The following is a 72089-nucleotide window of genomic DNA, read 5'->3' on the forward strand; positions in this document are numbered from 1 at the left end:
TTATGGAAAATCATGATATGCCGTCAAAGATGAGAGAGTGCGGAGGGATAAATAAATAAATATTCATTTACCACAACAGAAAGTTAATTGCTATGTCTACAATTGATACTAAGAAATATAAAGGTAAATTTTTACAGAAATAACTAAAACAATACAAAGTGGCTATAGCTAAAATGCATATCTTAGTGAGCACAAACCTAGCAATTTTAGAATGCACTTTTTAGTATTATTTTTCAAATTGATTTTTGAATAAAAATTAAAAAGTAAAAACAAAATAAAAGGAGCAACAGAGAGGGAGACTAGCCTGCATCATTTGGTAACGTGCAGGTGAGAGAGAATGGCAGCATGGAACTGTGTAAAGGTAGTCAGTGTACATGGGGAGGTTCAGGCACATTTCAGATATGTTTTAGACACAGTTGACAGATCTTGTGAAAGTTTGGACATAATAGCAGAGAGAGATGGAGAATCGCTCCTGATTCATTCTTTGCCCAACTAATTAGAGGCTGCTAACATCAAGACAGAGAAGACCAGGAAAAACCATGTTTTTGGGAAAATTCTAAGGTGCTTTTTGATCATGTTAAATTTAATATGTCTTTGAGACATTCACATAATTATGTCCTGCTTGGCTGTTGGATATATGAGTCTGGAGATCTCGAAAATGCATCAGAACTAGCAATACACATTCTTAGTCATCTTTATATTGATGATATTAAAAGCTATAAAAAGTATAAGTATGTCACATAAAAAGAAAGAATGGAAAGTATAAAATAAAGAATCTTATATCTGAAATTTATAGAATCCTAACATTCAGACTATGGTTAGAGGCAGAAGAATCTTTTCCAATCATAAAAGTCATTACTGCAGAGTTTAATTACTCCTTTAAATGTCTCTCTTCCCTACTAGAATATAAGTGTAGATATTGGAACTGTCTGGGTTTTTTGTGTTGAGCAGACTAGAGAGATGAGAAATAGACCTCTCTGAATATGCAAGTGCCTGTGCCTGTATGACTGAATGAACAAAAAGGAGTCAGAAGAAATCAGTGAGTGAGGGAAAAGAGTAAATGCGGTTGGAGTACTGATCAGCCATAAAAAATCATACTTTAATTCTCACTTTAAAACATTCTGAAATGAATCCCAGTTGAGTAAGAGTGCTCTGTATAAAAATTTAAGGGAAAATTTAAGGGAAAAGTTTATGGGAAAAGAAAGATAAAAATATGTTTATAAAATATCTCTGAATGATGGAGAACATACATTTTAATGCAAATAGAAGAAATAAACTGCTAACCAATTTATCTAGGGTCATTCACTTATTAATCCTCTCTTTTCTCATTGATTTGTGAAACTCTTCTTATTTTATATGGGAGTAATAAAATGTAGATAATCGAATTTTTCAGATTGATCAATGTATTGATTCTTGATTTAAAATCAAATTATTTTAATTATTGGAACTTCATTATATACTTTAATCTATAAATATCAAGTCTATTTGTTTTATTGGTTACTATTTTTCTAGAAAAATTTTAGAATTATTTTGCCAGGTTCTCAAAGAAATCCTTTGTGGATATTTATTTGTGTTAAATTAATCTGTGAGTGATTTTTGGAGAAACAAATCAAATAATGTTACATCTTCAACTCATGCTATATACTAATAAATTCCAGGAAGAATCAGGAACAAAGCACAAACATTTAAACTATCAAAAAAAGAAAAAAATAATAAAGAAGAAGGAGGAAAATGAGGAGAAGGAGGAGATAAAAGAAAAAGAGAGAAAGAAATAGTGACAGTAATATTGAAATATTAATGGTATATCTTAGATTAAGAAATTATTTTCAAAAAGCATCAAAGATTATACAATACAAAAATCAACATATATGAGCAAATCAAATTTAAATTTTTATCAAGTTATAAATAACAAATATTAAAATACTATTAACATGCAGAAATCATTTGCCAGAAATAATTTCAATACTTTAATATATTTTCTCTGTAAACAGTGTTACAAATAAATTAGGAAATAACAGGAAGACTTAAAGAAAAATTAATGGATAATTCATAGAAGTAAAAATGGCCCATAAGCAATATTAATTAATTTCACTATTATTTAAAAAATATAAGATAATAAAACAGTGACTTCATTAATGGTTTAAATGCTTATTGAGTGTTTACCATGGAAGTTGCTGTTCTACATTCCATACTACATAACATGATGATGCTTTTAAAAAGGGGAAGGACCTCAATCATACTTCAGGTTAAAGCAGATCTTAATCTATTGTAGCCAGCTTGTTATAATCCTTTATAAATTATTCAACAAAATGTATATTTGACTCTGTGTGTGTGTATTTCTTCTCATTCCATTTTCCTCCCCTCCTCTAGATAACATTCATGAATGTTATCTAGATTAAACTTCATTACTTTAAAAATAGATTACTGCAATTAGTTTGCTTCTAGTCTCTCTCCCTACAAACTAATCTATCTATGTCTGCCAGGTCAATTTTCTGAATGAAAATGAACAGATTTATACCAAGAATTTGTAAATATTTCAAACACTCTCCATCAGATTAGATATAATGTCTTCCATTAACTAGACAAAGTTAATGAAGGCAGACTCTTATGCACATTTAAACATTTAATTTTGATGCTGTGTTAATTTATTGAGGTTTGGAACAATAGTCTGACACAATTCCACGAGAATGAGAGTTAGTAAGAAAAGTTACCATTGAGTTTTCTCCTGCTTTACTTAGTAATGGTGGAGTTGGCATTAAGATTTGCCAGACAATTTTGAAATTCCATTCATATATCTTCCTTAAAACACAAGCTGATGACTTAGAGATTATTATTTTACATGAAAACTTTTTTTTATTTTTCTATGTCTCTTATCTATGACACCATTTTAAAAAATTAAAATGTTTCCATTGAAGATAAAGTTCATTTAAGAATATGGTTCCGTATAATTTTTTTCAGAACATTTATCACTTCCTTATTTCTCAGACTATAAATAAAAGGGTTTAGTAAAGGAATTACTATTGTATAAAAAATAGCCACTGGTATATCTTTACTCCCTTCTTCAAGTGGTCGAATATACATGAGTAGACAAATGTAGAATATTGAGACAGACAGAAAGTGGGATGAACAGGTAGAAAATGCTTTACCTCTCCCTTCTTTGGATTTCATTTTGAAAACAGTAAAAAGAATGCAAATATAAGAAATCAGGACAGTGGCAATGGTGAAGATTTGAATTGGCATTGAAAAAATATATATCATTAGTTCATTGATGTAAGGGTCAGTGCAGGAGAGTCTATAGAGTGGAAGGATATCACAAAAAATATGGTCAATTTTATTAGATCTGCAGAAAGTTAACCTTAACAGAAGCCCCGCATGGATCATGGAATGCAGGTTGCTGGCTATGAAGGTCCCTACAGTCATTTGGATGCAGAGTTCCTTTGACATCATGGTGTGGTACTGCAATGGGCTACATATGGCTACATAGCGATCATAAGCCATTGCTGCCAGGAGAAAGCAGTCTGCAGTTTCAGCAAGGCAGAGAAAATAAAATTGTACTATGCATTCATTGAGGGAAATCACTCTGTCCTCAGAAAAGAAGTTTCCTAACATCTTGGGAGTAATGGCACAAGAACAACAGGAATCCATCAGAGCCAGGTTGCCTAGATAGATGTACATTGGTGTGTGAAGTTGGCGCTCCATAAATATCAATGCCACCAGGCCGAGATTACCCATCATGGTGATCAGATAGATGGCAAAGAACACCAAAAACAGAAGGATCTTCAGCTGTGGATAATCTGTAAATCCTATGAGGATAAACTCAGTTGTCAAGGAGTGATTTTCCTTAGCCATTCCTGGCTTCTTGGCTGAGATAGAAATCATAGAGAAATGAAATTCTAAGGTAGAATGATGTAGTTCTGCCTCCCTAATATTTCCATATACCAAATGAAAAAACTTTCTTTAATCATCCTATGCTGTCTCCTGAAAACTAGCACACACACAGTAGGTCAAGTCTGTGAGAAGAAAAGTATCACAGATGGTGTACACAGGATTGCCTAGAAATGCTTGTGTAAATCCCCAAGAGAGAATAGCTTTTTCCCTGAATGAATTATCCAATGCTGATGTGAAAAGTCCTAGTCAGTGTATATAATTTAGCATCTCCAAAATTAAAAATACATTTTCTTATGGTGTCTTTTCCTCCAGAAAAAGAAACAAACAAGTTTAAAATACTTTCTTATGGAACTGATGTGGCATTTGAAAATACATTGCTCTTTAGACATTTTAAGTGTCTAATATTAAGAACTCCACAGAATCACAGTGGATTTTTAAAATGGTTCCTCTGGCTTAGTATTCCTTCATAGCTAAGTTTATCATTGGATACTTGAGAGAAAGATGTGCTCACCTTTAAGACAGTGTAAGAATATAAGTTAATTTTGATAGTTTTATATTTATTGCAAAACATTCTGAATCTTACTCCTATGTTAATAGAACACATCCCCCAAGAAATTATTATTCTTAATGGTCTATTTATCTTAATATTTTCTGCCTCTAGTTTTAAGTGTCCTACATGCATGTCTAATATTATGAGATTTGGCGACTAAGTCTCATTCACAGTGTTCATATTCCTTGTGATAAATACCTATCTTGCACTCTGTGAAACTGCTAATATAGAAATTAATGTCTTAATTTTGGTGAATCCCATGAAGGTTCTACATTTATTATATGATTATTTATACTTACAAATACATTTACTTCTAATTCCCTATATATTTATTGGAATTCAATGATCACCCAAGTATATTATGTATTTATTATAGTTTAGCAACCATAATATTACAAGAAACATAGGTTTTTAAGAATGTCAAAACCATCTTTCTTTTCTTCCAGAAATTGCTAAAAATATTTGGCCTCAGCATTTTTCAGATAGACAATTTTGAAGAAGAATCTACAATGGTTAATCAATGTACATTGTTTTAAAAACTTATTTTGGTTAGTATTTTTTTTCTGTTTATCATTGTCTACACTGAATTTAATAGACTATTTTTCATATAGTATGGTAAGGTTTTCTGGAGTCTTATCACTAGAAGGTTACAATCAAATGAATAAAATATTTTTGCCCTTTGTATTTTAGATTCATAACACTTCAAAAATACCTTTTAGAATTATAGTATTTTGGAAAAAACATAGTGAAAGTATGCAAAGACAGCTTTTTATTATTATTTTAGCAAAACATAATGGTAAATCCATGGAAAATGCTTATATGAACTCTGGTTTAGTTTTCAATAATCACTGTTTTATGTAAAATGTAGTGTATCAGAATAATAAGTGAAAACTCATTCATTCTTCCCCAATGTGAAATACAAATTATTCAACTGACTTAGAAATCAATATTACTTTACATCCTATAATTATTTTACAGAGTTATTTGCAGCCTTACCTGTACGTTTATGGAGACGACAATGGTATTTTTGAACTCAGAATAGGTCAGAATGATCCACTGTAGTGTGTTTCTTCATGGCTGTCTAGGTGTCTTCAATTTAGAGACAGACCACAAAAATACTTAAGTAAATAAAATGCAAAACCATTAGAAGTGCTGAAGTATTTTAGGGAAGTGTATATTTTTGCATTTTAATGCTTTCATGTAAATATATTAGAAATCAGTCCTCATATAAAATGACAAACATTTTATAGTAGCTGATTGGCCGTCTGATATTTGTTATTAGATAAATTAAGAAAATCTGGGTGTTTAAAACATTGGGGAATAAATTATGTAACTCTAGGATATTCTCATACTAGTAGGTCAGTGACAATAATTGGGTTAGCCTCAGGCAAAGTTAAAGTTTTCCGTTGATTCTAGAGGGATTACCTGGTGCTGGCATCATGGCATTTCAGCAGAAATGCCTAACCTGATAGATATCATTTCTAAAACACAAGTAAATCAAAGAGCATCAGTGAAGGAGAAATATCCTTTGAGATTTGGGGATTAAATTAAATGACCATCACTAAAGTCAGCTAAGGATCATGCTGGTTTTTTTTTTTTTCATTGTTATACAATTACAGTTGTCTCCATTTTCCCCCATTACTCTCCCCCACCCTACCCACCCCCACCTCCCACATTCAATCCCCCCACCCCCCACACCATTTTCTTTGTCCCTGGGTTCTTTATACATGTTTCCTGATGACCCTTCTTTCCCTCCTTACCCCCCTTTCCCCTCCCCTCTGGTTACTGTCAGGTTGTTCTTTATTTCCATGTCTCTGGTTATATTTTGCTTGTTTGTTCTGTTGATTAGGTTCCACTTATAGGTGACATCATATGGTATTTGTCTTTCACCGCCTGACTTATTTCACTTAGCATAATACTCTCCAGTTCCATCCATGCTGTCAAGAAGGGCAGGAGTTCCTTTTCTTTTTTTTTTAAGATGTTATTTATTTATTTTTAGAGAGGGAAGGGAGAGAGAGAGAGAGACAGAGAGAGAGAGAGAGAGAGAGAGAGGGAGAGAAACATCAATATGTGGTTGCTGGGGGTTATGGCCTGCAACCCAGGCCTGTACCCTGGCTGGGAATCGAACCTGCAACACTTTGGTTTGCAGCCCGCACTCAATCCACTGAGCTACACCAGCCAGGGCTCCTTTTCTTTTTTGCTTCATAGTATTCAACTGTGTAAATGTAGCACAGTTTTTTGATCCATGTACTGATGGGCACTTAAGCTGTTTCCGGCACCTGGCTATTGTAAATAACGCTGCTATGAACATAGGGGTGCATAGGTTCCTTTGAATTGGTGTTTCAGGGTTCTTAGGGTGTAAACCCAGCAGTGGAATTGCTGGGTCAAAAGGCAGTTCCATTTTTAGTTTTCTGAGGAAATTCCATACTGTTTTCCATAGTGGCTGCACCTGTCTGCATTCCTACCAATAGTGTGGATTCCCTTTTCTCCACAACCTCTCCAACACTTGTTTGATTGTTAGTGATGGCCACTCTGACCAGTGTGAAGTGGTATCTCATTGTGGTTTTAATTTGCATTTTTTCTGCTGGCTAGTGATACTGAGCATCCTTTCACATGTCTCTGGGCCCTCTGTAAACAATCCAATTAAAAAATGGTCAAAGGACCTGAACAGACACTTCTCCAAAAGGAGTATATTGATTTTTTACACAGTTGAGATATCTCTCCCTCCCTCTCCCTCCCCCCTTTCTGTTCTTTGTTCCACACCCACCCCATACCCTGTTTATTTGAAAACTATAGTGGAGAGAAGAAAGTCATGTTGATCACTTAATGGAGAAAGTGGAATTTAAGCCAAAATGTGCATAGAGATTTGGATTTGTGGAAAAAAGACAAAAATGTGGTTGCATTCTTATTTTATTCCCTTTGGTGAATCTGCCCATGCTATAGATATTGGTTGATTAGCCACTTCTGATGGGAGAATGGATCATTGAATTTAGAATTACCATCTTTTATTAGAAGAAAAGTATATATATATAACTCATCCTAAATTCAGCAGCTCTTTTAAATATTGACGTATTCTCAGTGAACCTCTGTAGAGTACATGGTCTCTTCTCTCAATTTAAGATGTCATAAAGATTATAGTATTTTAGAATCATTTTAATTAAAAGAAAACCATATCAATGGCATCTTGTTTCTTTACGTGTACTCCTGGCTTCAGTCTTTGTCACAGTAGCTTGCCTATGAATGACAAAAATAATTATTTGCTTTTTTAAAAAGATTTTATTTCTTTGTTTTCAATTTTTTATAGATTTTATTTATTTATTTTTAGAGAGAGGGAAGGGGAGAGAGAAAGGGAGAGAGAGAGAAACATCATTGTGTGGTTGTCTCTCATACTCTCCCTGCTGGGGACCTGGCCCACAACCCAGGCATGTGCCCTGACTGGGAATTGAACCACCAAGCTTTTACTTCATGGTCCAGCACTCAATCTACTGAGCCACCCCAGCCAGGGCCAAAAATAATTATCTTCAAATGAAGTGGTATCTCTACTTGTTCTATTCATTTATTTATTGTGTGGCAGTTGTTAATGACAAAGGAACACATTTTACTTTGTTGCTATATTGTTTTTCTGCATTATTTCTGCCAATTTTTAAATGAGTACAGGTATTTTTACTCAGTAAAAATAAGCATTTCCCCACTCGTATATGGCTTTTTATCTCTAACTTTTAATTACATAACCTCGATAGGAGCTTCTTAACTTTCATCATTTAGTTAAATTTATAAAGTAATGGAATAAGTATTGCATAATGATAGTTGGCAGTTAGTGAGCAGCTGCTTTGCTCTGGGCACTCTTCTCATTTAATATACTAACTCATTTAAACTGCACAGCAGTCCTGTAAGGTAGGTTATATTATGATTCCAATTCTATAGATGAGGAAATTAAAACACATCACACAGAGGTAAAGTAACCACTGCCAGGTCCCGTACCTTACAGTGCCCAGTGACTTTACCCAGTGACTTTGTCCCAGTGACCACACTCTGTGCTTTTAGTCACCATAATATATCATTTTATGTTAAATGACATTAAACATGGGTTTCTTTTAAAATTCAAAAGTCCTTCATGCCCTGGGTGCATAGTTTTAAAAAGTTTAGGCAAAAGCTGGGGTTGGGATGGGGGGGAGTGGTGAGGGGAAAATGGAGACAGCTGTACTTAAAAAATAAAAATAAATAAAATGTTTAGGCAGTGGTAGTAGAGTAACAGGTCTGTTTTCAATAGCTGGTGTCACAAAACACATTTCAGGATGAGTTTCACTATTATTGATAGTAGATAAAAACTCAAATCTCTCATACAGTTTTCGATACTTTTGGCTAGCCTTTTTCGGATAATATTAGAGTCATCAATTTTATCTCTAAAACTGATTAAGTGGTTACAGTGAGTGTAAGAGAAATGTCAGTTTGGCCATTTTCTTCTTCCTTCTTTGCCCTTTCTTAATAGCTTATACTTGAATAACAGTATTAATTTCAAACATTAATTTTCAGAAATATATTTAGGTCACATAAATTTTCACATAGAAAAATGAGAAAATTAGAAAATATCTGTAAAGTCATGTAACTGAGCACAGGTAAACGGCAATGTATTGTACCATGATAGACTGAAAACAAATCAATGGAAATCATTACCAATACTTCCAAGTACAACAGTTCTTATTGTTTCTCAACATATGTCACATAGCACACTGATAGATGACTATTTGACCCAATGCCCTTTCAAAGAATAGCAACTGAAATTTGTTCATATAAGGGAAATCAATTATTTATGAATTGTCACTGATCAAAGGCAAGGCAAACTTTACAAAAGAAAAAGTTTTGTAAACTGTGAGATTGATTTTTTTCCCTTCAGCATGATAATTGTTTAGACACTATCAGGAAATGCAGTATGCCCTAGGATGGATTAACACAATTAGTTCCTGAGAAATCTTGTGGTTTTAGTAAGAAGCATATAGGGCATGAACATCTATGGTTAACAACTCCTAATGTCTTTGTGTTGCCTTCTTCCCACTTAGATAACTGAAGACTATAATTTCCTTCATTATAATTCCCTCCCTTTGGCCACTCTGAGCTACCAGAGCAATAAAGTCAACCTGAAGAGCTTCAGTCACACCTTGAAGCAGTATCATGTAAATGGCTGTGAAATAACATTTTAAGCACATGGACATTAGACAGTACTGAAAAGAAGTATGAAGACTCAGAGACTGAATATACAAAAGACAATGCCCAGACCACATTGAGAAATAAAATTCTGCCTCACAACCTGCAGCAACCAGCCTAAGAAATCAATCCCTTGTATACAATTTAAGAAGCCAGCTTGCTACATGTGTCAGAATTGTAGGAAGTGAGACTACTATTGTTAGTAACATTTTAAGAAGTTAAATAATATGTCATGTAACAGTCAGCCCAAAATGACTAGGACTTGACTGGTAACTGACAGCTTTCTAATTTTTGTCCCTGTCTCCAACTTTGGACCAAATAGAGAATACCACCTGTGCATCCATAACCAATCACACAGGAAGTCTCAGTTCTTGTTAGCCTGCCTAGAGCGTCCTCATGTCGATGGCCTCCAGTGAAGGCAGACCTTAGCCTTCATTTTTTTCCTACTACAAAGTTTTCTCACTCCTTTCCTGTCTTTGAGTCTATGCAAAAATGCAAGTGATGGTGGCTGACTCTCTTGTTAGAGCAAACTCTGAATAAATAGTCTTTCCTTTCTCATTTGGTTGTTCTTTGTTTATTTCCACAGGTTATTCACCAATATTATGAGATATTTTGACTCCACTTTGTATCTAGCCTAGGCCTAACCTAGAGAATTAATCCTGTTGATGAGTATGGTATACTGGAAGTAATTTATCTGCCCTTTATCTTAATTGAGTAATTGACAGTTATGCTTTTTTGAAAGTGTGCACCTAAGTATTAGTTATTGTATTAGTTTTGTCAGGTCTGTCCAATAAATAGTTGAAATCTTTCTGCTATCTAAAGCTATTACAGTTAATAAAGCTATGCTTGTTTGTAGGTATCTTAGGTATGTTTTGGTAAATGACTGCATTAGGTCCTCATTAACAGATGAATAACCAGGAGATTTCCTTTTCATACATAGAAAGGCCAAATAATAATATCAGAATACATACTTCTTGGTGGAAGGCATTGGTGGACCATCTGGTTAATGAAGGATACTCCCAGTAGTGTATTCTCAGATAAAAAAAGTAACCTTTTGGTACCATGCTATCTGAATTTGATTTGTCTGTGTCTTATTTCTAAATGTCTGTGAATTTATCGTATATGGCCTTAATTATGTTGCTGTATACTCAATTTGTTCAAAGTTTTTACTATGAAAGGATGATGATTTTTGTTAAATGCTTTTCCACATCTATTGAATGATCATATGATCTTTATCTTTCATTCTATTAATGTGTTGTATTGCACTTATTGATTTGCAAATATTAAATCATCCTCATGTTCTAGGATAAATCCCACTTGATCATGGGGTATTGGCCTTTTAATGTGCTGTTGAATTCAGTTCACTAGAATTTTCTGAGAATTTTTACATATATATTCATCACAAACATTGACCTGTGGTTTTGTTTACTTGTAGTCTACTTACCTGTTTTAGTGTCAGGGTAATGCTGATCTCATAAATGAGTTTGAAAGTGTTCCCTGCTCTTCAGTGTTTTGAAGGAGTTAAAAATTTTGCATTAATTCTTCTTTAAATGTTTGTAGAATTTACCTGAAACCATTGGGTCCTAAGCTGTTGCTTGTTGGTAGGGTTTTGATTACTGATTTATTCTTCTTACTTGTTATTGGTCTGTTCAGATTTTCTGTCTTTATGATTCAGTCTTTGTAGGTTGTGTGTTTCCAGGAATTTATCCACTGGGGTCTAGGTTATCTAATTTGTTGATTTACAGTTGTTTATAGTTGCCTCGTATAATGCATTTCTATGGTGACAGTTATAATGTCTTCTCTTTTATTTATAATTTTGTTTATTTCAGTTTTCTGTCTTCTTTTTGTTAGTTTAGTTAACAATTTTTGAATTGTATTTATCTTTCCAATCATCTCTTAGTTTTTTAATCATTTTTTGTCTTTCTAGTCTCTATTTTATTTCTTTTTGTTCTAATATTTATTATTTTTTTCTCTTTGCTAACTTTAGGCTTAGATTTCTCTAATTGTTTTAGATTTAAAGTTAGGTTGTTTGTTTGAGATATATTTTTTCAAAGCATATATTTACTACTATAAACTTACCCCTTGGAATTGCTTTCCTGCTTTTCATTAGTTTTGGTAAATTGTGTTTTCATTTTTTTCCCCAGGTACCTTGTGACTTCTCTTATGATTATTCTTTGACCTATTTGTTGTTCAGTAGTGTTTTGTTTAATTTCCATGTATTTGAATTCTTCAGTTTTATTCATGTTATTGATTTCTAGTTTCATACCATTGTAGTTGGAAAATATTACTGGATATTATTTCAATTTTTAAAAAATTTGATAAGGCTTGTTTTATGGCCCGACATATGATCTACCCTAAAGACTGTTTTGTATGCACTTGAGAAGTAGGTGTATTTTGGTGCTTTTGGAAGAAATGTTCTATACATACAGGGTCCAGCAGAAGTAACACCATTGAGTGTGGTTGGTAGGGTATGTGAATGTCTCACATGAGATGGATAGCAATTTGAACATTTCACCTAAAACGTCATACGGTGTGCTTGAGTGTGATATTGTTATGTTACAGGATTACATGCTATGATTTTATAATGAAAGATTTTTCTGTAATATAAAGGGGCATTATTTGTGCTGGAACCTGTATATATCTTAAGTTAATGTGGCCTACAGCCTTCTTTAGGTCTTATTTCATTAGTCCCCAACTATTATAGTATCGCTGTCTATTCTCTCTTTAGTTCTATTAATATTTGTTTTAAATATTATGCTTTAATGTTTGGTGCATATGTATTTATAATTGTTATATCCACTTGATGAATTGATTCCTTTACCACTATATGGTGAATTTCTTTGTCTCATGTGAATGAGTTGATTGTAAATCTATCTTTCTGATTCTTACAGCCAGTTTGCTCTCTTTTGTTTATTATTTGCATGTTACTATGTATGTTTTTAAAGCTAAAGGGAGTCTCAGGTAGGCAGCATTTCATTGAATCTAAATTATTTTTTTGTCAATTCAGCCAGTATGAGTATTTTAATTGGAAAATTTAGTCATTTATATTTAAAGTAATTATTGATAGGTAAGGACTTACTACTACCATATTTTAATTACTTTCTGTACCTTTTAAAAATTTTTTTCCCTAACTTCTCTTACTGTCATCCTTTGTGATGTTTTTTCTTTGTACTAGCATGCTTTAATTTCTCTTTTGTGTATCTACCATAGGTTCTTTGTTGTTACAAACAGACTTAGATAAAACATTTTATAAATCTAACAGCCTATTTTAAGCTGATAACAATTTTCTTTAACAAGAATAGAAAGAGGCTACACTTTTACTTCTCTTGCTGGCACATTTTATGCTATTGTTGACATACTATATCTTTTCATGTAGTGCACAAGTAACATTATTGTAGGTATAGTTATTTTTAATGCTACTTTTTAAACCTTTATACTAGAAACCAAAGTGATTTACCCATCACCATTACAGCATTAGAGTATTCGAAATTTGACTATATATTTATCTTTACTAGTGAGTTTTGTACTTCTGTATGTTTTCATGTGGTTACATCATTTCATTTCCTTCTGAAAACTTCCTTTAACATTTCTTGTAGGACAGGTCTAGTGGGGATGAATTCACTTAGTTCTTGTTTGTCTGGGAATGCCTTTATTTATCCTATGATTTTAAAGGGCAGTTTTGCTGATTATAATATTAATTGGAAATTTTGTTCTTTCAGTACTTTGAATAGATTATTTTACTCCTCCTAGCATGTATGGTTCCTTCAGAAAAATCTGTTTATAACTTTATAAGGGTCCCTTTTATGTCATTTTCTTCTTGCTACCTTCAAAATTCTCTCTGTCTTTTACTTTAACATTCTGATTATAGTCAGAGTAATCTTTGGGTTGACCTTGCTTAGCTTTCTGTGTCTGAATGTTGACATATCTAGCATGATTTGGGAAGTTTTCAGCTATTATTTCCTTAAATAAGCTTTTAGAACCTGTCATTCTCTTTTTTCTGGAACTCTAATGAAGTGAATTTTTTATTACTTCATAGTATCCCATAATTAACATAGGTTATCTTGATATTTTTCTTTTCGTTTACTAACTGGCTAATTTTATTTTTTAAATATATTTTATTGATTATGCTATTACAGTTGTCCCATTTTTCCCCTTCACTCCCCTCCACCCTGCACACCCCCTCCCACGCACCTTTTCCCGCTTTAGTTCATGTCCATGTGTCATACTTATAAGTTCTTTGGTTTCTACATTTCTCATACTAGTCTTACTCTCCCGCTATCTATTTTCTACCTACCATCTATGCTTCTTATTCTCTGCACCTTTTCACCCTTTCTCCCCCTCCTACTCCCCTGTTGCTAACCCTCCATGTGATCTCCATTTCTGTGGTTCTGTTTTTGTTCTAGTTGTTTGCTTAGTTTGTTTTTGTTTTAGGTGTGGTTGTTAATAATTGTGAGCTTGTTGTCATTTTACTGTACATATTTTTATCTTCTTTTTTCTTAGATAAGTCCCTTTAACATTTCATATGATAAGGGCTTGGTAATGATGAATTCCTTTAATTTGACCTTATCTGAGAAGCACTTTATCTGCCCTTCCATTCTAAATGAAAGCTTTGCTGGATAGAGTAATCATGGATGTAGGTCCTTGCCTTTCATGACTTCAAATACTTCTTTCCAGCCCCTTCTTCCCTGCAAGGTCTGTTTTGAGAAATCAGCTGACAGTCTTATGGGAACTCCTTTGTAGATAACTCCTTTTTGTGTTGCTGCTTTTAAGATTCTCTCCTTATCTTTCATCTTGGGTGATGTAATTATGATGTGTCTTGTGTGTTCCTCTTTAGGTCCAACTTCTTTGGGACTCTCTGGACTTCCTGGAAGTCTATTTCCTTTGCTAGATTGGGAAAGTTCTCCTTTATTATTTGTTCAAATAACTTTTCCACTTGTTGCTCTTCCTCTTCTCCTTCTGGTACTCCTACAATTCAGATATTGGAACATTTAAAGATGTCCTGGAGGTTCCTAAGCCTCTCTTCATTGTTTTGAATTCTTGGTCCCTCATTCTTTTCTGATTGGCTGTTTCTTCCTTCCTTCTGGTCCACTCCATTGATTTGAGTCCCCGTTTTGTTCCCATCACTATTGGTTCCCTGTACACTTTCCTTTATTTCACTCAGTGTAGCCTTCATTTTTTTCATCTAGTTTGCGACCAAATTCAACCATTTCTGTGAGCATACTGATTACCAGTGTTTTTAACTGTGCATCTGATAGGTTGACTACCTCTTCATCACATAGTTGTATTTTTTCTGGCTCTTCGATCTGTTCTTTTGTTTGGACCATTTTTTTTTGTCTTGACATGCCTGTTACATAGTGAGGGGCAGAGCCTTAGGTGTTCACCAGGGTGGGGTAACCAGCATCACTGTGCTATGACACTGTATGTGGGGAAAGGATCTGAGAGGGAACAGTGGTACTTGCTCTGCTCTCTGCCAGTCTTGGGGTTACTTTCCAGTTTACCCCAAGCAAATTAGGCCCTTCTGGTGCTGATTCCCATGTAGGTGGGTTTGTGTACATCCAGGACCATGTGGGTCTCCCCACAGGTGTTTTCAATCAGTGGTTTGAGGCTTTATTTCCTGGCGCTGGGACCCTGGGTTGTGTGGTCCATCCCACTACCCCTTTGTTTCACCTGGTTTATCTGAGTGTGAATGTGGGACCACCCGGTTCACCACCCGTTGCCTTGCCTGTCAGCTACAACCTTGTGTGCCCTGTTCCACAATCTGCCACCTCGCTGGGTCTGCCAGCTACCACCTTGCTGCGAGTCCTCTCCACCCCAGCTGCCCATTTCTGCCCCTCCTACTAGTCTACATGAGTGTGTCTTCTTTAACTCCTTGGTTGTGGGACTTCCATACACTTAGATTTTTTATCAGTTCTGGTTGTTTTTTGTTTTTAAATTGTTGTTGTCCTTCTTTTGGTTGTGCAAGGAGGCACAGTGTGTCTACCTATGCTTCCATCCTGGCTGGAAGTTAGATTTCTAACTCGCTAATTTTAAATGATATGTTTTTAAATTTTCTCATTCTTGCTTAAGAATGATAAACTGTGTTCTGGAGCTCTTTATTGATTTTTTAGTTCTATCATTTTAGTCTTCAGCTCTGGGATTTCTGTTTTGTTCTTTTTGTGGTTTCTCTTCTGTGAAACTTCTCATTTTCATCATGCATCATTTTTTTTGTCCCATTTATTTGGCAGTTTGTGTTCTATTGCATTTCCTTGAGTTTAAAATGATTATTTTGAGTTCCTTGTCAGGCAAACCATAGAGTTCTATTTCTTTGATGTTGGTTACTAGAGCTTGACTAGTTTCCTTTGGTGGTGTCAGTAATATACTGAAAGTTCTATCCAATGAAATAAAACCCCCAAAAGAAGAAAATTAAAATAAATAAAATGCATAAAAATCGGAAATAAATAAAGAATGAAAAATGTCATTATTAGAAGATGATATGTCAAGGAGGAGGCTGTGATTGAAAAATAGACTCAGTAAATTCTTGAATGCACCCAGTGTCCCATGTCTTATCTTTATTAAATGGGAGTTCAGTTCCTAACAGTTTATTACTCTTTACTTTTTGTTGGTTTTTTTCACTTTTTGTATGTATCATACGTACAATTTTTATTTTTACATTAAATAAATTTTTTTATTGAGATTGGCCTGAAGATGGCACTGCTATATCCCATCCAGGATGGCCTGAACCAGGGGGTTCTTTACGAATGGATCTGTGCTCAGTAGCTGTGGCACACATCCTACTGGCCACACAGGGAGGAGAGCAAGTTTGTAGTTCCACCCACCTGCTCAGTCCAGTCTCTAGTCTCAATGCTCTAGGAGTGTAGCCACTTACCTCTGCCAGCCATGGACCACATCCTACAGACTGCCAGGCAGGGAGCTCTATCTAACTATTGAGCATAGCCTTTGGCCCCACATAACCAGGAAGCCTGAATGCTGAGCCTGAGTATATCTTGGAGCCTATTCTACAGTGCACTCAGCCATGGCGTACAGCCTACAACCACTCAGCAGCAAAGTCAGCATGCGACCATGCCTAGTGGCTAAATACAGACTGTAGCCTCACCCAGGCAAGAAGCCCAGTCAATGACTATGTCTAATAATGGAACATAACCTGTAGTCCCAAATGACCAAGGAGCCCAGACTTTGACCCTACCTGACCACAGAGCTTAGAATTCAGCCTTAACTGTGAGGTATAGTTGGAGGGCCCACCTGACCAGAAAGACCAGTCAGCAACCTCACTCAACAGGAAAGCACAGCAATGACCTACTTGATCACAAAGCCTAGCTTGAAGCCTCCCCGACTTGCAACCTGCCTGATCACAAAGCACAGTTTTAGTACTCATCCAACTATAAAGCCCAGCATTTGGCCCTACATCAACATGAGGACCAGGGAGCAGCACTATGCAGTTAAGAAGCACAGCCCGAGGTCCCTACTGACCAGCAGTGATTGTGGAGCATGGCTCATAACCCTCACCAATCACAGAATCTACCTAGTGGAACTGTTCTACCAGGCAATATGGGCTTAGACCCTGCCTGCTTAGAGGTATTACATAGCCCAACTAGTAGCTCTAAATGACTATAGGTTATAGCCAACAGCCCTATTTGAGCAGAGAGCTCCTCTAGGGGAACCACATGATCACAGATCCCGGCCAGTGGCACCCCACCACCACCATCCCTGAGCATGGACAGTGGCCTTACCCAACTAGATACTCTAAAAATAAGTTTTACCTGCCCAGGGATATTAACAGTTGATCCATCCAGTACTGCAATTATAGCTGACTGGGAACGGTCTTTCCCTTCACCAAAAGACCAATAAATTCTGTTAAAGGAGACCACTTATTCAAATATAGAGATACAGAGTTACAGCCAAGATGGAGGCGTGAATAGAAACCTTTTGCTTCCTTGCACAACCTAAAGGAGGATAACAACCAATCTAAAATCAATAAATAACCAGAAGTGACATAAAATCAAACTGAATGGAACTCCAACAACCAAGAAATTAAAGAAATAGTCAACCAGACCAACCAGACCAGTAAGATGGGCAGACAGAGAGAATTCTCGGTATGGCAGTGGGCCACGTGGGCAGGGCTGACTGAATGGGAAACTGAGACTCAGAGCTGACTGTGACTATGGCTGGGGTTGCCATGGTGGAGAAACTCCCAGTTTCACACGAGAGTTCTTAGAAAGTGGGGCTAGAGCAGAGCAGGATGCTGCACTGTTCCCTCTGTGGCCCCTCCCCCACAGACAGCACCTCAGTGCAGCAAAGAGGGTTGCCCTGCCCTGGTGAAAACCTAAGGCCCTGCCTCCTTACAACTTAACAGGTACACTGAGACAAAGAAATATGGTCCAAATGAAAGAACAGAGCAAAACTCCAGAAATAGAGCTAAGCGATGAGGAGATAGTCAACCTATCTGATGGAGAGTTTAAAGCCCTGATAATCAAAATGCTCACAGAACTGATTGAGCTTGGTCAGAAAATGAAATAATAAATGAAAGATACCCAAAATGAAATAAAGCAAAATATTCAGGGAACCAACAGTGACAAGAAGGAAACCAGGAGTCAAAGCAGTGATTTGGAATGAAAGGAAGAAATAAACATCTGACCAGAACAGAACAAAGAAACAAGAATTCAAAAAAAATGAAGAGATACTTCTGAACCTCTGGGACAACTTGAAACATTCCAATATCTATCTGCATTATAGGTGTGCCAGAAGGAGAAGAACAACAGCAAGAAATTGAAAACTTATTTGAGCAAATAATGAAGGAAAACTTCCCCAATCTGGCAAAGGAAATAGACATTCAGGAAGCCCAGAGAGTTCCAAAGAAGTTGGATCCAAAGAGGAACACACCCAGGCACATCGTCAAGTTACCCAAGATTAAAGACAAAGAGAGAATCTTAAAAGCAGCAAGAGGAAAGGATAGTTACCTACAAAGGAGTGCCCATAATGCTATCAGCTGATTTCTCAAAAGAAACCTTACAGGCAAGAAGGGGCTGGAGAGAAGTATTTGAAGTCATGAAAGGCAAGGACCTACATCCATGATTACTCTATCCAGCAAAGCTTTCATTTAGAATGGAAGGGCAGATAAAGTGCTTCTCAGATAAGCTCAAATTAAAGGAGTTCATCATCACCAAGCCCTTATTATATGAAATGTTAAAGGGACATATCTAAGAAAAGGAAGATAAAAAATATGAACAGTAAAAAATATGAACAGTAAAATGACAACAAACTCATAACTATCAACAAATGAGCCTAAAAAAATAAAAGAAAGAAAAACAATGGAAACAAAAACTAAGCAAACAATTAGAACAGTAACAGAATCAGAGAAATGGACATCCCATGGAGGGTTTTCAGGACATCCCATGGGGAGGGGGGAGGGAGGAATAAGGGGAAAAGGTACAGGGAAGAAGCATAATGGTAAGCATTAAATAGATGGGGAGAGGAAAGAAATGGTATAGGAAACAGAGAACTCAAAGAACTTACATTTACAACCCATGGACATAAACTAAGGGGGGAATGCTGGAGGACTGGGGGGTGCAGGGGGGGTTAATGGGGGCAAAATTGGGAAAACTGTAATAGCATAATCAATAAAATATACTTTAAAAATAGGCAAAAACCCTGAACAGAAGCTTCTCCTAAAACATGAAATTGGCCAACTGATATGTAAAAAGATGCTCAACTTTACCAGCTTAGGGAAAAGCAAATCAAAACTGTAATGAGATACCAACTCATAACTGTTAGAATGGCTATTAACAACAAGACAAGCAATAGCAAGTGTCAGAGAGGTTATGGAGAAAAATAAACTCTTACTCTCTGCTAGTGGAAATGTAAACTAGTACAGTCATGATGGAAAATAATATGGAAGTTTCTCAAAAAATTAAGAAGAGAGTTACTATATGATCCAGCAAATTCTCTTTTAGGTATCTACGTGAAAATTTTGAAAACATTTATTCACAAAGATATATGCAGTCCTATGTTCACTGCAGCATTATTTATGGTGGCCAAGACATGAAAACAACCAAAGTGTCTTTTGGTAGTTTATTGGACAAAGAAGGTGTGGTATATATATTCAATAAATACTACTCAGCTACAAGAAAAGATGAAATATTGCCATTTATGACAACATGGATTTATCCTAATAATAGAATGCTAATCAAAATAAGTCAGACAGAAAAAGTGAAGACCCATATGATTTCCCTCATATGTGGATATAAACCTGAAAGCAAAAAATGAACAAACATGACAAACAAAGAAACAAAAAGTCATAGACACAGACAACAGTATGATGGTTACCAGAGGGAAAGGGAGGTGAGGGGGGAGTAGTAAAGGGTAAAGAGGGTCAAATATGTGGTGATAGTGTTACAAAACAAAAAAGGGGGGCCTGGGACAATATACTATTATTGAAAGAAGCCCCCAGGTCCATTATGTCCACCGCCCAAGGAAAGATGTCTCTCAATGCCAGAGATTTGTGAAAAGGAAAGGAAATGTTTATTTAATGCTATACAAACTTAAAGTAGTGACCTAATGTCTTTATCAAAAATCCCAAAGTCCCTTAAAACACCCACAAACAGACACAGTCTTTCCTTCCTTCCCCCTTTGCCCAGTCCAGAATACTGTATCTCAGGAAAGGAAATAGAAGTCCATGGCTCAGGCAGTCCTCTGGTTATTCCCAGTTAGTACTCCATCTCAACTGGAAGACCTCCCTGGGTTCCTGGCACCCTCAGCTGAGTCGCCGGGATCTCTGCTAAAACCATGTTGTGGTTCCCCCTTCTAAAGCTGCGGGGGTCCCCACTCTGGCAAAGGCACATGGTCCTCTCTCCCAGGGCCACGGGAGTCCCCACTCTGCCAAAGCCATGTGATTCTCTCTCTCAGGGCTGCAGGAGTCTCCACTGTGTCAAGGCCATGTGGTTCTCTTCCTGCACAATGGCTGCAAGAGGGCGGGGGGGGGGGGGCAGGTTCCGCCACTCTGCCAAAGCCAAGTGTGGTTCTCTGCTAAAGCCACATGGTGATTCTCTCTTGCAGGGCTGCGGGAGTCTTTACTCTGCTAAAGCTGCGTGGTTCTCCCTCAATGGCTGCCACCTCTGGGTTTAAATCTCTGCACCAGTCTTCCTCTGCAGCCCCATTTCCGACTCCTCCCACACTTGGCTTCACATGCCAGAACTCACATCCTTCCAGCTTTACTGGACTGCCATCATGAGTCTGGGCAGGTGTGGCCCCGTGTCATGGAGCCAATCTTCTCCAAGCTCCCACGCAGGCCCTGTAACTCGGGGGACCTGCCCCCAGTTACATCTTGGGGGGATAGTTACTTCCATTCCCCTGGCTCAGAGCATGGCCACAGCTATTTAACATATCTAAGCGACCAGCCAAAGGCTATAGATATGTTAAATGACCACACCAGAGGTTAGCTACAAGGCTGTTGCTATGCGAAACAGCTCTCAAAGGCCCTGCTCCATTTGTCCCTTCTCCCAACCCACACCCTGGGGGGTGGGGGTGAAGACATCCTAAAATCTCCTGAATACCGTAAGTTCTGGACCCCATTTCAAATGCATATTTGGGGTCCCCCTCTTGGCTGCACCCTGTAACAATAGGATATTTGACTTCGGGTGGTAAAGACAGAATGCAATATACAGGTGATGTATTAGAGTATTTTACCCTTGAAACCTATATAATTTTATTAACTAGTGTCACCCCAATACATTTAATTTAAAAAAATAAATAAATAAAATGCTTCTGAACAGCAAAAAGGAACAATAAACAAAATGAAAGGCAATCTATGGAATGGCAGAAAATATTTGCAAACCATATATCACATAAGAAGCTATTATCTAAAATACATAAGGAATTTGGACAACTCAATAGAAAAACAACAAATAATTCAACTAAAAATCTGGCAAAGGCCCCGAATAGATACTTTTTTCAAAAAAGATATGAAAGTAACCAACAAGAACATGTAAAAGTACCCAATATCACTAGAGACTTCAGGTTTGCCAAGAATACTCTCACTAACATTTGTTAGGCTCTTTCTGGGTTCCAGACTCTGTGTTATATATATTACAATGATTAGTCTTATGAATCTTCATAACAAATCTCTGAAGTCAATGTTATTTTCACCCCATCCCTAATTTACAAATAAGAAAATGGAGGCACAGAGAATTTGTGATTTAGCCAGAGGTATATGACTAGTAAATGGTACAGTGTGACTTCAAAACTGAAGGATTTAAATCTAGAGTTTATGCATGTCACCATTCTTTTTTTCACAACCATTAATAATTTAGGATATTGTCCTGGATCAGGCCAATGTCCCATTTATTGGACATGATTAGTCCAGGGAGATTTAGGGAGAAATTGGAGACATTAATGAACTCCTGAAGCAGATTTCTGTTAATGCAATCTGTGGCCAGCTTTAAATCCAAATTAGAAAAAGGAGCCATGGCTGGTGTTGCTCAGTGTATTGAGTGCCAACATGTGAACCAAAAGTTCACTGGTTTGATTCCCACTCAGGGCAATGCCTAGGTTTTGGGCCAGGTCCCTTCCCAGTTGGGGGCATGTGAGCTCTCTTTCTCTTTCTCCCTCCCTTCCCCTCTCTTTAAAAATAAATAAATAACATCTTTAAAAAAAGAAACAAAAAGGAAATCATTCCTTTGGAGTACATAGGACTTGGGACTATCAAGTCTCAATATGACTACCAAGAAGGTATGGGAGAGGGGAGTATGGAATTAGCTATTTGAGGGAAAATAATAAGTACTAATGTGTTGGGAACCGACCTGACTGGTATCAGAAACTGTAACCCCCGCCTAGGCTAAGGCTAAGAGAACACCCTTGGAACCATAAGCCAGCAAGGAGACAAAGCTTATCTACCTGGCAGGAGCACTGCTTTTGCTGCTTCATTCATAACTGAACCCCAAAGCTTGGTCGGTTAGCCAAAGACGGGTAAGATTCCTCAAGGGGGGAACAATCTAAGACAGGCACGATCATGTGGGGGCCCCCAAAAGAAGGACTTTGGGGGCTACAGCAAAAAAGGGTGATGGACCCTCACTCCTAGGCTTTGACATAGCCGGAGTTCTCATCGTCTGGGAGAAAAATCTCCTTATCTCTTGGTTGCCTTAGTTCCCTTGCTCCACCTAAGCCTGAAACAATGACAGGGTGGTGCAGCTCTGTGCTGAAAAGGGCAGATTCCCCGGGTGATCAGGCCTAAGAAAGAACATGTAAATTACTGTGAAACCTTCTTTGTTTAGAATGCTCTCAGTTGAATGAGAAGGGTCAAAGGAGGAAGTTAGTTTGTTCCTCAAAGTCTTACAGTTCTTTGACCCTGACTCAAAATAGACCCGCAGATTTCCTTTTTATCTATTGTTCCTTACTTCTTCATAATGAGTAATGTACTTTACCTGAATTATTATGCAAAACAAGCCCAATAAAAGCAAGTTTGGACAGTAAATCGGCGTGCTTCCCACTAGAGGGGGTGGCCATTCCGTCCCTACTTCTCCACAGAAACTAGTCTGTCTCTGTGCATATTTTTTCTCATGTTTCAACGAGCCATCCACAGTGTTCCGTGATCACTGCTGGCTGGTGACCCACGCATCACTAATGAATCACAATTAATAGAGAGAAGGATTATAAGAAATTTCAGAGAGCAATCATTACCACTTGCATCTTGCTGTAATGAGTCAACCTCAGCTTGACAGTGGGGATAGAGGAATATGAAGTCAGTTTGGCTTAGGGCCAGAGCAGAGAAAAAAATCTGCCCTTTATGCAAGGTTACATTGGGATTTATCAGTATTATGTAAACACTCTTCTCATTTAATGACAGCCATATTATCTTTGCTAAGAAATCACTATGGATTCCCTAATAATGTCCACTGAGCATTGCACATAAATATGGGTATATATTTACAATTACAGAAGTTTTCCTATTCACAGTCTCTAAGCATCAAACTTTTAATAGAGTCTCTAGAGAAGACTCTCAGACTCCTTATTATATTTTCAACAGAGAGTGTTACTGGTCTATGTATGCCCTTAGTTAAAAAGTGGAAGAGAGTATTTGCTATGGTACTGTTCACAAAGATTCTCCAGTGATGGATTTCCCAGAATAATGATAGTATCAAAAATGGAAATATTTTCATTATTTCTGTTCTGAGAAGTCATTGAAGTAGATCCTCCCCTTGGTTTTATAATAAAATGAGAGAAGAGTCTTTGGCTCATATATATCAGATTTGTTGAAGCTATTGATTTACACTTATAAACTATAAAAAACCAGTATAAATATTGAAGCCTAGCCTAGCAGTATACTTTTAGATAATGAATACAGGGAAAGAAAATGCAGAGCCTTAATTCAGTCCATTTTTAATGGTGTAAGTTGTAATGGGTATAAAGCATTATTGTGCGACTTCCACATCTCTTTTCTTCCATTTTAAATCACTTCTTTTTCCCTTTCCCAAACTATATAGAGCAAGAGCAGAGAAAATTTTTGGATACTGTTGACAATCCAATATGGCGTCATTGTCAGCCATGACAGTTATGTCAAGTGCTAGGTCAAGACTGAGGTTACGAGGTATAATGGGAATGCCCTTGGGAGGGGTCTGAAGCACCCAAAACCACAAGTCTGGAAACTAGGATAAGGACTTCATCTGGACACCAAAATAAGTGAGACCTCCACCCCTGTTGGCTATGAGAACTCAGAGCTCCCATCACCCAATGCTCAAGCTTGGCTATATCACAGGTCACACTCAGAGCCCTGCCAGACTTCCACTCCACCAGATGTGAGCTGTCACTATAGCTGTCTGTCTGGAGGCCAGTGCCACCTCGCCACCTGTGGACACTGCCAGTGACCTGGACTTCATGCCTGGTGCTCGCTCTACTCACTTCTATCTGTGAGCTCTCCCTCTCTGTGTGTAACCTGCATGTGACATGTTGGAGAGGTCTCCCCTAATAAATCTGACATTGTGGAAAGACATGAACATGTGTGAATGACTCCTTTCAAGGATGCTCCCTTGCTCATGACACAATCTCTAGCCCTATTTCTGTCACTGTCCTGCCCTAAGTATTTCTCTTATTTCCCACATTTTCCCTCTTTTCCTTCATCATTTGCTTAATTGCTTTTCACAGAGCTCCTATGTTTGTCCTTTCTTCTGACTTGTCTCCAGTTGTGGGGGTAGAGCTAAGATGTGTCTACCTTCAATCCTAGTGTTCTGCACAACTTTTTCTGCCACGGCCTCTTCCAACCATGTTTTTTGACAAGGTCTGAACATGGAAAGAGGGAATTCAAGGAATCCATCTTCCTGGGAGAGAGTGTGGCATACAAAGGGGGGCGGTAATTTTTCTGGGGATTGCTTTTAATAATTTCCTTGCTAATATTAATCATGGTCTTACTTTGTACCCTGATTCCCGTTAAGAACAGGCCATGAGAAGAAAAAGTCTCGAAGTGAGTCAACAGTTAACTTTGAGGAAAATTCTGAAGGGACAACTAGTTCTCCCTAGACTATTGAATCATGTCCAAGGTGTTTATAAACAAGGTGTTTATAAACCTGAGTAAGAAATTATCCCCAATTGTTTCCATAGAAGAATTCATGAATCAGTTACAACAGGTTGAATTATTGGCGGACTTTCCCACACCTGTTCCTTACCCATAGATACAAAGAGTCTTTCAAGAAAACAAGAAAAAACTATATAGACCCCTACCCACAGCCCAGAGATACCCCTGGGTAGCATATTAGATTATTGGCCAATTATGGTATCCCCCATAAGGAGCTAATAGTCTCCAGAGGGTTCCAGATCCCCCATTGCCTTATACAGGAGCATATAATGAGGATGGCATTAGAATGGTCAATAAGGATAGAGTCCAAGTGCCTTATAATAGTCTAAATTTCATGGAAAGGCTAGCTCAAAGCAGACCTCCCTGGTGTTTATTAACTAAGGAACAAAAAGGGTTTACTGTAGCTGAATTTCCTGTTTATCTCTCCTTACACGTTTGTTTTGGTGATTAAAAGGTGGTAAGATTGTTAGATACCTGTATTTCAGGTTTATTGATTCGCATAATTCCAATGAAGTTGTATAAAATAATTTCTTGACCAGAGAATAAAATCCCCTCTAATGAAATAGCCCCTGAATGTCTAAAAGTTGTTGGAGTAACAGCCCCACTTTTACCTTGAATAGGAATACATATCAAGTAGAATTAGACAGGCAAAGAAATAAGAAAAGCTGGTTAATAATTATAAATTAAGCACATAGAAACAGTTACCAGGGAGTCAGAGTCCATGGTGCATAGAGAAATATTTTAGACATAAAAGGTAAATAGCTAAGTTAGACATCACAAAGGCGTTATAATAAATTTCCTATAACCTCTATTCAATCTAGGGTATCCTTTTGCCCCATGACAAATTCTGAGAACTTTAATAAACAATAAGACATTCAAATTCTGTACGTACAGCTATTTTTAATTGTCTGATTTATGGCTCTCCTGGTCAAAATAATCTTTGTTTAATATAATTGAATCTATGGGAATTTTCGTATTTTTCCTGGTTACCTTTGTATTGATTTTTTTCTGCTTCACCTAACCGCAAATGTTAATCACTGCTAAAAATGAAAGTGTAAAAACCTGCTTGCACTTGCAATAAACAGAACAGAGCATCACTGTCCTCTGAGGCGTGTTGTCATCTGTCTGCCATCGCCGACGCCTTACCCACCTTTCAGGAACCCCTGAACCTACCTGCGGCTGGACCGTGGCATTTTTCAATCTTTATGTGGTCTATGCTTGGTTTTTTAGGGACAGAGCTAGCTGCTCTGGATTTATCTTGAACCACATCAGATAATTTCCAAAGGGAGGTTGATCTAATTTAAGTTTGAGGAATAGGAAACACACTTATTTTTGAAACTTAAATAACAAAAACAAAAAACAAAACCAAAGGTCCAAAATGGTCACTAATGCTGAAAGCACATGATACCAAACCTAGATTTAATACCTGATTTAATTGCAGTTTCAGCCACTCCCAGAAACATAATCTTTTTTACATGTATTTTTAAATTTTTTTTCATTGTTGTTCAAGTACAGTTTTCTGTCCTTTACTCTCATCCCAGCCCACCCCACCAGCCCTCCCCACCTCCCTCCCATTTCCACTCCCCCCTAGTTTTTGTCCATGTGTCTTTTTATACCTGTTCCTATAAACCCCTCACCTTTTCCCCTGAAATTCCCTCTCCTCTTCCCTCTGGTCAATGTCAGCCTGTTCTCTATTTCAGTGTCTTTGGTTATATTTTGCTTGTTTGTTTGTTTTGTTGTTTAGGCTCCTGTTAAAGGTGAGATCACATGGTATTTGTCTTTCACCACCTGGCTTATTTTGCTTAGCATAATGTTGTTCAGTTCCATCCACACTGTCACTGAGGTTAAGAGCTTCTTCCATCTTTCTGCTGCATAGTATTCCATTGTATAAATGTACCACAGTTTTTTGATCCACTCATTTATTGGTGGGTACTTAGGTTGCTTTCAGCACTTGGCAATTGAAAATTGTGCTGCTATGAACATTGGGGTGTATAGGTTCTTTTCGATTGGTGTTTCAGGGCTCTCAGGGAATAATCCCAGCAGTGGAATTGCTGGGTCAAAAGGCAGTTCCATTTTTAGTTTTCTGAGGAAATTCCATATTGTTTTCCACAGTGGCTGCACCAGTCTGCATTCCACCAACAATGTACTAGGGTTCCCCTTTCTCCACGAACTTGCCAGCACTTACTGTTTGGTGATTTGTTTATGATGGCCATTCTCACTGGAGTGAAGTGGTATCTCATTGTGGTTTTAATTTGTCATCTCTCTGATGGCTGGTGATGCTGAGCATCCTTTCATGTGTCTCTGGGCCCTCTGTATGTCCTCCTTGGATAAGTGTCTGTTGCAGTCTTTTGCTCATTTTTTAATTGGATTGTTTGTCTTCCTGGAGTGGAGTCATGTGAGTTCTTTATATATTTTGGAGATCAAACCCTTGTCCGAGATATCATTGGCAAATATTTTCCCATGCAGTTGGTTCCCTTTTCATTTTGATGATTATTTTTTTTAGCCATGCAGAAGCTTTTTATTTTGATGAAGTTCCATTTGTTTATTCTTTCCTTTATGTCCCTTGCTCTAGGGGACATATTGGTGAAAATATTGCTGCATAGGATTCTCCTGCCTATGTTCTCCTCTAGGACTTTTATGCTATCACAACTTATATTTAAGTCTTAATCTTTTGTTTTCTTTACCTAATAGCTTCCTTGCCCCACCTCGCTTCCTATAAAAACCTTCTTGATAATACCTCCTTCCTTCCCCTAAGAAAAAAAGACCTTGCTAAAAGAATCCATTCTTTTAACTTCTTAGTCCCATCCTCTTTCTGCCTATAAAAGCCTTCCACTTTGTACAACTCCTCAGAACACCCTTCTAGTCTAGTGGGATGCCGTCCAATTCATAAATTGCTTTATTGAAGCCAGTTAGAGCTTTAAATGTACTCAACTGAATTTTTTAACAAAACAAAGTTCTGTAACAAGAGAAACTGGAACTAGTCCTTCAATTATAAATGGGCAAATTATCATATTTTATATCTAGCTGCCTATTTGACATCTCCATGCAAATATCTAGTAGGCATTTCAGTTTATCGTGGACAAGCCTAAGCTTCTCTACTACTCTCAACCCCGGTCCCCCCGCTCCCAGTTCTATTTCTTTTGTCTGCCCCACTTTAGAAAATGACAATTTCATTTTTCTAGTTATTCAGGCAAAAACTATGATCAGTCATCAAATACATGTCTGCACTACTATCAGAATGTATTCAGAATCCTACCAGTTTTTCCATTCTGGTGCAAACCCACCATTTCTTACCTATTAATGCAAAAACCATATAACAAATTTCCCTGCATCCACACATATACCCTACAGCCTCCTCTCAACAAAACAGCCAGAGTTACAAGTTAAGTAATGTCACTCTGCTAAGAATGTAGTGGCTCCTCACTTCAGTTAGGGCAAAAGTGGAAGTCCTTTAAAATGGCTTATAAGGTCCTGCCTATTTTTCACTGGTATACTTGTTTTGTTTTGTTTTTTTCCCCTAACAATTATAGTTGCTTTTAAGTATATTTTTTCACTTGTTCTTTGTCAGCTATAGTTTTGCAAATATTCTGTCCTGATTTGTGGGCTATTCATTTTCTTAATGGTATCTTTTGATAAACAGAAATTTTCATTTTGGTGGCCTAATGTATCATTTTTGAAATGGTATTGCTTTTTATGTCCTACCTAATCACTTTTGCCTACCTACAATTCTTAAAGATAGTCCTCTGTTTTGTTCTAGAAGCTTTATGGTTTTAGTTTTTACATTTAAGTCTATGATTAAACTTGAGTTAATTATTATATATAAAAAGAGGTAATAGTAAAGGTTTATTTTTTTCCATATAGGTATCTAGTTTTTCAAGAATAATGTTTTGAGAAGACTTTTCTTCCTCCATTGCAATGCTTTCAAATATTTGTTGAAAATGAATTTCTTCACATCTGTGAGCCTATTTCTGAGCATTCCTGTTCCAAAGATCTATTTGTATATATTTATTCCCATATCACAATGTATTATGATAGATTTATAGTTAATATTAAAATAGTATGTCTTCCAAACCTTTTTTTTCAAAATTTCTTTGGTTATTATAGACTTTTTGAAATTTTTTATATTTTATAATTATGTTAATTTCTACACAGGATCATATTTTTATTGGACTTGCATTGACTTTACAGATACACTTGGGAATAATATACATTTTAATGATATTGCCTGTTTCAATCCATAAATATAGTACATATTTTTTTTCCATTCCTTTTCCCCTTCTTTACATCTTTAAAGTAAAAGCTGACAGCATTCATTTTAGACCTATCTTCTTTCTTAAGTCATTTTTATTGTTATTCTATTACAGTTGTTCCAATTTTACCCCCTTAGCTATCCTCCACCCACCCCAACCCCTGTTCCCACAGTCAATTACCACTCTGTTTTCCATGTCTGGGGGTCATTCATACATGTTCTTGTCTAGTGCCTTCAGCTTCTTTCCACCATTATCCCCCACCCCATCCTCTCTGGTCACTTTCAGTCTGTTCCATGTTTCCATGCCTGTGGTTCTATGCTGTTCGCTAGTTTATTTTGTTCATTAGATTCATCTTATAGGTGAGATCACATGGTATTCATCTTTCACCAGCTGTCTTACATCTTTAGCATAATATTATCCAGTTCCAACCACACCATTGCAAAAGATAGGAGTTCTTTCTTTTGGCTGAGTAGTATTCCACTGTGTAAACGTACCACAGTTTTTTGATCCACTCATCTACTGATGGGCACTGAGGCTGTTTCTAGCATTTGGCTATTGTAAATAGCTCTGCTATGAACATAGGGGTGCATCAGTTCTTATGAATTGGTGATTTTGGATTCTTAGAGTATATCCCAGCAGTGGAATCACTGAGTCAAAAGGTAGTGCCATTTTTAGTTTTTGAGGAAATCCCATACTGTTTTCCACAGTGGCTGCACCAGCCTGCATTCCTACCAACAGTGTACTAGGGTTCCCTTTTCCTCACATACTTGCTACCATTTGTTGTCTATTGAGTCATTAATGATGGCCACATTCACAGGTGTGTGGTGATAACTTATTGTGCTTTTACTTTGCACCTCCCTGATGGCTAGTGATTTGAGCATCCTTTCATATGTCTACGGGCCTTCTGTATGTCCTCCTTGGAGAAGTGTCTATTTAGGTGCTTTGCACATTTTTAATTGAATTGTTTGTCTTCCTGGTATTGAGTCCTATGAGTTCTTTATATATTTGGGGGAATCAAACCCTCATCCAATGTATTATTGGCAAATATGTTCTCTCATGCAGTTGGTTCCCTCTTCATTTTGATGGTGGTTTCTTTAGCCATGCAGAAGCTTTTTAATTTGATGTAGTCCCATTTGTTCATTTTTTCCATTATTTCCCTTGCCCTAGGAGATATACTGGCAAAATATTATTATATAGAATATCTGAAATTTTACTGCCTATGTTTTCTGATAGGACTTTATGGTATCATGACTTACATTTAAATTTTTTATCCATTCTTACTTTATTCTGGTGTGTGGTGTAAGTTGGTGGTCTAGTTTAGTTTAATTTTTTTTTTTTGCATGTACCATTCCAGTTCTCCCAACACCACTTATTAAAGAGAACTATTTTTTTTACTCTACTGTTTGCCACCTTTGTCAAATATTAATGGATCATAGAGACATGGGTTTATTTCTGTGCTCTCTATTCTGTTCCATTGATCTACATGTGTGTTCTTATGCCTGTACTGAACCATATTGATTACAGTGGACTTGTAGTATAGTTTGATATTAGGTATTGTGATCCCTCCAACTTCATTTTTCTTTTCAAGATTACTGAGGCTATTTGAGGTCCTTTTTAGTTCTATATAAATTTTTGGAGTATCTGTTCTAGATCAGTGAAATATGCCATTGGTATATTATAGGAATTGCATTGAATCTATTGATTGCTTTGGATAATATAGACATTTAAATGATGTTCATTCTTCTAATCCATAAACATGGAATATGCTTTCATTTATTTGCATCTTCTTCAATTATTTTAAGTATGTTTTATTGATTATGCTATTACAGTTGTCCCATTTTTCCTCCCCTTTATTCCCCTCTTCCATGCCCCCCCCACTATCATTCCCCTTACCTTAGTTCAGATCCACGGGTTGTATATATGAGTTCTTTGGCTTCTCCATTTCCTATACTATTCTTAACCTCCCCTGTCTATTTTGTGCCCACCATTTATGCTTGTTTCCTTGTACCTTTTATCCCTATTACTAAAAATGAAATAAATACAGAGGGGAGGCAGGAGCAGATAATAGAGGGGAGAGGGAAGAGTTTTCAGGAACAACTATAGAGGGCACATGAACAAAACCAAGAGGGGCTGGGATCAGGGGAGGGAGGTGGAGATGGCTGGGATTGGGGTGGAGTTGTGGGGGTTAAATGCAGACAATTATAGCAGAACAACAATAAAATAAAATAAAATAAAATAAAATTAAATTAAATTAAATTAAAATAGGAAACCAACTGCATGAGATAACATATTTGCTACTAATACATTGAATAAGGGTTTGATGTCCTAAATACATAAAGAACTCATAGGACTCAACATTAGGAAGATAAACAATCCAATTAAAAAATGGGTGGAGGACCTGAATAGACAGTTCTCCAAGGAGGACTGATAACTAATGATGTTGAGCATCCTTTCATATTTATTGGCCATTTATATATTTTCTTTTGCAGAGTATTTGTTCAAATCTTTTCCCCATATAATTTTTAGATAAATAATTTATTTATTTAAAATAGTTTTCTTACCTTAAAGACAGTTCCAATTTTAAAATATTTTCAACTATCATACAAAGTCAAAGAAAAGTGGATCTCTTTAGAACATACACTAAATACAGAGAATTGCACAATGGCTAGTCTTCGAAAAATTCTGCAATGAAACTTTAAAAATGCAAGCTTCTTTCTGTGCCATTTGGAAGGAAATATTGTAGATTTAACCCACTTTAACCACTAAAGTCACTTGGATAAAATTTCCCTTGACTCAAAGTAACATTTATCCAAAATAATTGTCTTAAATCCCTGTAGCTTAAGAAACTTCAAAAATGCTTAAAAATGTAACTGCATCACAGCAAATCTGCTAATATTGGGGGACCACACACTTCTCAAAGAAAGAGGGAGCTTTAAGTCTGATTCTGATTTTAGCATGTTTAGTGAAGAATCCAAAGAGCTTGGCCATGATCTGTCTTCTCATGGGAAATGAGAGCCTCGCGTTTCCACCACAGTGCCTGTTGGAAGTGGATGTTTCCCATGTATTTAATTAAACGAAGCACTGAGTGGACATGCTGACCCTGGAGTACAGAAGGCACTGACAGCACTGATGGATGTGGCCATGGTGTGAGCTGCTGAACGGCGTTGCCCTGAGCAAGCTGGTTCCGCAATTGGATGAGAAGGTCAATTTTTTCCAAAAGATTTGTTTTTGTTAACAGTAGCTGTCAACAGCTGGCAGTAAATTTGCTTGGTTTTAAGGTCTACATCTTCCATGTCATTGATTGTTTTCTTTTTGGTTGGAGACAGCAGCTTGATGGACTGAAGGAGGAGGAATCATAGCCAAGACTCAAATATACTGAGGAGTTTGAGCACTTCTCCATTAACAGTAGAAGCAGAACTGGCAGCTGGGGTGGTCTCATCACTCTTAGTATGGTCCTATTTCTTGAGTCTGTAGGCTCCTTTCTGATTAGTTGGAATGCATGTTTAGTACTCACCATTATATCAAGAGCTCCAGATAGTGTTTTTAATTTTCCAACATTGCTATTCTGGGCAGTCATCTGAAATTATGCAAATGCTACTCTTAACTGCACTCTCAGTGTGTTCACATGGCATTTCTTTCTGGAGCTGGAAAAGCTTCACTGCTTTGTTGTAATGTATGGTAGATCGGCCAGCACCCAGTGCTGCTTGGATGCACATCACCAGCCTGATATCTCAGGCAAGTGGCACATGGATGCCAGCCTGTAAATTAGCTGCAGCCTGATAGTTGCAGTGCGATACTGTTAAAGGGGCTGCTGGGCAGACACCGAGTCCACCGTCGCAGTATCTTAGGGACTTCATCATAGCCTCACTGACTTCTTTTCGCAATTCGCTCTTGACCTCTGAATTATGGAGAAGACTTGTTGCCATGTGGCCATGGTGAATTAAGTGGTGATCAACTAGTTCACTGAACCCCAGACAGCAAGGTGTGTGTCTCATGTTCCCATGGACTTCAGAGCTTTCAACAGTAATCTACAGCATTATTATAATATAAACCTTCTGGTGAAAAATTTATGGTTAAATTCGTCACCTGTGCCACAGTGCTCCTATGCACAAATTTGCATGGTTCTTTTCTGTTACATAATAAAAGGGCAACATTTGTAGCCTCCTCAAATGACTCAAAGTTGTCAACTCCTTTTTCAAAACAAAAAAACCTTTTTTCCACCATAGATGCTCTACAGTAGACACACTTTTGCTCACTACTCTCTGACTCTGTATTGCAAGAGCCTGATTCATATAAAATACAATGCTTTCATTTTTAATGTTACCCATTCTATACTTGTACATAATGTTCTGCATGTTGGCTTTTTAAGTCATTACATTGAAAGATTTCATTAGCAGCCTCATAACATTTACAACTAACTGAAAGTTGACTTTCAAGTCTGTAGACAAATCATTTGTGCAGGTAACTCCTTGATACCTGGATGTTCATGTAGGCTGTGTACTATCTCCTGATCTTCTTTTATTTAGTAATTAAACTCTTCCAAGTGTGCTGCTCTGTTGTTTGCATCCTGGACCAGCATCAGTTGGATATCACCACAGAGGGTCAAATATTAAGAAAGAAACATCAGCATTTCAGAATGCATATTGGTAGAGAGGTAATAGTAAGTGTTGTGGCTCTGTAAAGCTAATTTAATGTATTGTAACACTCTTCCACATTTCTGAAGACTTATGGAAGCATCAGAAAAAACTTCGATGACTTAAGGGAATCAGATGGAATTTTATTTTATGTTGCCAAGAACCAGGGATCATTCCAGATTGAATGGAATAATTATCCTTTTGCAGGGAGCCAATTATGTCCAAAAACAAAGTCCTCTGCTTTTCCAGACCCTTGGGAATCACCCTTATAGATTCATCTCCATATTTTAATGAGATTGGGGTGTTGGGGTTAGTCATAAGGAGGTGGCTTTTTTTTTATCCACAGATTCTAAACCCTCCAGAACATAGCCAAGCACAAGTTTACAGCATTCTTCTGTGCCACAGCAAACTGGAAACACTCAGCTGGATCTGATTTGATGAATGGATTTGCATTTTTCTGGAACTGACAATTCTCCCACAGACTTAATTATAGCTACTGCTTTGTTATCATCTAGAGGATAAGAACTGCTGCTATGGAATCCATTTCCATCACTGTCTGGCATCTCCTCCTCTTTACTATAACTTTCATCAGAATTTTAATTTAAAGGAAATTCTGAACTTTATTCTTTTTGAGGTTCATCCAATTGAAGAAGTTCTGAAAGCATGTAGTCAGCTGAAGCACTATTTTGAGGATGTCTGCTTTTGTCCAACAGTTTAACACAATTAAGATAGGTCCATAGTGTTTCTTATTTTGATTCTTCTTCATTATCATGTTGTCAGAAACCTTATATAAATGATAGCCACTGGCTTTGTGAATGGATTTCAGTGTTTATTTTAAGTTTGTTCACAAAATCTAGTGAGATCATAGAACTTTACTATATCACTGCCACTTGCTTTAAATAGCTGATAGGTGCATCCTTCTTTGGTAGAGTTAGATTCTGTGCAATATGTTTTATGACTTTAGTAGAAAAATCAAGTTTTCCAAGTTGGGAATCTCTTCTGTCTTTACCATTTCATACTTCTGTACAATCCCATTTACATGAAAACCCATCACAAACTCTGGTAGATTGCATATCAAGTTACCCAACCAATAGTCAATTCCATTTAACACATGAATTGGTTTGTTGTTATCCCTGAGATGTAAGCTGACTGCTGGATATCTGTCTCTTCCAAACATAGGCATTGGCGGAGCCATGTATATCTTCAAATGTCCATAAAATATTCTGAACAAAGTCATCTTTAAGACTTTGACTATTCTTCCCATCACTGAGTAGTCAGGTTTTATTCTTTGGTTGCTGAGGCCACATGCCCCAATATATATGAGGGTTCAAAAGGCTCACTTTCCTAACTGGAAGCACTGGGATCTTTGGAAATGGAAGAAGGTGTTTCAAAGGGGACAGGCCCCATTCAAGTAATTTGTCTGATATGAATTAGACAATTTCTGCTGCAGCAGATAGATGGGCTGAGTGGCTCCATCACCACTGATGCTGGAATATAAACACTTGGAAAGAACAGCCATCTGTTACCAATGCTCTTGGCTCTTTTTCTCCCTCTTGCACTTCTAATCAATATCTTTGATAAAACTCTTTCAACCATATCCAATTACCAGTCTATAATGATCTCCTAAAGAGTTCTTGAATATCTAGCTTGCCTAAGAGGAGAGTCCTTTCATTATGGGTGCACAGCCATGCTTGCATGGGACTTGCTGTACAGGATCTTCAGCAGCTTTTTTACATTCTCACAGTCAGAGACAACATTTACACCATTTCCCATGGAGTCAATAAAGTTATGTGCCATACCAAAGCTTGAAAATGGTTTGCTATGCCTAGTCAAGATGGCGGTACAGGCAGACATTGCTCACATCTTCAAAATCCATGTCAAAAGTAAAACTAAAATATAGAACAACCATCACTCAGAACCATGAAGAATCAAGATGAATGGAAGTTTGACAATTATGGGATTGAAGAAACCATATCCATCCAAATTGGTAGGAGGGGTGCAGATGCAGAATGGGCTGGCCCCACACACACATGTGGTGGAATAAATTCTGGAGGAATATCTTGGGAGTGAGCAATCCCAGCCCCACACCAGGACCCACGTCCCAGGATTCCAGTGCTAGAAAGATAAGTCCCCACAACTTCTGGCTGCAAACACCCCTGGGGATTGAGTCAGCAGAAGAAACTGCTGGAGCATCAAGCATTTCCTTTTAAAGAACCCACACATGGACTCACCTACTCAGACTCACTCCCTCTGAGCTCCAGTACCAGGTAGCAGCTTGTAAGGCACCAGTGGCATACAGGGAGAAACTAAAGTGTCTGGCATCAAGGTGAGCAGAGGCTATTGTCCCTTTCTAAACCCTCCACCCAAAGAGTTGGCAAACTGGTACCATATCTGAGACTCCATCAACCTGGCTAACACTGTGTGACCCACCTTGGAGATCCCCGGAGACTCTACCCCACCGCACTTATAAGCTCACCCAAACTTCTTTTCCATATGAATGGCTGGTCTTGAATCATGCTTCACAAATTCTTAAGTCCTATGAAACAAGGCACAGCTGGCTTCAGTGAGCTCCAGGCCTGGCACTAGCAGAAGTCAGCTTACATTCACAGCTTGGCTTTGTCTGGGAATCTCCAAGCCCAGCACAAATAGCAGCCATCTCATTATCACTTTATAGCTCAGGCAGGGTGGCCCCTGGCAAAACACTGGTGGGAGCTGACTTTGGCCTTCACCACCTAGGAAACCCAAGGGCCAACGCACCTACTGGGCAGCTACAGACCGTGTCAGAGCACCTCACCCTACCAACACAGAGCTAACCCTCTATGGAGGGCAGAGGTTGGTGGGCACTGGTCACAGCCAGTCCTTGCACCTGACTGGACTGGGTAAATCCCTCCCTTTTAACTGCCAACAGCAACCAAGGTTCAACCACAAGAGAAGGGTATACTCAGCCAGTACAAAGGGTGCACCTCAAGGACCCAGCTTGGGTGATGGCAGAGGCTGTGCCACTGGACCCTACAGGACACCTACTACATTTGGTCACACTACCAAGATACAGAGTCAAAGAAGTTCTACCTAATACATAGAAACAAACTCAGGAAGACTGCCAAAACAAGGAGTCAAAGAAACATGGTCCAAATGAAGAAAGAGATCAAAACTCCAGAAAAAGAGCTAAACAAAATGGAGATAAGCAATCTATCAGGTGCAGAGTTCAAAACACTGGTTATAAGGATACTCAAGAAACTTAGTGAGGACCTCAACAGCATAAACAATATCCAGCCAGAATAAAAGGTACACTAACTAAAATAAAGTAAAATTTACAGGGAAGCAATAGTAGAATAAATGAAGCCAATAATCAAATCAATGATATAGAACAAAAAGAAGCAAAAAAAAACAAACAATCAGAACAAGAAGAAAAAAGAATCCAATAAAAAGAGGATAGTAATAACCAGCTTCTGAGGCAATTTCAAGAGGTCCAACATTCATCAACATAGAGGTGCCAAAAGGAGAAGAGAAAGAGCAAGAAATTGGAAATCCATTTGGAAAATATAATGAAAGAAAACTTCCCTAGTTTGGTGAAGGAAATAGACATATATGTCCAGGAAGCACAGAGTCCCAATTATGGTGGATGTAAAGAGGTCCACTCCAAGACACATCATTATTAAAAGGCCAAAGGTTAAAGACAAAGAGAGAGAGACTCTTAAAAGCAAGAGAAAAAAGTCAGTTACCAGAAGGTTGGTAGGAGGGAATGGGTGAAGAGGTGAGGGATTAAGAAGTACAAATAGATCTAATCAACAAAACAAGCAAGTAAAATATAACCAAAGACACTGAAATTGAGAACAGGCTGACAGTGATCAGAGGGGAGATGGGAGGGAATTTCAGCAGGAGGAGGGAAGGGTTTGCAGGAACAAGTATAAAAGGCACATGGACAATAACAAGGGAAAGGTGGAGACAGGAGGGAGGAGGCGAGAGCTGGGGGGTGAGCTGGGATGGGGGTAAAGGGCAGAAAACTGTATTTGAACAACAATTAAAATAATTAAAAAAATTTTTTAAGTACAAACAGGTAGTTACAGAATTTCTTTGGGGATGTAAAGTACAGTACAGGAAATGGAGCAGCCAAAGAACTTATACACATGACCCATGGACATGAACAATGGTGGGGGGATTGCCCGAGGCAGTCGGGAGGTGCTGAATAGGGGGACAAAGGAGGAAATATTAGGACAACCATAATAGTATAATCAATAAAATATACTTAAAAATTTTTTGCTGTACTGTCCATTGGGACCCATTGCTTCTGATAATCAGTGTACATCTGTATTTGTTTGTTTTAGTGATTATTTGTATTTTAGTTCCCATATGAATGCCATTGTCATAGAATATACTTCATAATTTATCACATCTTCCAGAATCAGCATATTTTTATTTTCATTGTATAACTTTAAATTTTCTATAAAGTTTATTAATATACCTAATATTGTAATAAATCTTATTAAATGACTATATATTACAATCAATAATAATATAACAGAAATCATAGTAACAACATCAGGAGAAATAATAGGGCTACTAATGTCTTCAAGGTGAAAACATTTTATTTATATGCTATTCCTTATATGTAAGATTAAACAGGTTTCCATTAAATGTGTCTTTATTATTATGAAATTTACTTGGGTATAATTAAATATACTAATGGCTATCATTACTGTCAATCCTGCTTCCCAAGAAAAAGTTATAAAAGTTCCAGAATTCTTTATTGTTTGTAAAAGATGCCCTATTGGTATCTGCATTCACCTGTCCATGCCAGGGAAGAAAAGAAGAAAGGGAAAGGAAAAGAAAGAAAAGGAAGAGATAGAGCCCTGGTTGGTATCATTCAGTGGATTGAGTCCAGACTGCGAATCAAAGGGTTGCCAGTTCGATTCCCAGTTAGGCCACATGCCTGGGTTGCAAGCCAGGTCCCCAGTAGAAGGTGCTACAGAGGCAACCACACATTGATATTTCTCTCCCTCTCTTTCCCCCTGCCTTCCTCTCTCTAAAAATAAATAAATAAAATTTTAAAAAAAGAAAAGTAAGAGATAGAAAGAAAAGGCACCAAATAACAGTACAAGAACTTTTCTCCTTTATTTTAAAGTACTGGTTTCTAGTAAAACATAAATTCTTTGGGAAGGTATAAATCATTTGATTCTTGTCAGTAATCATTTCTTCAGTGAGGACAATGAGTTTGAGATATTTTCTTGAGAAAAAAATGGATATGCACTGTTGCGGGGAACGCAGACTGGTGCAGTCACTGTGGAAAACAGTATGGAATTTCCTCAGAAAACTAAAAATGGAACTGCCTTTTAACCCAGCAATTCCACTGCTGGAATTATATCTTAAGAACCCTGAAACAGCAATTGAAAAGAACCTATGCACCCCAATGTTCATAGCAGCACAATTTACAATAGCCAAGTGCTGAAAGCAACCTAAGTGCCTATCAGTAAATGAGCAGATCAAAAAATTGTGGTACATTTACATGATGGAATACTACACAGTTGAGAGAAAGAAGGTGCTCCTACCCTTTGCAACAGCATGGATAGAACTGGAGAATATTATGCTAAGTGAAATAAGCCAGGTGGTGAAAGACAAATACCGTATGATCTCACCTTTAACTGGAACATAATCAATGAAAGAAAAAATGCAGGCAAAATATAACCAGAGACATTGAAATTAAGAACAATCTGACAGTAACCAGAGGGGAGGTGGGAGGGGATAATGGGAGGGAAGTGTTTTCAGGAACTACTATGAAGAGAACATGGACAAAACCAAGGGGGAGGAGGGTGGAAGAAAGGGAGGGAGGGAGGTGGGTTTGGCTGGTGTCAGGGGGATTGGTGGGGAGGAAATGCAGACAACTGTAATTTAACAACAATAAAATAATTTAAAAAAAATTTAAAATGCTCTTGCACCCTTTAAAATGCCTCCCAATTTAATTTATTACACAAAGAATATAGAGTACAATAAAATATTTTGTTAAAAGGTCACATAAGTAATATATTCAACTAAAAAATTATATGTTGCTGGATATTCCTTGTGTGTTTTCAAATGCTGTGTATTCTGCTGTTAGGTGGAGTGTTCAATAATATCAATAACATCAAGTTGGTATATATTGATATGGCCACTTCCATTTTTTCTAGTATTTGCATTATACATTTCCCTCATCTTCTACTTTTAATATATTTAGGTCTTTATATTTAAAGTGGGTTTATTGTAAGGCTTGCTGTTTTGGCCCAGTCTTACAATCTCGAGTATTTGAAAGTCAGTTTACATTTAGTGACTTTATTTCTTTTTCTTGAAAAATACAGGAAATATCATAGGATTGTTAATTATTGCTGTCAAGTAACTCTCACTTACAGGGTACCTCCTCAGAAGAGATTTATTTACATCACATTATTATAAGAAGTGGAAAATGTCATATATGATTATTTTTAGAATGATAGTACAAAAGTTGATCCAGCTTGACAATTCATTTTTTCCTATAGAACAAATTTCCCTCTCATTAAGCATATTGAAATGAGGCAGTAGGGTTTTCATTGGCTATCATTACTGTCAATCATGGTTCCCAAGAAAAAGTTATAAAAGGTCCACAATTCTTTTTTTTTTTTTTTAGGGACATGCACATGAACAAATAAGTGCACATGTATGTATACATATCTAGATACATAATCCAGTAGCAATGACAATCCATTAAAAGTCATTGAAAGGGACATGGTAGTTTTTAGTTAAGGGCTTTGGTGTGTCACTAAGAAAGTGTATGGATTTCAGTGTTGAGAAAGGAGGACAAAGAGGGGACCTGAAGATGGCCCACTTATACTTTAAGTAGGGAGTGAGATGAAAGCTAACATTTAAGGACTTTTGGGGAACAAATCATTCAAAATCTGTTTATTTTTCATGTCTTTTCCAGTGACCCACTGGATATTATGACATGGTATATTAATATTATTTGAACTTTGGTAATATGCTTTGGAAGCCCTATTCTCACCAAAATATCCCCCAAAATTATATTTGCTGAGATTTTTTTTTATCTTACTAGCTTCATTTAAAAAAAATTCTAGGAAGATTGAACATTTTCTTTCTATTCTACCACTTCTCTTTTCCTCTGTACACTCATTCCAATTTTCCTGCAATCACATTCTTAGCTTCCTGAATTAGTGAAGCTTTTCAGAGTAGCCTACAACATAAAAACACAGCTACAAAGTGCCTTTTAAGGTGTCAGAGTGTTAGAGGCAACTTCCTTCTTTTCATTACTCATGGAAGGCTCCTGAGCTAAGAGCATCATCTTACAGTTTGACCTTCACTGTCTTAACTCCCTTCTCATTTTTTTCTTCTCACTTTTTAAATCATTGTTTTCCCATTTCTGTTTATTTCTTTCTGTGACATGAGTTGAACCCCCACAAGAAGTTAAAATCACCATTTCCCGAATAGTGTGAAATGAAACACCTTTTGGGATTTGCCTTTATTCACTCAAATATAAACCTGTCTCTTTTGTAGAGTTAAATGTGATGTGAGCCTTCAGGCTGCGCAAGCTGTACGATTGTCAAAGACATCCTAATCAAGTCCTGTTCAGAGAAACTACACTATATCAGTGCTTAATAACTTTATAAAGCTACATTGAAGAATTTAGGAGCATGTAAAATGTTTTCATTTGTTTTTAGCTTTAATTATTCCAGCATGATATTTGTTTAACATTATTCATATTTTTTAAACTACATATACACATTTTTAATGAGTATGTTAGTACCAACACCTTAAGTCATTAAAACCATAGGGCAATTGTAATTGCAAAAATTTTGAACACTAACCAAAACAGAGTTACATTTATCTGCATAATTTTGTAACTGTTTTAATGGAAAGAGGACATATATTAGTGCGAGATTTGAACATTTCTCTTTAACTTTTTTGCCAGTGAATCCAGGACTTTCTTATTTCTCAGACTATAGATAATTGGATTTAGCAAAGGAATGATAACAGTGTAAAACAAAGAGTCCATCATGTCTTGGTCATCCGCTTGAGCAGATCCGGGGCGCATATACATGAAGAGAAGAGAACCAAAGAATAAAGACACAGATAGGAGATGAGCTCCACAGGTAGAGAAGGCTTTCCTTATGCCTTGTACAGACTTCTTTTTTAAGACTGTAAAGAGAATAAGTGTATAAGAGACAAGAACTGTCAATATGGTGAACACTTGTATTGACCCAGAGGTAATAAAAACCATCAGAACATTAATGGAAGGGTCAGTGCAGGAAATCTTAAACAATGGCATGATGTCACAGTAAAAGTGATGTATTATATTAGAATTACAAAAGGTTAATCTGAACAAAAGACCTATATGAAAAAAAGAATGAAGCATACCACCTACAAATGATGAGACTAACAGCCAGATGCATAGTCTGTTGGTAATAATCACTGGATAAAGTAATGGTTTGCATATGGCTATGTAGCGATCATATGCCATTGTTGCCAGCAGAAAACATTCTGTGCTTGCACTGAATGCAAAGGAAAAAAATTGTATGATGCATTCACAGAAAGATATCTTTTTACTCTTGATTAGGAAGTTGACCAGCATCTTAGGGGTGACTGTAGATGACATCCAAGCATCCACAAAGGCTAAATTCCCCAGGAGTAAGTACATGGGAGTATGAAGGTGAGAGTCATTGCAGATGAGAACAATTAGACCAAGGTTTCCCACCATGGTGATCAGGTATATCACCAAGAACACCAGGAACAAGGGGATTTGCCACTCTGGTTTGTATATAAGTCCTGTGAGAATAAACTCTGTCAGCAATGTTGTATTTTCCCTTTCCATGTCTTCACTCAATGTTGCCTGAAATGAAATGGAATGTATCACTCAGGATTTATAACATAAATATCGGGGGGAAGAGAGTTGAAATAAAAACCATGCATATCAGAATCTCCTATTCATTTCCTTACCCCTATAATAGAATTTATTTTGAGGTAATTTAACAAGTGGAAGAAAAAGCAACAATTTCAGTTCAAAATGTGTGGCATATTTAGAAAAAAAATGCATTCTAAGCATGTGTAATAATTATGGGGATACCGTTGACTGTAATAGGGAAATTTTCAATTAAAACAGGATGCAGGGTCAAGGGAAGAAGAGTTTGATGAACAGCCAGGGTAATAAAGTGAATTGAATTCCATGTGAAGAATTCCCTCAGACAATAAGCAGGCATTGAAAATTAAGAGATGTACAGTGGTTCTGTAAGATATTATAAAAGCATGGATGCATAGTAGTGTAGAAAATAGGCTCTTGGAAGGGGAAATTGGAGTCAGGATTACTAGACAGAAAGCTAATAGTCATGCCCAGTGCTTCCTAACCCAGATTAAACATCAGAATTGTCTGAGGAATTTTTTACTGTTGTTCAAGAACAGTTGAGGATTTTTTTGCAAAATATAGATTATGAACTACCATTGCAGAAATTGATGGAGTGAGTCAAGAATACGGTCTATATCTGCAGTTTAAAAGTCCTCTCCAAGTGATTCAAATGCATGTCAAGTATTGGGAGTGATGAAGAAAAATAAGAGACAGATGCAAAAGAATTCAGGAGGTAGAGTTGCTAGGACTCAGTGACACAATAGACATGAAAGGGTTGAAAGAGAAAGAAGTTATGGGGTGACTAGATCAGATGGTCATGAAAATTAAGATCAAGAACTCAGATGTAGTGGCTAGTTTGTTGAGAGAGAATTCTCCAAAATCCGTGCAAGATGTATGCAGTGGTATGAGTCTACCAAGATTAATAGAAATAGTCTTAGTAGTCATTAGCATAGCTGAGGCATATTTAGTGATGACCTATCCATTGGGTATTGAGCATCAAGTAAAGAAAAGAAAAGCACAAAAAGCAACTTGAGGAGGTTAAATTAAGGAGGTTATAAAGTGGATGCACAGCATATATCAGATGAGCAACATCTGATCTTGTTTTATACCATATAGTCCTGGTGACTGGTGGAGGTTACCACCCACTCAGGAAGCCTAAATAAGTGGCTAGATACTGACTTTCCCATCCCCCTTGCACCTACAGGGAGGGAATTTGACCTAGATTTGCCAAATCAAACACACTTACCCTACACTTAGACTATAGAGAGAGGGAGGAAATGAACGGGAACAAAAGAGAATCTTGGTAGCAAAGGCAGAAATATGAAGGTGGCAACAAATGTATCCTGTACCCATTATAATGGTATTGTCAGTGAGAGCTGGCATTCCAAGTTCAGCAGAAGTGATAGCAAGTCTCATTGACCTTGTTTTGAGATGTGATGTAGCCTGATAAAGGGATCCTTTGCTTTCTTTGTTCCTGCCCATTTTTTTCCAGCTGATTCCTCCAGTTTCTGTTACATTTCTATGTTTGAGCCAACTTCCACTGAATTCACTCATTGCCTGTTGCAACCAAGAGGCCTCGCTAATACAAAGGAAGATTAGGGAGATCTGGGAAAAAGATATTACTGAGCAGACTGATCATAGAAGCAAGCGGGTGGCTGGAAAGCTGAGTGAACTTAAAAAAAGGTATCCAAGAAGAAAGAAATGTTGTATGTGTCAAACACCAAAATAAATGCTCTATCTAGTAGGACAAGGCGTTATCAGATTTCACTGAGTGTGGAAATCAAGAGGTTTTTAGTAGCTTTAGTGAAAGTAATTTTCATTCTGTGATGGAGTTGAGGCCAAAAAATGAGAAGTAGAAGGGAAACAAGTCAGTGATGCAGAGTAATGCAGAGTATTCCAGAAATCTGGAGAACAGTTGGCTTTTTTCTAACTCTCATAGACACACACAGGGTTTTTTCTTCTACAATATTTTAGTAAAAGATTTCAAAAGAGAGAGGAATATTGGATAGCATTGAGAGAAGAAAGGGAACAGATGAACTGGGAAGGAAATATGTGTTTATGAAAAGAAAACAATGGAGAGGTGAGTAACGAGTGAAAAATAACACAGACATAGGTAAGTCTAGGAAAGACAAGCCAGAGAAGGCTGACAGGCTGCAGAGGAAACAGAGAAAGGCTCGTAGGCTTGAGGGTGAATGTCCTAACTCGGGCAGTCCTTGAAGGTTGTCAGTCCTAAAAATATTTCTATTTAATTTTTTAAAGTTTATTCTTCTATGAATATGTGTATGAAAAAGACACTTCAATTTAAAATTCCATTTTATAAATTTTGTTGTTAATGAATGTGTTAGCACTGCCTCAGAGTTCTTTCCATATTTAAAAGTTGCTTTCTTTTGTGATTACAGTGATAGAAGTGACTTTCTCTAGAAATCCTGTTTGTTTTACTTGAGAGAACTTTCATCTTAACCAGTTGTAGGATGTGTGTGTGTGTGTGTGTGTTTTGCAAAATATAACTAAGCCAAAACTGAATCCGGAATATAGACAATATAAATAAAGAATGTCCATAATTTCAGTTATTAAGTAGACTTTTATATAGAATGGTTTTCTTTCCAATCACTAAAAAATTGGAAACTCTCAAGTTCAGTTTGTGTGGGTACTTATTTACTCATAAATTCTGGAAAGTATAGTGGAAGGACAATTTGTACATACTTCCATATATATATAAATTTACCTTATAAAATCATATAGTTAGGCTAACAAAACAACAAAACACATTAAAGGCAATAATTTAGTCTTAACAGATACTTTGCATATCAACATTTTAGTAGTGAAAATAAAATGCATAATTAATTTACTATTATTTTTCCTTTCCCTCTGGCTATTGACATCTTTTAAACTCAATTTCAAATTATTATAAATTAAACAGCACTTTAAATTTTTGCACAAATAACAATGAATATTATATAAATCATTCCTCTCTTACCCTTATCTTTTGAGAAATGGTGGAGATTCTTTTAAACATTAGGCTTTCTAAAGTAGAAAAATATATAGTAGCACAGGAACAACAATAGCATAGGCAGCAATTCTTTGCATGCTGATTCATTTTGCAGGCTTCATATCCCAAGCTAAGGAAAACAGTGTTTGTATTAATTTCCTCTGAACAGAAGACTCAACCAATCACATAACTCTGTGCTTTTGCCAGAAGAGAAGGGAGTACAAAACTAAATTTCCCATGATAATGCCCAAGGATTCCCTTTAGGGCAAAGCTACTGGGCATTGTGGACCTGGACATGTATGAGAAGTCCATGTTTTTCCACAGGTCATTACAGATGCAAAATTCATAACCATCACATCATTGTAGATAGCTCTAGGTTTAAAAATTGAAATTGGATTTTATGTCACTATTTTTCACCACAGATAACACTTCTGACATGTTTATGCAAACTTCAATTAATCTATAACTTTGATGCTCTGAGTACGTTGATACTTTGATTAGTCTTGTCTGAGCTAGTCATTCACAATTTCAAAAAGCTAGAATTCTAGGTTCCCTTTAGGTGCCAGCCCCAAGTAGTTGTTTTCATGCAAACTGTAGCTCACATCTTAGTTCTTTAGCTAACTCCCCGCTCTAACCTGAAATGTGATGGAAAGCTACAATGGTCAAAGAAAGAATCTTGGTCAATACCTTCTACTCACTCTTTTAGGTTAATTTGCAAAAAAACTGTTTACCATAGGAGGATTTGAAAAACAGTGTTAAGTAATAATAAAATAAAAATATCTGTAAACACCTAGAAGTACTACTAATATTTTAGTATGAATATTTTCCAGTTTTTGTATCATATATTATATAAATATGAATACATCTGCATGTTTGCAATAAGGAAATTGGACAATATACATTCAGTTTGGCAAACCTCCAATTCCTGCTTAATGTATTTAGAGTGATAACACTAGAGAAGGGAACTCAAGTTCCTACTCTGCTTCCTTCTGTATTTTCCTCTTTCTTCTCCTAAACAAAAGAGATATCGACATGAGACATGAAATGACACAATCCTGGAAGGATTCCCCCGCTACATGGGAGGATATACCGGCATCCAAAGGTTGATCTGCAGCTTTGAGTTACCATTGGTTTCCTGTTCTTTATGCAGAAATGCTAAGTAGTCCCATGGCATGCTTTCCTGAAACAAGCCCAGTCATCTCGCTCTTCTTCCTGACTAGAGAAGTAAGTCATCATTAACTTTTAGAGCACCGAGAACCCCCACATTTCGGAGACTGCCCAATCCCCTGCCCAGTTCCTGGTCTGTGAGGAGGGGAGTACACAGGGGGATGCCGAATGCTTAGGCAGGTTAGAGGTCAAACCTGCCCAGCTCCAGCCCTCCGCCCCATCCCCGGCCCATCACCTACACCATCATCTGGGGGTAAAAAGGCAAACTTTGAAGCCAGGGCTCCTGCCATGGGGAGTAAGGCCCCAAACTGAGGACCTGGACCACATTCATTTTTGGGAGTTATTTTTATATTGTGTATAATATTCTGAGTTAGCAGATTTTTTTTCCTTCACAATTTGAAATTGTCACTCAATTATCTTCTGTCTTTGTACTTTTTTCTTTCCTCTGGCTACCTTTAAACTTTTCTTTTTATCTTTGGTTTTTAGCCATTTCAATATATAGTGTCTAAGTGTTTTAGTATTTTTATTTTGTGATTTGGTTCCTGTTTGTTTTGGTATTTATCCTGATTCAGGTTCTATGAGCTTTTTGGATCTTTGGTTTGATAACTTCCCTTAATTTTTAAAAATTCTTGACCATTATATTTTCAAATATTTCCTCTGACTCATTTTTTTCCTCTCACGCTCCAATGGTGTATATGTTAGATAACAACATTTGTTCATAGTATTTGGTTGTTCTGTTGTGTTTTTTTTTTACTTTTTGCTTTCTTTGTGCTTTATTTTCACATCTAGTAACCTATATTAAAGTTCAGCATTATTCATTGTGTCTAATTTACTGATAAATTCACCAAAGGCATTCATTACTTTTATTCTAGTATGTTTTAAAAACAAATTTTACTTGACACTTAAAATATACTTTATACTTATCTCTCTGAAATTTCTCATCTATCTGGTCATGAATGTAAACTTTAACATATTAATCATGATCATGTAAAATTTTCTGGCTGATAGTCCTAATTTGATTCATATCTGAAACAGGTGTTTTAGATTATGTTGTGTTTTAACATCAGGTTGTTCCTTTTTTGCTTTTTTTATTTTGTCCTACTATTTTAAATTGAAATCTGGACTTCGCAGTAAAAATGGAAGCAAAGAGTAATTAAAGGCCAGACAAATGACATATACTAAATTATGAAAACCTAAAATTATCTTAAATAACTGAGGTTAAGTTAACAAGTTAAGTGGGACATTGAGTTTCAACTTTCAGAATATAGGTTGTATGTGGTGGAACAAACTCTTAAAGGTAGGGTGGAAGAATGAACCACTTTAAAATTCTAACAGATACATAGAGAACCCCCAAGGTTCCACTAAGAATGTACTAGAACTGATACATTAATTCAGCAAAGTAACAGTATAAAAAATTAATATCCAGAAATCAGTTGTATTTTTATATACCATAGTGATGAACAGAAAGGGAAATTAAGAAAGCAGCCCTACTCAGAAGTGCAAAAAAATTAATAAAATACCTAGGAATAAATCTAACCAAGTATGTAAAAGACCTGTACTCAGAAAATTATATGACACTGAACAAAGAAATTGAAGAAAATATAAATAAATGGAAGCATATACCAAGTTCAGAGATAGGAAAAATTAACATCACTACATACTACCCAAAGCAATCTATAGATTCAATGCAATTCCTATCAAGATTCAAATGATGTATTTCACAGAACTAGAATAAATATTTCAAAAATTTATAAGGGACCACAAAAGGCCCTACATAGCAATAGTGATCTTGAGAAAGAAGAACAAAGTTGAAGTAATCACATTACCTAATATCAAACTATACTATAAAGCCATAGTAATCAAAACAGCATGGTACTGGCATTAACACAGACACAGAGATCAATGGAACAGAATAGAGAGCCCAGAAATAAACCCTCACCATTATAGTCTATTAATATTTGACAGAGGAAGCAAGCACATACAATGGACTAAAGGTGGTTTATTCAATAAATGGTTTTGGGAAAATTGAACAGATACATGCATAAAAATGAAACTAGACCACTGTCTTAGATAACACACAAGAATAAATTCAAAATGGATCAAAGACTTAAATGTTTGACCTGAAACCATAAAAATCCTGTAAGAAGACATAAGCAGCAAAATCTTGGACATTGCTCATAGCAATATTTTATCAGACATATATCGCTAGGAAAGAGAAACAAAAGAAAAAATGAACAAATGGGGCTACATCAAAGTAAAAAGTTTTTGCACAGCTAAGGAAACTATCAACAAAATAAAAGGACAGCCCACAGAATGAAAGAACATATTTGCCAATACATCTGATAAGGGGTTAATATCCAAAATTTATAAAGAACTTACAAAACTCAACCCTAAAAAACAAACAACTAAATTAAAAAATGAGCACAGGACTTAAATAGGTCATACAGATGGTCAACAGACATGTGAAAAGATGCTCGATGTCACTCAACATCTGAGAAATGTGATTTAAATCACAATAAGATACCTATCATGAATAAATCAACAAGCAACAAATGCTGGAGAGGATGAGGAGAAAGGGGAACCCTTTCCACCATTGGTGGTAATGCAGATTGGTACTGCCACATTGAAAGCAGTACGGAGATACCTCAAAAAATTAAAAGTGGTTCTACCTTTTAAACTAAGGATTCTATTTCTGGGAATATATCTGAAGGAACCGAAAAGACTAATTTAAAAGTACATAATCACCCATATGTTCATTGCAGTGTTATTTACAATTGCCAAGATATGGAAGCAGCCTGAGTGTCCATCAGTAGATGAGTAGATAAAACAACTATGGGACATTTCCACAGTGGAATACTACTTGGCATTAAAAAAGAAGAAATTTTACCCTTTGTGACTGTTAGAATGGACCTATGCTAAGTGAAAAAGCCAGTCAGAGGAAGATAAATACCATATGATTTCACTCATATGTGGAATCTAATGAAGAAACTGAACTAACAAGCAAAAACAAAGACAGAATCATAGATGGAAAGCAGCATGACAGCTGGGGGGGCAGAGTTAGGGGTGGAGGGATTGAACAAAAATGAAAAAGGACTCATGGACACAGACAACAATGTGGTGATTGCTGGGGGTAGGGGGTATAAGGAGACTAAATGGTAATGGCAAAAATTACAATAAAGATAAAAGAAAAATATAAAATTCTACTTGAATCTGAATAACATATGTATAAATAGGGTATTTCCAAAGTAGTAAGAGGCCTCCAATCTTTAACATTTTTATAGAAGCAACAATTGTGTCATGGTGAAATAAGATGATACATGTATGCCTGGTTCCTATACCAAATATTGAATTCTACCTTAGAGAACCCACGGTGTCTTAATTTCTCCAGATGCTGAGATATGATATGATTTGTGAATAGTTGATGAGTGAAAACACGAGCAAGTGGGACAGTAAAGGGAATGTAGCCAGTGAAGAGTGATCTATGAAACAAGTTACAAATGTGGACAACCAAGCTTAGTCTCTTTTGGAAACACCATGAGCCAGTGTAGAGAATGAACTTCAAATTTATATCAGCCAAAGGACAAACAGTTGGGGAGTTTATTCACCAACTCCTATCACCTCCCATTTGTTGATAAATGGTCTAGGGGAGATTCCATGAATAGCACTCATTCCCTAGATCTTAGGATGACTTAAGTGAGGGTAGAATAGCTCTGGCCAACAGTGAAAGTCCTCAGATGCAAACCTACCAGAGATGCAAACAATTAGTGAAGATATGGGCAGGCACCAACAGCATCTGTGACAGGGAACATATAGGAGGAATCAATGAGTGATGTGATCTGTGATTCTCATTGAATGAGCCATTCAACACTACTATTACAGTGGGTCAGAGTTTTCCTCAAGCAATTCATTCTCAAAAAAAAACTAAAGGTGTGGTCTGTTCACAAATAACCAAAGAAATGAAATTTGTTTTTATGGGATTAGAAAAGTGGGACACAGTGTCTCAAAGTGAGTCATAGCATATAATTTGTACTACATAACACTTAATGTAGGGCCACTTAACTGCAAGAGTTTCTGATATTGGCTAAAATTTCGCTAAAAGAGAGATGAATGTTAGTTTGTTTTAAAGTCTTCAACATCTAATTAATACTTGTAATACAGTTCCCAGTCACATTATTATCATCCACTGATCCAGGGTTATAGTGTCTTATCCACAGGGCAGCCAGCCACACAATATTGTATTGTGAACAGCGTCCCTGAGGTTAGCAGTGCACGCAGCCTGCACAGTCACTCATGGTCCTTCTGCACATGCTTTGTCTCAGCAGTACTCACGTATCCCATTATTTTTCCATGAGTAGTTTATAAATGTTGGCCCACTGTTTTTGTACTTTCGGTGCAACAGATGGGAAGTCAGATGGTACTGTACTTATATATTTCCTTGTTAATAATCTAGTCTGTCTGTATGGAAGCTTGTAGCTCTCTTTACCCCAGGAGTACGGGGCTCTTTCCCAGGAGCATATTCTCCTTGTGGTTAGTGTACTTTGGGTGACATCCATTGTTTCTAGGAAATGGCCTGATAAGCTCTAATTTAGACTCAGTGAGCCTGACTTGCCCATTCTCAAATCACTAGCTTAGAAGTTGTAATTGCCCTATAGTTCCCCTCCAGTAGCAGATTCGCTCCTAAATACTCTTAAAAGGTAAATACTACAATCTTTGAAATTTTCAGAGAAGTTTTAATATTGTATGGCTTCACAGCTCCTGAGCTTTGAAATAATTGTGCCCTTCTTCACAATCTAAACCTTTTTCCTCTGCCTGTTTGAAGAAAGGGCAGGGGACTTTGCAGAAGAATGGATGGATTGGGCACTTGTATCTCCATCAGTACCAAAGATACTTCTGTGAAGTCCTTCCTAATATATGACAAGGACCATTTTCACCTGGTACTGATCTGATTGAAAGAAATTTTGAATTCTATTGGCTTCAGTGTGTACAGTGCAGTGTTTTACTTCAGTCTGAGCCTTGCATACTTTTATCTTGAATACTGTTTTGTCCACACATCAGGTTTTCTGTATACATAATTCTTCCTTACTGCTCAGTCTGGTATTGCTGAGGACTTTGCAGCAGCCATGGGTAGTGAAATACTACAATTTTAAACAGATTGTACATTTACCACTTTATAGTTCCTCTAAATTTAGGAGATGGCCAATAAAGAAAATCACTAGGCATTTCTGTGAATTTCAATGAAAAAAATTACATTGAATTTGTTTGCAATCATTTTATTTATGAGAATCATTTCACAGTGGCACCCAAATTGATATATGTTGTATCATGTAACTGCAGAAGTAAATAATTTTTACTTAAATAATAATAAACATGTAAGAGATTATGAGCAGAGTGACAACTGCAAATTTCTGAACTTCTGCTTTATTAAACTTGTAAAGATAGTAGAATTCAAATATTTAAGCAGATATACCCTGAAACCTTCCTAATTCTGGAAATTCTTCAATATCCATATTGCCTATATTTTTCATGATAAAAAGTACTTTGTTTTCATATATTTGAGAGTGCTTTTATATAATAGTGCACTTTATTTCATCTCAACTTCCATTATTCTCAATAAAATCCACCAATATATTTTTATATAAAAAATATTTACTACAAAGGAAGTTTTCTCTTCAGTGATAGCTTTCTCTAAGAAGTCATTTTACCTGAGTCTCAGAACTGCTGAGAAACAACAAGAATTTTGATAAGGAAACTCTGAACAATCATCTTGGCTCAGTCACAGCAGCCTCAGATAAAGAGATGTGCAAATAGTTGCAACAGTAAAATGACAAGCTACTATATCTAATGTAGAGGGAATTTTTAAAAAGTAAAAAATTGCACATTTTATTTTTTTTAGATTTAAGAGGCATTTTTTTCTCTTTTTAAAATAATTAACATTCAATATTATTTTATATTAGTTTCAGGTGTATAGCATAGTAGTTACACATTTACATAATTTATAAAGTGATCCCTCCAGTAAGACTTAGCCCCCACCTGATGGCATACATAGCTATTAAAGTATAATTGACTGCATTCCCTATGCTACATTTTACATCCTTGTGACTACTTTGTAACTACGAACCTGTACTTCTCAACCCCTTCACCTTTTTAAAAAATTGTTGTTCAAGTACAGTTGTCTCCATTTTCTTCCCAGTACTGCCCCCTGCCCCACCCATCCCCACCTTCCACCCTTGATCCTACCCCACTTTGGTTTTGTCCATGTGTCCTTTATACATGTTCCTTGACAACCCTTTCCCTATTTCCTCCCATTATCCCTGTCCCACCCCCCTCTGGTTACTGTCAGTTTGTTCCTTATTTCCATGTCTCTGGTTATATTTTCCTTGTTTGTTTTGTTGATGAGGTTCCACTTGTAGGTGAGATCATATGGTATTTGTTTTTCACCACTTGGCTTATTTCACTTAGCATAATGCTCTCCAGATTCATCCAGGCTTTCTCAAAGGGTAGGGGCTTCTTCTTTCTTTCTGCTGTGTAGTATTCCATTGCATAAATGTACCACAGTTTTTTGATCCATTCTTTTCCTGATGGGCACTTAGGTTGCTTCTTAAGTGCTTAATTTTAAAAAATGTGTTCTATTCTTTATGAGAAATTTAGCTTTATGTGATATAAAGCTTGTCCACTGAACAAAAATCCGTTGAATCTGACTTTCATTATCACACAGCACTCACAAACTACCATAGACACTAGCACCCTGTCAAAATGATAAAGACAGGGCTGACTTTCGTATCTCCAGATACCTTGTACTGTGCAAAGTTTGAAAAGAACAAGTGAAATTTGCCTTTAAATCTGTTTATTTGTTTATTGTTCTCCTCAAGGCACCTAGAACCTCTTTATTCCGCAGACTGTAAATAAAAGGATTCAGCAGAGGAATTATGATTGTGTAAAATACAGAATACATTTTATCCTGATTTTCAATGAGGTCAGACCCAGGACGCACATACATGAGGAAGAGAGTGCCGTAGAACAAGGAAACAGAGAGCAGGTGGGCACTGCAGGTGGAAAAGGCTTTGCTTCTGCCCTTCTCAAGCTTCATTTTTAGGATGACAAAGAAGACATGAGTGTAAGAGACTATAATGGTCATAAAGGTGAAAAATTGTACCAACACTGAAAATATAAAAATCAGGAGCATATTAACTCCAGGGTCAGTACAGGAAATTTTAAACAGTTGCAAAATTTCACAGTAGAAATATTGTATTACATTGGACTTGCAGAAAGTTAATCTAAATAACAAACCAACATGCATCATGGGATGAAGAAACCCGATAATATATGAAACACCTAGTAATTGAAAGCAGTAGACATTGGACATCACTATTGGATAAAGCAAGGGGTTACATAGGGCTACATAGCGGTCATAGGCCATCACTGCCAGGAGAAAACATTCTGTGTTTGCACTGGAGGCAAAAATGTAAAATTGAGTGATGCACTCAACCAAGGATATCATGTGATACTTAGATAAAAAATTAATTAGCATCTTGGGAGTCACAGATGATGAAGAACAGGCATCTGCAAAGGCTAAACTGCCAAGGAGTAAGTACATAGGTGTGTGAAGATGGGGATCTTTCCAGATGAGAAAAATGAGTCCAAGGTTGCCCACCATGGTGGTTAGATAGATGACCAAGAACACCAGAAACAGGGGCACCTGAAGCCCCGGAAGATCTGTAAGCCCCAAGAGAACAAACTCTGTCACCTGTGTCTTGTTTACCTCCATCATATTCACTCAGGCTGGTCACTGCATTGAAAGAATAAGTGAAGAACACAGCTATCAAATACCATAAAAGTAACATTTTATTTTTATAAATAAACACATCTTCCTGGTTTATGCATCCCCTTTAATCAGAACATTTACCTTACTCATGAGTAAAAATATTTACAATCATAAGTATTTGGGAAACTGGTCCTGAAAGTCAGGCAAAAAGCATCTATAAAATGTGAAGATTTTGTTGCCTAAAAGATGTTGCCTTATTTTTTAATTTGGAAAAATTGATTGCTATTTAATAACCATCTTAAGTTTTTTTAATATGCTAAAGACTAGTTATCAAAACTAATAGCACACGTTCTAAATAATACAGCATATCTCTTCAACTTAGTAACAGACTGGAATGCTCACTCTGACCATTATTATAAAGTATTATCTTAGAAATTTTGATATAGCTAAGATATTAAGTAAAATGAAATAGTATACATATAGTAAAGCTATAAAATATCATAAACTTGTAAGAAAAAATTATATTTCTTACTGATGTTATATTGTTATAATTAAACAAATAAGACTGATTTATTAATTATCAGATGGAGGATGAATATGTAAATAATCACTAGATTTTTCTATGAAAACAATAACCAGAAAGAAAGAGAAATAGAGAAAAACATGTCCATTTTATTAGCCATAGCACTTTCGAATACCTTGAAATAATTTTAAAAATATTTCACACCTCTGTAAATAAAACTACAAAAACTAACCCAAAGGCATTATATAGTTTCTGAAGAAATACATAGCCAGATGTATTCTTAGATAAGAAGAAAGTATTATGGATATGTCAGTAGAGTTTAAATGAATTTCACTTAGAATCCTAATCACTTTTTTCACCTTTTATGCCTGTTTTATAAACAATAGCAAATACATGTTCCAGTTAAATTTCCATGTTAGTTTTTTTTTAATTTTATTTATTTATTTTATTTTTAGGGAGGGAAGGGAGAGAGAGGGAGAGAGAGAGCGAGAGAGAGAGAGAGAGAGAGAGAGAGAGAGAGAGAGAGAGACATCAATGTGCGGTTGCTGGGGGTTATGGCCTGCAACCCAGGAATGTACCCTGGCTGGGAATCGAACCTGGGACACTTGGTTCCCAGCCCACGCTCAATCCATTGAGCTACGCCAGCCAGGGCCCATGTTAGTTTTTTAAATAATTATTTTATTGTTGTTCAATTACAGCGGTCTGCATTTTCCCCCAAACACCCCACAACCCCAGCCAAACCCACTTCCTCCCCTTGCTTCCATCCTCCCCCCTGGTTTTGTCCATGTGTCCCTCATAGTAGTTCCTTCCCCTCACTAATCACTTTTTAATGTAGTAGCATGAGCATAAAATTCATGTAAAATAAAACATTTTTGAGGAAACAAAAAAAAATATAAAGAGTAAGAAAGTCAAGCATGCAGCAGCAAGTGTTAAAACATAAAGCTCTTCAACAGAGTATGACATGGCATGGAAACAGAAAAATATGACAGTGAACCACATAAAGACTCCAAAGACACATTCAAGTGTATACTGGAATTTAATACATTACATGGATGATTGTTCAGTTGAGAAAAGTAATGATTTATCCAATAAATAGTATGGCTGTATTTGTTTATATATCCAGAAATAAAGTAAGAATAGATTCCTTTCCTATGCCTGTTTTTAATAAGCTGCTGGATCAAGGACTTAAAAATTAAAAAAATTAATAACAAGTAATTAAAACATTCTAAGACATTTCATAAAATAGATACAATTTAAATATATTACAAAAGTCTTTGACTAATATAAGAACTCATAAATTACAAAGAAATAGATAGATTTAATCTAATTTTTCACTTCAAGAAAATGGAGTATATATTAAGTCTCTAATCAGGTAAAAGATGAATAAAACTTCAGAAGAAAATGTATAATAAATATGATAGGTAAAATATTTATACCTATCACATACAAATACATATTACAAGTTGACAGGAAAACTCAAATAATTCAATAGAAGAATGAAAATGAAATTGAATGGGCGAGTCACAGAGCAATGTGTCAACACATTTTATGAATGTAGGGAAAGATGCTCACCTTCTCCATTGCTCAGGATGTGCAAATAAAATAACGATGAGACTTTTTTCCCTCAGATTAGCAAAATTTACTGCTTACAGGGATTTGAAAAAGTCCACTCTCAAACTGACTGATGAAAATGTGAATTATTAAGCCTTTTAAAAACAATTTGGCAGTATCTTTTAAAAATGAAAATGCTCTTCAATCCAGCAAGCTACATTTGTAATCCATCCTATAATAATTACATAGCAGTTCACAGGGAGAAGAGTCTACTGCTGTGGTGTTCATGTGGCAAAGAATGGAAACAACATGAAAACCAGTCAAGATGAAGCAAAATATGAACAGATCCTGGTGAACCCAGCAATATTATGGCAGTCATTTAAAAATGCGTTATTGCTCTACAAGTTGACTCAAGGAAATATCAATTGCCAAAAATTGCTAAAAAAGTGAGGAAAGTAAGATGCAGAGAAATATACATGAAAGCATCACATTACACAAACAAAATGAAGTCTTGAAAGTTTCACTCTGTGCATATCTATGAATATATATTTGTACATATGTTTGCATATAAACATAAAGATTGTATAACATGTAGACTCCAAATTAATATTTATTTTCTTGGTGTAGGTGAGAGGAAAGAGTGAAGGAGAAGAGAGAGATAAATAGGCCCCCCAAGGAGGTTTTCAGATGAAAATACAAAAATCTTATTACCCTATTTATACAATTGTATATATCTATAGGTACAAAGAAATATTTAAGGGTGGTTTTAAGATTGCTAATAGTGAGAGAAAGAGATACAGTACTATTATTGCATTTAGTAGTAGACAATAAAAATTTTAATCAAAATAGAGGAATTAATTATAAGTGGATATTTTGGAAAAAGTATATTTTAAGTTCAGAATTACTTTAGAATATGTAGCATATGTTTTTGAATATTTTTAGTAATATCTACTTCAATCATTGAAAGTAACTTTTTTCTGTCTGCCTTTTTCTTTTTTGAATAGGCAAAAGTATTTTGTAAATGAATATACTTAGGGATGCAAGTACAATAAGCTTTTTCATGATTTCCTCCATATGTAAGTACCATCTTTATGATATATTAGTAAATGTTATAATTTTTGTCAATATTGAAGATGGAATATTTGATGTGTTGTTTAAATAATTTGATTTTGTTCTATGACATACAATTTTTTTTCTAAGAATAAATCCAAAAGAAAAAAATCTGAAGAATTTGGAAGTAAATGCAGAGACTCTTAGGTTACCTAGGAGAAAATCTACCTATAATTTGGTGTGTAAGTTCAGTTGTTTCTCCAAATAAAATAAATAACACAATTTTATACACATGATTTTTATTGATTAAAATCCATTAAAAATACCTACTTACCAAAACTGGATGTATTTAAGCTTAAAACAGGAGCAAAGGCAATATTTTTCTTAACGGTTCAGCATTAAAAAAATGGTAAGCTATTGCCCTTCTACACAGAGAATGAAACAAGAAAAGTTAACATTAAAAATGTATCTGTTAAATTACCTATATACCACCCTGACTGGTGTGGCTCAGTTGGATGGGAGTTGTTCCATAGCAGAAAGCGTTTTCAGTTCCATTCCCGATGAGGTCACAAGCCCGGGCTTCAGGTCCCCGGTCTGGGGCATGTACATGGTGCAGCCAAATGATGTTTCTCATATTGATGTTACTCTCACTCTCTTTCTCCCTGCTTTCACTTCTCTATAAAAATAAATGAATAAAATCATTTTTAGCCCTGGCTGGCATAGCTCAGTGGATTTAGCATGGGCTGCGAAACAAAGGTTTGCCCTTCGATTTCCAGTCAGGTCACATGCCTGGGTTGTGGGCCAGGTCCCTGGTGGGGGCCACGTGAGAGACAAACCCACATTGATGTTTCTCTCCCTCTCTTTCTCCTCTCTTTCCCCTCTCTCTAAAAATAAATAAATAAAATCTTTTTTTCAAAAAGCTTACCTTGTCAATCAAATTGAGGACAAAAAAATAAAAATATTAAAAATAAAGAAATAAAATTGTTTTGAAAATTGCTGTATAGACCTATAAGAAGCTCTGGAATCACAACACAAGAACACAGAGTGATATGTCTCCACTGACAATTGGCCTTTTTGGACAGAGGCCAATCCTTCATAAGTTTTCAAAGTAGAGGTTTTGTCCTGTGTGAGCCTACCTAGCTTTGTTGCCAACTTTAAACCTATGATTGATATATCTCATTTTCATAATTAGGTCAAGGGTCATTAGATATTTAGGTTCTTTTTCCTTAAAATATATATATGAGAGGGGACCCCCAAAAAACAGAATTATATTCTGGAGGGTGGGCCCTTTGTAGTACAGGCTTCCCCCACTAGGTGATAGTACTAGGAACCCATCTGTATTAGTGTATTAGTTTGGGTTGTGAGAGACTGTGTTTGACTTCAGTGAGATTTTTTTGAAGTCTCTTTCAATACATTTGCCCATTTCTTAATGGGTGGTTTACTAGCGCACCTTCCCACACTGCACTGTTTAGCAGTTTTTGATAAAAAATAGCATAAACCCCCATGCCCACCCTCCCTATTCACCTGATCTCACCCAAGCAACTTTTTTTTTGTTTCCTGGATGAAAAAAGTCTTCAAATGGAAATATTTTGCCAATGTGGAACAAGTGAAACAGAAAAAGGGAGAAGCTCTCAAAGGCATCAAAATTGATGAGTTCAAAAACTGTTTTGAGCAACGGAAAAAATGTCTTGATATGTGTATTGCATCAAATAGAGAGTACTTTGAAGGTGACTGAAGTTAAACATGTAAGAATAAATACACAAGTTTTTATAAATAAATTTCAGGCTTTTGGGGGTATACTCACACACACACACACACACACACACACACACACACACATACATATTTCACTATGCATTTTAAAGACCCTAAGAAAATTATCATTGGCGACTTTAGCTTAACTTTTCATGATTCCATGAATAAACTAAGGCAGTTTGAGCCACATAGTTTAGTTGTTATACCCCAACAAAGAAAATTTTCTATAGTATGAAAAATATCTCTGAAACTTTTGCGTCATTATCATCTTTTCCATTTGTCTCTTTCTGCTCTTATTTCAAATTTACTATTAAAAAGAAATCTTATTATGCATGTCTTCTCAACAGCAAAACATCTAGCATTTATGACAGGTGTCAAGAATTTTCCATCGTGATCCAATCTGTAAGGTTTTTAAGAGGAGAATTTAAACTTTTTGTTTTATATTATTTAATGTATCTTTGGGCTTACCTCTGTCATCTCCATTTTATACATTATCCTTAACTTTCCCCTACTGTTTCCTTTGTTAAACTTTTTTGTTTTGTCATTTATTACTTTTTTCTATTTCCCCTTCATTAATCACTAATTTGGAAGAATATATATCAGATTTTTACTTAAAGCAAACTAAATAAAATTATTTGCAAATAAAATGTTTTAAGTTAAATTTGTGACTTCATCAACTTTAGAAATAAAACAATATTTATGATCCCCCCTCTAAAAATAAAAAAAGAGAATTTTCTCTCCTGAAGTGAAACAGAAAATCTCATAGGGTTGCCAGGATTTTCATTACTTACCTGGACATTTTATTATCAAATAGGCAAACTGAAAACTATGAATAGTTAAAATTAGACAGACCTTGACATCCTCACTCTGTTCCTCTAAGTCATTGGGAGACTGAGAGAATGGTTGATTTTTGAAGTAAATACATTGGGTTTTCAAAGTAAACAAAATGTATACTTTCCTCTACCACACCCTACACTAGAGTCTTCATCAATTGCCAAACCGATGAGGCCCCCACTGCTCTCACATCCACGGCCGCATATTCTCTTAAAACCCTTATGTGAAGAAACATGGAAGTTGCAGAATGAAGCAGTAATTCCTGGTCAAAGATTTTCCTTTGGAAATCTCAAGTGCATGGACATATTTATATAAAAGTTCTTTCAAATCTATTCATACATAAAGAAGTGAAAAGAACCTTGGAATTCCCTCAGTGAAAGTTACCAATGGATTCCCTGTAGGACTAAGGCAAAGTTGTTCTGGGCATTGTGAGTTAATCAACAATCACTGCAGACATACCCAGGTGTAATGATTAGAACCACAATTTGTGTCATTGGGGTTCACGGTGAGGGCAACTTTACAAACTGCTTCTGATCAGTTTTAGGACATATTCATTTCCTTTATCTTCCTGCTCCTGATGTTGCCACATTTCAAACGCCTAGTAGGTTTTTTAAACGTTTCAAGATTCATGAGATTCAACATGTTCAAAACCAAGTTTAGAATCTTCAAATCCTATCACTAACTCTGGACCTCATCCTGTCTTCTCATTCTCCATTAATGCCATTACCATCTACCGTTTTTAAAGAAATAAACCTGAAAGTTGTCTTTAACGATAAATTCTCCATCCTCCACCCACCTTCCCCACCCCCCACCCACAAACCCATGTCAAAACTTTTATCAAACTCACAGCTTGTATCTCTTTAATGTCTGCTGAAACCATCTACTTCTCTCCAAATTCAAGAAAACTTCTCCTGCCTGGAATAACACAACCTGTTAATAATTTATATGCACCTTGTAATATTTTCTGCTACCTTTGGACCAACATCACCTTTGTAAAAAGCCAAACTGTTCAATTTCTTTTTTGCACTCCCACAGCTATAAATCCACTTAAACCCTTAAATAACTTCGCAAGGCTCTTATGAAAAGATCAAAATCCTTAGACCTTTCCTTTCCCTCACCCTAGAACATATCCAATTATCTTTAATGCAAAGTTTTTGTCCAATGTAGTCAGATTTTTCAGGCAAATGATTCTGACATTTCTTTGACAATAAAATTGACCTAGGAATCAAAGTTAAAAATCAGAATTTCATCTGTGATTTCTGAATGCAGTGATGCTAAGAAAAAGATTCAGTTTATTTCTTTTTCTTTTCTCATCTTACTATAAAAATAAAAAGAATTCTCCTTGAAAAGTGGCTAAGCTATCCAGTATCTCTCCAGTCCCATTGGGTTTCTGCCTGACATGCTGACTCTATAGGAGGAGGAACTCACAGGCTTTCTGACTTAGGTGATAGAGCTCTTGAACCCAGGTAGAAGCCCTGAAAGAGTCAGCTGGTGGCCCTGTGTTTGCTTCAGTAATGTAAGCAAGTCATAGAAGTTTCCAAGCATGAGAATGACAAACAAGAATTATGAGCTTGTCCTTTTCAGTGCTTTAGACATAGTAGAACATACAGCTAATAAAACTGCAAATTTCTGATAAATATGAAAACTTATGACAACTCTTTTGAGTTGCAAAGTTTTCCTCTGAGAGATACCTATGGTGTAGTAATTGAGATTCACTCAGTGAAAAGGAAAACTTGTTGTCTGTGGGGAGCTCTATGGTTTGTGTAAGTTTAATACTGAAGGCTCTGTGGTTTGTTGTCAGAGTAGTAACTTATGCATTGCATTATATTCTCCACTCTGGCATAAGGCTTTCTTATCCAGTCCAGCTGGAAGTTTTCTTATTCCCACTCTCCCCCAGGGCAGTCTGGCCTTCTCATACTGTCTTACTGAAGCAGTGCTCAGTGTCGTCATCCCAACTTCTGACTTTTGCAGCAGTTGACTTGTTTCATCATTTCTTACAATGCAAATGCTGAGGCTAATGACTGCAACACTCTTGAACTCTGACAGTTAATGGTGTCTCTTCCCAGGTGGAGGCTTGTGGAATAATGTTAAAATGAGCATTGAGGTGATAAGGAATTGCCTCTATAAATTCTGTAGTATTAACACTACTCATTTGTGAAAAATGAAGATATTTGGCTAGAGGATCCTATCCTTTACAAATCTACTTTCCACTGGGCCAGAAATTCAAAGAAATTTTTGTTTATTGATATCTGGGAGCATTTACAAAGATCATGGAAATAGAATAATAGAAAGAGGAAGAAAATATCCCTTTCTACTTGATTTATCTGTAACTTAGGGTTTTCTTTTTCTTTTCTTAGCATAACAGAGTGGTAGAAAGTTATAGGACAGACTTTCCCATGTAAGATACAGCCTTGTTCCCGAGTCTACTAAGGAAAGAAATTATCCTCCTGAACGTCTCACTAGTGTTCAGTATTCAGAGACTTGAATGCTTTTCTCTAAACCTTGCATCAGTGAGAAAGTAACACAGCAGCAACTTACAGATTTTCATTCCTCTCTGTAGCTAGAACTCTAATTATATTTAACATATAGGCATAAATTAAAATATCCTACAGTGTTTCTGTTAAACTGCTATAATTTTATCTCAACCTAATAATATGTTCCACTGAAATCAGATAGTCACTACTCTGCATAGGGCAGTTTTTTTTTTTGTTTGAGTTTTTGTTGTTGTTTTATATTTAATGGTGAAATTCATTGAAACTATTGGTTTAGGGATGGTGTGTGGTGGTAGGAGATTTATTTTTAATTTCTTACCTAATTTCTCTTTTTCTCATATTTTATAGTATGGCTAGTGAATCATGCTTCTTTAGTTCATTGGTATGTTGTTTAATATTCTGTGTGCATGCCCATATATCAGATCATGCATTCTAATCTATTTCTGCTCTTATCAACTCACTCCATTCAAAAACCTGTGAGTTCCTATTGCAGTTTGAACAAAGCCCCAAATCTTCAGTTAGCCATTCAAAACTTCTCCAAACTTTGTTTTCAACTTACCTTTTCAGGCTTATCTCCAAAATTTACACATGGGAGAGCTACAAAAGATACTCAGGTTTCTTAGGATATTGAAAAATCTCTAATACCCTATTTGTGATGAAATCCAATCAATGCTCATAACAATGTATTCCATACATGTCAAATGTTCATTATCTATACTGCTATCAGAAATGTATACATGCACACATATACATATGCATATATGGTAGCATACACCATCGCATTACAAATGAGCAGTAGTTCCCTTGGTGTGTGAGACATTGGCTGTGTTCCACCAATTTATATCCAAAGACTACTCCTGATTTGGAGTTTTTCTGGCTCATACCAGAAATCCAGTACAGTTTCCTTAAGTAGCTAGCATTATTAATATTATAGTCTCAGACATTCTTAACTGAACATGACATTCATAATGATATAAAATCATACTCACATGGCCTGACCCCATGCATTATCAGGCAAAGGATGGATGCACATGGAAATGACATCCACACAAACAAACAACACAGAAAAATGGGAGGCCTGTAGATTGTAAGGTCTTGGATCATGTGACTTCTCATGTAATCTGCTGTCACCGAGGTGGTAATCTCATGTACTTAAAACTACACTTGGGTGCACAGACTTGCTTTAGGCTCAGTGCGGGCAGCAGGTGTAGGAGGCACCTGGAGAGTCAGACTATTCTTCAGCTCAAACACTAACTTGTATAAAGAATCTTCTGCAAAACTGTATGTTAAGCAATACCCGAAAGACTAGATATTGTCATATAAAAATCATTTATCAGCCCTGGCTGGCATAGCTCAGTGGATTGAGCACAGTCTGCGAACCAAAGTGTCGCAGGTTCGATTCCCAGTCAGGGCACATGCCTGGGTTGCAGGCCATGGCCCCCAGCAACCGCACATTGATGTTTCTCTCTCTCTTTCTCCCTCCCTTCCCTCTCTAAAAATAAATAAATAAAATCTTTTAAAAATCATTTATCAGGAAATAGCGTAGCAGAAAAGGAAAAATGTTGCTCATTTATTTAGACAAATATTTTTGTTTTATTTATCAGTGAAATACAAGAATATAAATGAGAAGGTTAGAAGGCATACAAGGGAGACCATGCTGGAAGGAAAAAAGTAAAAGGAGAGAGGAAGGTACAATTAAGGTTTTTTGTTTTGTTTTGTTTTTGTTTTTTAGTAGTGTTCACATTTTTATTGATTGGTATAAAATCTATGTGGTCAACACTGTTACTTTCATTTGCAAATGGCAGAGTTGGGAAGCAAAAAACCTGTACTTGATTTTTTAATCAAGATTATCTGTCATCAAATTACATCCAGGTTTCTGCAAGTCTGAAATTTTCTTTCCACCAGATCAGAGTATGCAGTGAGAATTCAGATGATGATATTTCATTTAGATTTTAAAAAAATAAAAAGAATCAGCATAGTCAAGCTGTCTTAGTCTTCAGGATTTCTGGGTTTCATCCCTGGAAAAGGTAATGGTCTTCCCATTCGAGGCCTGAGTCCTCGAATATTATTTCAGTCATCAAAAGTGGAATCCTTTATTTTCTCATACTCTGATACCAGCGACACTCTATTCATTTTCAGGTTTTTTTCTAATTCAGAATCAGTTTTAACCTTCACAGCATCATAATGGATTTGTGAAAACTCACAAAGATCAACAGAACCTCCAACAGTCAATAACAACATGGGGACCCGGTAGCGGAGGGTGTTCTTACGGAGGGCGTGTGTTACCGCCTGAGTCAACATGCCTTAACTCTCAGACCCACTGGGACACCCGGCCAGGCAGGTTCACCCAGCGCGGCCTCCCGAATCTCAGCGGCTGGAGCTGCACCCCAGCCCAGGACATCCTAGGCTCATCTCCTGACCTTTCTTAGCCTTCTGCTTCAGTTTTAATTTAATCAGTCTCTCTCAAAGGAGACATCAATGTTAGAATTTTTTGGAAACACTGAATAATTTCAGATGTTTTCTAATTACTTAAAAGATGCATTCTATAGTCACAGTATCTGTAATAACAATTTTCATTGATATTATGTCAGAATAAAATGGAAATTCATTCATATAAGAAATGTTTACTTCTGTTTATTGTGAAAATTATTGGTAAATATTTGTCTAAGTAGTTGTCTATATATTTAGACAAATATTTCAATGTCAGAGGAGAGGTAACTTGCTTAAAATTACTTTCATTTTTTTATCTTCACTCAAGGACATGCTTATTGATTTTAGAGAGAAAAGGAGGGAGGGAGAGAGAGAGGAAGAGAAACATCAATTGGTTGCCTCTACTCTCCCTGACTGGGGATCAAACCTGCAACCTAGGTATGTGCCCCAACTGGGAATCCAACCTGTGACGTTTCAGTTTACAAGATGATGCTTCAACCAGGTGAACCACACAGAACAAGGCAAAAATTATGTTTAAAAGTGACTGTAATTACCTGTAAACACGTGAAGAAGGTACTAATGGTCACTTTCATTTTTAAAACATATAAACTTATTATTTAATCACAAATGATTTTGTATATAAAACTTTGCAAAGCAACTTGTTCAGGAATAATAAAATAGAAAAAAATGTTTGGGCCCTGTCTGGTGAGGCTCAGTGGACTGAGTACAGCCTGTGAACCCAAGGGTGGCTGGCTTGACTCCCAGTGAGGGCACATGCCTGGGTTGCAGGCCAGGTCCCCAGCTGGGGTGCATGATAGGCAACCACACATTGTTCTCTTCCTCTCTTTCTCCCTCCCTTCCCCTCTGTGTAAAAATAAATAAATAAAATCTTTTTTTGAAAAAGAAAAAGTGGTTTGGTTTTATAGAAAATTTACAAAAGACTTGCACAAGCCTCTTTCTTTAAAGGTACTTCAAACAATTTTCAAAAAGGGCTATTATTGGAGCAAGAGCTTTCATGTATTTACTCACCAAATGTTTATCCACTGAGGTGGTAATATACTAGTAGATACACCTGAAATATTCCTCTACTCTTCACTATAGGTGAAAAATCATACACTTGACATATTAGTTGAGTGCTTAAAGTCTTAATAATTACAACCATATTGTTGTAGTAAATTCATATAAAGTTTGCATCTTTTCCACTTTTCAATAAAAATTTATTATTATCAGTGTTCAAGACACCTATAAGGTGCTGTGATTTTTTAAATAGAATGTTTAAAAAATATTAAGAAAATTTAACTTAAGAAATATATATTATTTTATCATTTTATTAGTCCATCTAAAATATGTTTCTTTTGCTGTGTAAAAAGAGACTTAGCAATAATTTATAGATTACAATAATTTATAGATTTACAATAATATATAACAAAGAATTCATTTTGCCCTGTACTTCATCTGGCCAGAGTCAAGACTCACACATCTGAAAAAAGAAAAGAGCATTATACTAGAACCAGAGAACAGTGGGCGCATAGGCACTCTTGTGGAGAAGGCATTACTTCTGCCTTTTCCATAATTCCTTTTCAGTATTGCAAAGAAGACATGCATGTAAGTAATAATGTCACTCATAAGAGTGAGGAAATACTAAGAAAATAAAAAGAACTAATGCATTAATAGACTCGTCTGTTTGGAAGTTTTATATGACAGTAAGATTTCACAGTAGAATGCTGTTTTATGTTGGACCTACAGAATGTTAAAATAGAAATCTCATATGACAGAGAGAGGCAGAAAGCCAAGAATGTGTAAAACACTCAACAGCCAATTAAGACTATTCATAATATCACAATATATTAATATGCACAATGGCAGCAACAAATAAGAACTAAATGTAAATGAATTCAACTCTAAATATAAAAGCTAGAAGAAAACAAAATATTATAAGAAAGGAAAGCAGAAGGAAAAATTTAAAGATAGGGAAAATTAATGAATTAGATCACAGGTGGCAAACGCAAGGTCCTCGGGCTAAATCCAGCCCTCCACCTTATTTTATCTGGCCCAGCACCTTGTTTCTACCCAGCAGCAGCACTGAGCTCTCAATTAACTGTTAAGGAGTAGTTACAGTTATACAGTCCTAAAATTACATTCGGCCCTTTGAAGGCAACCTCGAGGCTGATGTGGCCCCTGGTGAAAATGAGTTTGACACCCTAGAATTAGATAATAATAGCAAAGAAAGTTAGATGTAATTAAAAAATATGATTCTTTTAAAACATCTATAAAATATAGAAATTACAAACCTAAATTTTTAAAGTGCAAAATCCACAAAATGTAAAAAGGGAAATAACCTTCCAAACCCAATAAATTTTGAAGATTATGATAGCTTTTTGCCCAATTCTAGATAAATAAACCACCTACATTTATATTCCAGTCTCAGTTATTGCCAATGGTTAAATAAAATTTGGGGTGGTAGTCCCTTGCAGACAACAAACTTTCAAAAACTAATGTACAAATAAAAAGGAATTACACTATTTTTAAATGAATCAACTATGGAAGATGTGAGTCACTAAAACTGAAGTTGTAACTTCAACTGGAACCACATCCAAGAAACCATTGTGTGAAGCTGTGTTCTTTCCCCCAGTGCTCTGTGGCCACTCTGCCCACTGGCCTCCTGGTAAAAGGGTAGAGCCCAGCTAATCTGCACGACTTGAGGACTTGTTTTTATGCTAAGGGTAAAAAGAGAAACAATTTGAAATTTTCCTTGGGAACTGTCTACTTCTTTGCAACTCTTCTCAAAGCACTGATAACTTCTTTATTTCTCAAGCTGTAAATAAATGGGTTTAGAAGGGGAATTATAATCGTGTAAAACAGGGAATATATTTTGTCCTGATCTTCAGCTAGGCCAGATGCAGGACGCACATACATGAAGATGAGAGTGCCATAGTACAGTGAGACAGACAGCAGGTGGGCACTACACGTGGAGAAGGCTTTGCTTCTGCCCTTTTCTGACTTTTTTTTCAGAATGTCAAAGAGCACACGAGTATAAGAAATTACAATGGTCATTAAAGTGGATATTTGTATAAAAGCTGCAAAAATAAATATCATTAGTGCATTAATGGATGGGTCATTGCATGAAATTTTGAACAGTTGTAAAATTTCACAGTAGAAATAATGTATTATGTTAGACCTGCAGAAAGTTAATCTTAATAACAAGCTCACGTGAACTAGAGGATGCATAAAACCAATAGCATATGCCATGCTTATCAACCTAGTGCAGAGTCTGTTGGACATCACCACTGGATACAGCAAGGGATTACATATGGCTACATAGCGATCATAAGCCATAACTACCAGTAGGAAACATTCCGTAGTGGCGCTGGAAGCAAAAAAATAAAATTGGGTGATGCACTCAGCTAGGGATATCATTGCAGTCTTGTCTAAGAAATTGACCAGCATCCTGGGAGTTACAGAAGTTGAAGTGCAAGCATCTGCAAAAGCTAAACCACCGAGGAACAAGTACATGGGTGTGTGAAGATGGGCATCCTTCCAAATAAGAGCTGTCAGTCCAAGGTTGCCCACCATGGTGGTGAGGTAGATAACTAAGAACATGAGGAAGAGGAGGACCTCCAGCCATGGTCTCTCTGTAAGTCCTGTGAGGACAAACTCCGTCACCAGAGTCTTGTTTCCTTTTGACATATCCACACTTGATCACTGTAATGAGAAAATATATGACAAAGATGATCACTGAAGGTAACACAAAGTAGTGGTATTTTATTTGCAAATTAAATTATATTTTTGCATTGTTTTTCATTTAATTAATGGTTTTTATTGCTTAACTTTCATCCTATAAAACAGTAAGTCTGTTTACAAACACTGTGTTTAGGTATCTGACCCGAGCGTTGGAAAATAACTGAAATAATCGGCAATATTTGAGCCAATATTAAAACCATGTGAAAAACTATTGCATGTGGAAGAGATGTAATTGCAAAACCATTACATATGGAAGAGAAATAGACTAATAATTTAGGCATAACCACATATTTTTTATTGCAGAGACAAAAAGAAAGCACAAATGTGTTGGGAAAATATGTGTAATATATTTTGCATAAATAGGGTTAATTATAAAACACACATACACAGCCCTGACTGGTGTGGCTCAGTGGATTGAGTGCCAGCTTATAAACCAAAGGGTCACTGGTTCGATTCCCAGTCAAGGCACATGCCTGGGTTGCAGGCCGGGCCTCCATTGGGGGACACGTGAGAAGCATCCACACATTGATGTTTCTTTCCCTCTCTCCCCACCTCTAAAAATAAATAAATAAAGTCTTTTAAAAAATAAAACATACACAACCTCTTACAACTAGGTGGAAACAAGTTAATGCAATGAAACAAATGGGCAAAAAGTATGAAAAGACATATTTATAGGAGAGTAAGTTAATGCAACCACTAAGCATATGAAACAATGTTTATCCTCTTTAATAATTAGAAATATTATTTAAATTGATGCATAATTTTTACTTATCAGATAAGCAAAATGAGAAAGAATATCTGCTGATGACAGGAAAATAAGAAAAGAAGTGCTTTTAATATAATTGGTAAAATATAAATTATAACAACCTTTGAATCTCCCATTTTCTGCCAAAATTAGAAATTTACATGAACTTTGATCTACCATCTTATACCTCTCTATATATTCTAGAAATAATATCATTCATATACAGAATAAAGTACAAAGATTATTTAATAAAGCATTGTTTATGAGGGTGGAAACTGGAAACAAGAAAAGATAAATATAAAATGGTTGAATAAATTGTGAAAAATCTTACTGTGATTATTCAAACATAAAAGGAATGTATTTGAGCTTTACCAATTAATGATGGAAGGATATTCTCAATGTATTATTAAGCGAGAGAATCAAATTATAGAGAACTTTAATTTTTATCATCCTACTTTTATAATTTTCAAATTTTTGTTTATAAATATAAGTAAATATGATGATATGAGCATAGATAAAGATGTAGAATCATATATTAAGTTGCTAATATTGGTTTTCTTGTTCACCAGTCGATGTAGTGGCAGGAATAGTAGAAGCAGAGGAGAGAGATTCTTTTTAAAAAAAGAAATTATTTATTTATTTTTAGAGACGAGAAGGGAGGGAGAAAGAGAGAGAGAGAGACATCAATTTGTGGTTGCTGCTCATGTGGCCCCTACTGGGGACCTGGTCCGCAACCCAGGCATGTGCCTTGACTGGGAATCGAACCTGCGATGCTTTGGTTTGCAGCCTGCACTCAATCTACTGAGCTATGCCAGCCAGGGTGAGAGATTCTTTATCACCACCACCCCTACACACACAAAGTTTATGATAGAAACAGAATAGATATCATATGCTCCTTTACAATTTTGTTATATGTGTGTGTGTACATCTGTGTTTATGTCTGTGTCTGCCCATATGCATGTGTGTGCTTAAAATATGTAAAAGGATGGTCACTATTACAATATATTAATAGAAATAAGTAAAATGCTGTTGTTACTTTTAACAAGGAATATTGACACTGAAAATTATATTGTAAAATTAGGAATGAATAATCTGTAAATTTTTCAAAATATTCAATAATGATTTTTTATTGTGTTTATTTTTAATTGTGTTTATTTTTTAATTTTATTTTAATCATTGTTCAAGTACAGTTTTCTGTCCTTTACTCCCATCCCAGCCTACCCACCCATCCCTCCCCACCTAGGTTTTATCCATGTGTCTTTTATACTTGTTCCTGTAAATCCTTCCCATTCTCCCCTGAAATTCCCCTGAAATTCCCTCCCCTCACCCCTCTGGATCTTTATATTTTTTAAATTTTTATGTAAGTATAGTTGGTATACAATATTATATTGGTTATATTAGTTTCAGGCATACAATATAGTGACTCAGCATTTTTACTCCTTACAATATCATCATTCCACTAATTCTATATCACCGTGCAAACTTACCACAATATTACTGACTATCTTGTCCTTCCTATTTTCACCATCCCTCCACCCCCTCCCTTCTGGTAACCATATATGAGTCTGTCTGGTTTGTTTGTTTTGTTTTTTTTAGATTTCACATATAAATGAAACAAAATAGTACTTGTCTTTCTCAGCCTAACTTATTTCACTTAGCATAATGATCTTTAATTCTTAATGATATTTTCCACATGAATATTTGATAGTTGACCTTTTGACTATTGAGAAAAAATGATTTTTTAAAATTAGTCAAAAGATATTTTGAAGTTGTTTAAGTCAGGGCCCAACTGTAGTAGTCATATTTATAGTTTTCCTCATATAGTATCAGTACTTTTCTTGGTAAATTTATTCCTAGGGTGTTTAAAAGTTTTACTGGCATTATGAATATAATATCTAATATTTTTATGAAGTTGTAAGATTTTTTTTCTATGACTTATAAATATCTCTAAAATAAGATCCAGAACAAAATTTTCCAGATATTTTGGGGCAAATGTGTAACCTCCTATATTCCTTGAAAGGGAAACAAAAATATATTTATGACAATAATAACAGTTGAAATAAGTAATAACTTATGCAATTAAAAACCATTTTTTAAATTTTATAGCCATACC

General features: G+C 36.2%; 4 protein-coding genes and 1 pseudogene across 4 annotated transcripts; all 5 read right to left on the bottom strand.

The window, feature by feature from the left end:
• Positions 1-2922: 2922 nt before the first annotated feature.
• LOC123827511 (olfactory receptor 5K4) lies at positions 2923-3849 on the bottom strand. Its single transcript, XM_045852021.1, has one exon. The coding sequence runs from the start codon at positions 3847-3849 to the stop codon at positions 2923-2925; it is 927 nt and encodes a 308-aa protein (XP_045707977.1).
• Positions 3850-32405: 28556 nt separating this feature from the next.
• On the bottom strand, positions 32406-35934 carry LOC123827412 (annotated as a pseudogene).
• Positions 35935-41968: 6034 nt separating this feature from the next.
• On the bottom strand, positions 41969-42913 carry LOC123827300 (olfactory receptor 5H2). The gene has a single exon (XM_045851820.1). It carries the CDS (start codon positions 42908-42910, stop codon positions 41969-41971), a length of 942 nt encoding a protein of 313 aa, XP_045707776.1. The 5' UTR covers positions 42911-42913.
• An 11024-nt stretch (positions 42914-53937) lies between these two features.
• LOC123827296 (olfactory receptor 5AC1-like) lies at positions 53938-54861 on the bottom strand. Its single transcript, XM_045851812.1, has one exon. The coding sequence runs from the start codon at positions 54859-54861 to the stop codon at positions 53938-53940; it is 924 nt and encodes a 307-aa protein (XP_045707768.1).
• Positions 54862-68253: 13392 nt separating this feature from the next.
• On the bottom strand, positions 68254-69183 carry LOC123827298 (olfactory receptor 5AC2). The gene has a single exon (XM_045851814.1). It carries the CDS (start codon positions 69175-69177, stop codon positions 68254-68256), a length of 924 nt encoding a protein of 307 aa, XP_045707770.1. The 5' UTR covers positions 69178-69183.
• Between the last annotated feature and the right edge of the window lie 2906 nt (positions 69184-72089).

This window comes from Phyllostomus hastatus, unplaced genomic scaffold, assembly GCF_019186645.2.
Source record: "Phyllostomus hastatus isolate PE091 unplaced genomic scaffold, TTU_PhHast_1.1 phas_contig_86, whole genome shotgun sequence".
Classification (NCBI taxonomy): domain Eukaryota; kingdom Metazoa; phylum Chordata; class Mammalia; order Chiroptera; family Phyllostomidae; genus Phyllostomus; species Phyllostomus hastatus.

Excerpts from the sequence above, each read along its gene's own strand:
- LOC123827511 (XM_045852021.1), bottom strand. The coding sequence starts at position 3,849 with ATGGCTAAGGAAAATCACTCCTTGACAACTGAGTTTATCCTCATAGGA.
- LOC123827300 (XM_045851820.1), bottom strand. The coding sequence starts at position 42,910 with ATGGAAAGGGAAAATACAACATTGCTGACAGAGTTTATTCTCACAGGA.
- LOC123827296 (XM_045851812.1), bottom strand. The coding sequence starts at position 54,861 with ATGATGGAGGTAAACAAGACACAGGTGACAGAGTTTGTTCTCTTGGGG.
- LOC123827298 (XM_045851814.1), bottom strand. The coding sequence starts at position 69,177 with ATGTCAAAAGGAAACAAGACTCTGGTGACGGAGTTTGTCCTCACAGGA.